This window comes from Pelobates fuscus, chromosome 12 (genome assembly GCF_036172605.1).
Source record: "Pelobates fuscus isolate aPelFus1 chromosome 12, aPelFus1.pri, whole genome shotgun sequence".
Taxonomy (NCBI): domain Eukaryota; kingdom Metazoa; phylum Chordata; class Amphibia; order Anura; family Pelobatidae; genus Pelobates; species Pelobates fuscus.
Window position 1 is genome coordinate 81831318 of NC_086328.1, and position 62212 is coordinate 81893529.

Consider the following 62212-nt stretch of genomic DNA (forward strand, 5'->3'; position numbering starts at 1 on the left):
AACAAATGGACGGGTAGATCAGAAGCCAGCGCTGCTCTGTCCTGTACGCATGGCTTCTGCTGTAGAAGCCTGTTGGGCATCAGGTAGGGCAGAGGCCAGCTGCGCTCTGCCCTGGTGCCAGGTCTTCCGCTGGATGGGGGCTAGTGGAGACCGCTGTCCCATCCACTATTCCCAGGACCTCGTTGGGCATCTGCTGCAGAGAGGAGGGATTGCTCACCCGCTCCCCTTAGCATTCCTCCTGAGGCTGTTGGGTATCTGGGTCGGTTGCCCAGCATCCCCATAGGGCCGGTGGAGAGACCTCAGTCCCATCTCCACCTGCCAGTTTGGGTTCCTTACAGGACCAGTCTGTAAGGTCCCCCTGTAATTGGGAAGAAGGACCAGCTGTCTCCTCTTCTGGTATCTCCAGCTGCCGCTGGGGAGAGAGACCGGTTGTCTCCTCTCTCTGCATGGTACACTGCCACTGGGGAGTAGGACCGACTGTCCCTACTTCCAGTAACTCTGGCTGTAGTTAGGGATCTGGGCCAGCTGCCCAGCATCTCTGTAGGGCCGGTGGAGAGACCTCGGGGGTACCTCAGAGAGCAGGGGGTACCTCAGCCGGGTCTTCCCATCGGTAGGGTGGCAAGTCTGGGTCTGCCATCCAGCCAGTATCGTGACTGTTTAGGACTGCCGAAATCACCGTCCCCCTCAATGGCCTTCCATAACAGGCCATTTCGGCCAGTATCGTGACTGTTTAGGACTGCCGAAATCACCGTCCCCCTCAATGGCCTTCCATAACAGGCCAGGGCCACCGTAGTTTTGTCTGACCGTGCACATGGTCCTATGCCCAAAACAGTTCTAGGGAATTAGGGCTAATGGTTGGTCTCTCTTTCTGGAGTACAAGAGTACATAAATCACATATGTTTTTAAAGGGCCCATAGTCTTTAGGCAAGAGGCTGGCCAGGCAGGCCCCTCCAGGAGCCTGTGGTGAGGTTACTTTCTCCACATATCTTCCCCCCCCCCCCAAGGTAAGACTAACCAGGTACCTGATCTGCTTGCCGGTCGGTACCTGAGTTAGTCGGGCAGCCCACCCTCAACCAAGCACTTGAAATACCCTTTAGTTACATACAAAGTCGCTATTTTTCTTAAAGAATATCAGAAAACATTTATGTTTTCACTCCAAATAAATGTGGAGTTAAACTAGTGCATCCTTAAAGGAACACTATAGTCACTAAAATAACTTTAGCTTGCTGAAGCAGTTATGGTATATAGATCATGCACCTGCAGTTTCCCTGCTTGTGACGGACCGCAAGGCACCCCAACTGGGTGCCTCCACCAATCGCTGCTTCCTAGTAGCCTGGAGTGCTATAAGCACAGCACGGGACACCACAAGCACCTTAGCCGCCGCAGCTTGGTTGTGGTCTCGCTGTCCTCCACCCACCCTGGATCCAAGCCCAGGATCCAGCTTCCAGCGGGTGGACCTCTCCTACTCCAGAGAGTAGAGTAGCTATAGCAGTGTAGCTCTTACAAGAGATAGTGATTATAGCAATCCAAAGAACAATCCCAATAGCAGGGATTATAGTTGGTATAGCTGTTCCCTACAATCATGAGTTGAGGCTCTGTGTTATGGGTGAAGTGAACCTCCAAAACACATGTAAACCCCACAAATCACATCCCCTGATAGCCCTGATCTGGGAGCTCAACATATCCAAAAATCACCCAGATTGGTTCAGGGGTTCGGGATTTCCATGGAAGTCATAGTTTTGACCGACCGTGCACATGGTCTTGTGCACATGGTCTTCTGCCCAAAACAGTTACAGGGAATTAGGGCTTTCTTTTTGGAGTACAAAAGTACATAAATCACATACATTTTTAAAGGGCCCATAGTCTTTTGCCAAGAGCCTGGCCAGGTAGACCCCACGAGGAGCCCATGGCGAGGTTACTTTCACCACACTGCTCAATTTTCTGCCATGTAGGAGTTAAACACATTTTTGTTTATGTAGCCCTAACTACACCTCCTCTGGCTGTGACTGACACTGTCTGCAACAAAAAAAGTATTTTTCTCCTACTCTGTAAATTTAACTTTTAATAATTTAATAATGATATACAGGAGGCTCCTGCAGGGTCTAGCAAGCTATTAAAAGAGCAGGTGATAAAAAAAAAAATCAAACAATATTTGCACTAAAAGGAAGTATAAACATTAGTTAAATATTTACAGGAAGGCTGTTTAGGAAGGCTGTGAAGTCACATGCAGGGAGGTTTGGCTAGAGCTGTGTAGACAAAGTGAGTTAACTCCTAAATGGCAGAGAATTGAGCAGAGAGACTGCAGGAACCTGATCTATACACCAAAACTGCTTCATTAAAGTCACTAAAGTTGCATTGCTGACTATAATGTCGCTTTAATATGCTCTTTGCACTTTTAGCGATTTGTCCTTTCCAGAGGCGGCTCTAGACTTTATGAGGCCTTAGGCGAAATGCAAACATGAGGCCCCACTAACAAAAAAGTGTCACATATACACATTGATGCACTGTCTACCTGTGTATGTGCCTGAGAGTGTGTCTGACAGAGAGTATCCTTGTGCGTGTGAATGTATGTCTCTGTGAGCATGTTTGCGTTTTTGTCTGAGACCCTATGTGTATGGGGTAGCTGCTTGAAGTGTGTTGTGTGTATAGGGGGGGTGATGGTGAGAGGGAGAGACGGGTGATGGTGAGAGGGGGGTGATGGTGTGGGGGTGATGGTGAGAGGGGGAGGGGAGGGTAATGGTGAGAGGGAGAGGGGAGGGTAATGGTGAGAGGGAGAGGGGGTGCGATGGTGAGAGGGAGAGGGGGAGAGGGGGTGCGATGGTGAGAGGGAGCGGGGGAGAGGGGGTGCGATGGTGAGAGGGAGCGGGGGGTGCGATGGTGAGAGGGAGCGGGGGGTGTGATGGTGAGAGGGAGCGGGGGGTGATGGTCAGAGGGAGCGGGGGGTGATGGTCAGAGGGAGCGGGGGGTGATGGTCAGAGGGAGCGGGGGGTGATGGTCAGAGGGAGTGGGGGGGTGATGGTCAGAGGGAGTGGGGGGTGATGGTCAGAGGGAGCGGGGGGGTGATGGTCAGAGGGAGCGGGGGGTGATGGTCAGAGGGAGCGGGGGGGTGATGGTCTGAGCGAGCGGGGGTGATGGTCAGAGCGAGCGGGGGGTGATGGTCAGAGGGAGTGGGGGGGTGATGGTCAGAGGGAGTGGGGGGTGATGGTCAGAGGGAGCGGGGGGTGATGGTCAGAGGGAGCGGGGGGTGATGGTCAGAGGGAGCGGGGGGGTGATGGTCTGAGCGAGCGGGGGGTGATGGTCAGAGGGAGCGGGGGGTGATGGCCAGAGGGAGCGGGGGGTGATGGCCAGAGGGAGCGGGGGGTGATGGTCAGAGGGAGCGGGGGGTGATGGTAATGTGAGAGGGAGGGGGGTGATGGTAAGGAGGGGGGTGATGGTAATGTGAGAGTGAGAGGGGGAAATGTGAGAGTGAGGGGGGGTAATGTGAGAGTGAGGGGAGTGTGATGGTGAGAGGGAGAGGGGGTGCAATGTGAGAGGGAGCGATGGTGAGAGGGAGCGATGGTGAGAGGGAGCGGGGGGTGATGGTAATGTGAGAGTGAGGGGGTTAATGTGAGAGTGAGGGGGTTAATGTTAGAGTGAGGGGGTTAATGTTAGAGTGAGGGGGGTAATGTGAGAGTGAGGGGGGTAATGTGAGAGTGAGGGGGGTAATGTGAGAGTGAGGGGGTAATGTGAGAGTGAGGGGGGTAATGTGAGAGTGAGAGGGGGTTAATGTGAGAGTGAGGGTAATGTGAGAGTGAGGGTAATGTGAGAGTGAGGGTAATGTGAGAGTGAGGGTAATGTGAGAGTGAGAGTGAGTAATGTGAGAGTGAGAGGGAGTAATGTGAGAGTGAGAGGGGGTAATGTGAGAGGGGGTAATGTGAGAATGAGAGGGGGGTGATGTGAGAAGGAGGGGGTGATGGTGAGTGGGGTGAGGCTGAGGGTGGTGACGGAGGGTTATGCTGAGGGTGGTGAGGGGGTGATGCTGAGGGTGATGAGAGGGTGATGCTGAGGGTGGTGGGGGGTGATGCTGAGGGTGGTGGGGGGGTGATGCTGAGGGTGGTGGAGGGTGAGGCTGAGGGTGGTGGAGGGTGATGGTGAGGCTGAGGGTGGTGGGGGGTGATGGTGAGGGTGGTGGGGGGTGATGGTGAGGCTGAGGGTGGTGATGGTGAGGGGTGAGGCTGAGGGAGTGGGGGGTGATGGTGAGGCTGAGGGTGGTGGGGGTGATGGTGAGGGTGGGGGTGAGGCTGAGGGTGGGGGGTGATGGTGAGGCTGAGGGTGGTGGGGGTGTTGGTGAGGGTGGGGGGTGAGGCTGAGGGTGGTGGGGGGTGATGGTGAGGGTGGTGGGGGGTGAGGCTGAGGGTGGTGGTGGTGAGGCTGAGGGTGGTGGGGGTGATGGTGAGGCTGAGGGTGGTGGGGGGTGATGGTGAGGGTGGTCGGGGGGTGATGGTGAGGCTGAGGGTGGTGGGGGGTGATGGTGAGGGTGGGGGGGTGAGGCTGAGGGTGGTGGGGGGTGATGGTGAGGGTGGGGGGGTGAGGCTGAGGATGGTGGGGGGTGAGGCTGATGGTGGTGGAGGGTGATGGTGAGGCTGAGGGTGGTGGGGGGTGATGGTGAGGGTGGTGGGGGTGATGGTGAGGCTGAGGGTGGTGGGGGTGATGGTGAGGCTGAGTGTGGTGGGGGGTGATGGTGAGGGTGGTGGGGGGTGATGGTGAGGCTGAGGGTGGTGGGGGGTGATGGTGAGGGTGGTGGGGGGTGATGGTGAGGGTGGTGGGGGGTGATGGTGAGGCTGAGGGTGGTGGGGGGTGATGGTGAGGGTGGGGGGGGTGAGGCTGAGGGTGGTGGGGGGTGAGGCTGAGGGGGGTGCCAACTGGCGGTTTCGGCGGCCGCGAGGCCCCCTGCCAGCGCGAGGCCTTAGGCGGCCTCCTAAACAGAGAGCCGCCTCTGCTCTTCAGCACCTGATTGCTTAACATAGAAACATAGAAACAAAGAATGTGACGGCAGATAAGAACCATTCGGCCCATCTAGTCTGCCCAATTTTCTAAATACTTTCATTAGTCTCTGGCCTTATCTTATAGTTAGGATAGCCTTATGCCTATCCCACGCATGCTTAAACTCCTTTACTGTGTTAACCTCTACCACTTCAGCTGGAAGGCTATTCCATGCATCCACTACCCTCTCAGTAAAGTAATACTTCCTGATATTATTTTTAAACCTTTGTCCCTCTAATTTAAGACTATGTCCTCTTGTTGTGGTAGTTTTTCTTCTTTTAAAGCGGCACTGTCATGCCGAATCCCGTTTTTTTTTTAATCCCCCTCCCGCCTCCACTACATCCAATTGACCCCCTAGTCACCCCCAAATGCCCCTAAGCCCCCCAGATTACCTCTTTTTTATTCTTTATTTTCTGCCCCGATCTTTATTCAGGGCGCTGCCATCTTTGTGTGGGTAGGTGAAGTCCCTTTGGGACACGTCATCTGCCCACACTGGATAGATAGAGATTCCCGCACATGCCCAGTGAAACATCTGGACATGCGAACGGGAATTTCATCTATTCATTCATTCATCAGACAGACGAATTAATGAATAGAAAAAATCAAATGAACAAACACCGAATATCAGTGTTAGTTTGTTTGTTCGGTTTATTACATGGAGGAATCTACCGGCACGCAGCTCCCTCCTTGTAATATGTAAAGACAGAAGCGGCAGGGAGCAGTGCTCCCCGCCACTTCATAAGCCCCCCAGGTCCCCCCCTCACTCTATTAAAATCTCCCCAATGCCCCTACTCGCTACACCGCATGTCCACTAAACAGTGAGCAGCCTGTGGCTGCTCACTGTAAAAAAAAAAAAACTATTACCCGGCCCCCACCCCTGCGCGGCAGGTGGGGGCCATAATGGTAATGCGGGGGGGGCTACTGTACTTCCCCCCCGGCCCCCACCCCGGGGCGGCGGGCGGGAGCCATAATGATAATGAGGGGGGGGGACCTACTGTCCTCCCCCCAGGCCCCCACCCCTGGGCGGCGGGTGGGGGCCATAATGGTAATGAGGGGGGGGGACCTACTGTCCTCCCCCCTCCACCCGGCCCCTGCCCCTGCGCGGTGGGTGGGGGCCATAAATTACAATGGGGGGGACCTACTGTCCCCACCCCCAACCGGCGCCCACCCCTGGGCGGCGGGTGGGGGCCATAATGATAATGAGGGGGGGGACCTACTGTCCTCCCCCCGCCCCCACCTCTGGGCGGCGAGTGGGGGCACTAAGTCAATTCCCCCCCCACCATCAAGGTGCCTAGGGGTCCCCAAGCCCCGAGTCACCCCCCCCACCCAAATAAAAAAGGCCCCTACCTACCCCCCTCACCCTAAAAAATAGTGAGGGGGGAATAAAATTGCTAACCTGTAAAGTAAAATTAAACTTACCATTCGACATCTTCTTTTTTCTAAAACCTTCATTTTTCAGCCCCAAAAAAGGCCAAATAAAAAAACCATCTGTAGGGGCGGGGTCTGACCTGCAAGCGGAGCAGTCGCATGGTGGATGAGCTCCCACCACACAGACTGGATACAGGGAAATACTGGCTGATACCAGGCCTGAATTGATGCCGGGGTGTGTTACCCATGCCGGGGGCACCCTGGTGAATCACCCGATACTGGATCCAAGTGTTTCCCGCAAGCGAGAACCCAAGATGACAGGCAGCGGCCTGCGGTGGACGGAGCAGAGGTGGGACGGCCGCTCTCCTCGCCCCTACGCCGGAGGTACTGCAAAGCTGATTACCCGCTCCCCCCCCTTAGGACCGGCGGGGGTGATCCCGGTCCAACCTGTCCTGATAGCGGGGCTACAACGCGAGCTGATGGCAGAGCCTACACGGAAACCCCAAGCTACACGGGCTCTTAAAATGGCGGACGCCATGTGCGCTCAACACTGCCGCACAGACAGCCACAGCATAGAACTCATGGCACGACTCGACGCCATACTCGACGCCTTTTGGGCAAAGATGTCAACCAGGGAGCGTTATACTAAATCACCAGTGCACAAACCCAACGAGGAACCCGTACACACTAGACACGACTGCACTGGCCCTCGACTAATGGGACCTAAAAGATGGCGCCGACGGCGGAGATCCCATATGCTGAAACACAAGCAGGCCAGATCTCACCACGCTACGAGCACTGCCCTAACGGGCCCACAAGTTCAACCCAGATCCTGTCGGAAACGGAGACCCGAACAGCAAGCAGCAACAAACCAGCCACGATCCCACATGACGCCAGGGAAGACCCCAAAGCACCAGAAGGTGACCCCACTTGCCTGTATCGTCAGAGCGGGCTTCCACAGCAACGGATGGACGAGACAGCTGCTGGAGCCCACAAAGCTGCACCTCGCGGTGCCTCACCAGGACTCTCAACCATCCTTACCATCCTTCAATGCCGAACTGCCACACAAGCGACTGCCTGACCCGAGGCAAACAAGCACGGCTCCTGCAACAAAACAAGCCCCAACATGGCGGCCGCGCAAGACGCGCCGGAACAGAGCAGCAAGAAGGAAGACACCACTGCGACCCAGCACAGGGACTGTTACATACTCTCAAGTTACGACACCTGGCTTAGTGTGCAGGGTTCCAGCAAGGCTTCGAGGTCTGTCTTTGGGCTACCGTGCTTTCATGCACTCTGTCCTGCCAGCTACTGGCATCGGGTGACTGTGGACTTACCCCCACGACTCTGGCTGCTACAACCACAATATGGAATAGTCCCATTATAGCCTTGTAAAATGCCAGTAAGCTTAACCTGTTATCATTCAATGTCCCTAAGTTGATTTAGCCTGGTTACCCACTCTAACCATATTCAACCTGAGCCATCACATTTATATTCTAACTAATATGCAATGACTAAATGTGTTCCAACTGCATAACAACTCTCACTTCATTACAACCTGCAACTTGACCACTAGAACGCAGAGGGGCCACTCCGCTAATCCCGACACTGTTACGTCAATCATTGTGCGTATTCAATAATACTTATTGTCAGTTTAACTCAAATGTTATGTTATATGCTTTTTTAGACAATAAGGATACTCACTCTTGTTATCTTTTCTATTATAAAAAAAAGAAGTGCAACATATCTTGTCATTTACATGTATAACATTTGCAATGTCATTCACCAACTTCATTTTGTGTAACTATCCATGCACTTCGAAAAATAAAGAATGGAAAAAAAAAAAAAAAAAAAAAAAAAAAAAAAAAAAAAAAAAAAAAACATCTGTAACGGACCGTTTCGCTTAGAAGAGGATAAAACCCAGGTTAGGCGATAATCCCCTTTTTGAGGGACAGGCACAGCTACTGCAGAACACCAAACTCCCGAACTGGATACAAGATAACACTCCGAACTGGAACAGCTGAACAAGAAAAGCATACAATCCGCTTACACTCCTGGCAGTCAGCTTACAATCCAATTCCCCCCAAGAACGAGACGACACTTCATTTTGAGGGTTAAACAGGAACTGAGGACTGGCTCATCCAGCCTGGCTTTTATTTCCAACTCACACATACAGGCCACACCCAGGGGGAGGCATAAAAGAACCAATGACATAGATGTTACCTCCCACACATCCCCTCCCCTTAGTGTGACACATAATCCCATTATGCATACAGTTAAAATATACTTTTACACAACTTTCCTAACTCTAAAACCATGCATCACATTCACATAAAAATACATATCCACAATCAATCCATTCAGGGGAACAACATATTAAAAAATGGATCAGACCAGGGGTTCAAAAGTTAGTAAAGTATCTTTTAAAACCCCTAGCTTTCCAGCTCAGACTGTTTTTTACAGAGCCTTCTCTGTGCTGGAGAAGTAATCAAATTATCTCCAGCACAGAGACAGACTCCATTAACCACATGGTTACAGAAAGACATAAAACACTTTAAAATACAGAAAGTTACTTTTTATCCATAACCAGGCCCGGACTGGCCATCGGGCATACCGGGCAAATGCCCGGTGGGCCGCGATGGCCGTGGGGCCGAGGCCGGCAGGGGAGATCACAGGATCTCCCCTGCCAGCCCCTGCAGGGCCAGCGCTATCCGAGCGCCGGCCCTGCTGTGTGTCTCCATGGGCCGGTGGGGAGATCAAAGATCTCCCTCACCGGCCCAGAGACACTGACAGGCGGCCGCCGGCAGGAGAGGGTGTGAGGTAGGAAGGCAGGCGAGAGGACCGGCGGAGCTCTAGCCAGCAGCTCCGCCGGGTCCTCTCGCAAGGTCTGAGCGTTGCCGCGGTTACCGCGGCAACGCTCAGATCTCGCGAGAGTGAACTATAGCCTTCAGGCTAAAGTTCACTCTCACCAATGGACCACCAGGGAAGGAAGCTGCACGGCACCCCCTCCACCCCCCAGGCAGAACGGATCCCCCTCTCCCCACAGGCAGAACAGACCCCCCCTCCTTCCAGGCTAAAAGGTAAGAAGGGAGGAGGGGGGATATAACTTTTTTTTTTATTAATAAAAAATATATATTTAAATGTAAATAAAATATACATTCACACACACAGCACACAAACACACACAGCACCCCCAGACACACACAGCACCCCCAGACACACACAGCACCCCCAGGCACACACACAGCACCAGCACCCCAGACACACAGCACCCCCAGACACACACAGCACCCAAACACACACAGCACCCTCAGACACACACACATCACCCTCAGACACACACAGCACCCTCAGACACACACAGCACCCAAACATACACAGCGCACTCAAACACACACAGCGCCCTCAAACACACACAGCGCACTCAAACACACACAGCGCCCTCAAACACACACAGCGCCCTCAAACACACACAGCGCCCTCAGACACACACAGCACCCTCAGACACACACACAGCACCCAAACATACATAGCACACTCAAACACACACAGCACCCTCAAACACACACAGCACCCTCAGACACACACACAGAACCCCCTGACACACACACAGCACCCCCAGACACACACACACAGCACCCCCAGACACACACACACAGCACCCCCAGACACACAAAGCACCCTCAGACACACACAGCACCCTCAGACACACACAGCACCCTCGCTCACACATATACAGCACACTCCCACACACACACACACACACATATATATATATATATATATATATATATATATGAGCTCTTTCTATATATATAAATAAAATAACCCTCAGTGAGTTAACAGACTAAGAAAATTAGAAACCTAGAATGTGACGGCACATAAAAACACCCTCACACACAGCGCCCCTCTTACATACACACACACTGCGCCCCTCACGCATACAGTATGTCCAAATATATATATACACACACACTAAAGCACCCCTCACACTGCACCACTACACACATTACGCTCCAGATACACGCTAGATCCCTTACCCTATATGCACTCTTAATCCTCTACACACACACACACAATCCTATACACACTCTGGGTCCTTTACACAGTAGATCTCCTACACACACACTACATTCCTTGTCAGCAAACACATACAACATTCTCTAAACACACCCTCTCTACAACCCCTACACACACTACGTCACCTATACACACACACTTCAACCCGTATGCACACACTCGCTACATCCCCTATAACACTATGCTCCCTATACACACACTCTCTACAGCCCCTAGCCACACATATTATACCACAAACACAAATGAAATTGACCTATTTACACAATACCACACCACACTCTACACACACACAATCCCTCAAGCAGGCTCCAAACACATGCACCATACACTTTCCTGCAGGCGGGCAACCAGGCTTCTCCAGTTCACAGTGGCGAAGTTGGTTTCGCCACAATTCTCCCCTTTACCAATTAGACTAACAGGGTACCTGACCTCCTGCCACCCACAAAACAGAAACAGCAGAGCAGCCCACCCACAATAAACAGTTACTACACCTGGGTGAGGGAGAATCTTGTCCAGGTTCAGGTGCCTCACCACGGCTGTGTGGGGGACTGGTAGGCTGCCTTGGTGGGTTGCTGAGGGGGCAGAGACCAGCGGTACTCTGTCCTGTTGCCAGCACTACCACAGGAGTAGTCTGGTGGGAGCCTGGTTGCTGGAGACCGACTTTGGATATATCGCTCTGTGGCTGGGGGACAGGACCGACCGTCCCTACCCCTGGTGCTGTAAGTGCAGAGACTACGGTCCCATCTGCACGGATGTGGGGCTTAACATCTCCCCTTGGTGGGTTAGGCTGCTGCTGGAGAGAGGGTGTAACAAGCTCCTCTCTCTGGACGGTAAACTGCTGCTGGGGAGAGGGGTTAGCAGGCTCCTCTCCCTGACACTCTCTCTGCTGGTGGAAAGGGGGACCAGCTGTCTCCCCTTTCATTCTCTTGTCCGGCTGCTGGGGTGCGAGACTGACTGTCTCTGCTCCCTGCAGGACACACTGCCGCTGGGGAGGATGGACGACACCATCAGCTCCCTGGGGTACACACTGCCGCTGGGGAGGATGGACGACACCATCAGCTCCCTGGGGTACACACTGCCGCTGGGGAGGAAGGACGGCACCTTCGGCTCCCTGGGTTACACACTGCCGCTGGGGAGGATGGACGACACCATCAGCTCCCTGGGATACACACTGCCGCTGGGGAGGAAGGACTGCACCTTCTGCTCCCTGGGGTACACACTGCCGCTGGGGAGGGAGGACGCTGCTCTCCTCTCCCTTCACTTCACACTGCCTTCTTGGCATATCACTTTGCTGCTGGGGGGCAGGAACAACTACCTCTGCCCCCTGTAACTCAGCCTGCCGCTGGGGAGGTAGAACTGCAAACCCCCTGGCCCGCTCTGATTCCCACGGCAAGTACTCTCGCACTGCTTTCTTCACATGCTGTACTATATCCTCTGAGAGGTTGGGTCCGCATAAAGCCAGCACCACGGTGACCTCTCTGTCATACGCCTCTTGAGTGTAGCTGGGTGCCATGCTTGCTCTGCTGCAGTTGGTTCCTTGTAGATAGGGGCGCTGTACGGGTACTGGCGTTGCCCTCACTTTGTAATCCAGGAATGGTGTTGTGTGTAGCTGTCCCTCTGGTTGTAGGAACGATCCCACCGCTGCCACCAATTGTAACGGACCGTTTCACTTACAAGAGGATAAAACCCAGGTTAGGCGATAATCCCCTTTTTGAGAGACAGGCACAGCTACTGCAGAACACCAAACTCCCGAACTGGATACAAGATAACACTCCGAACTGGAACAGCTGAACAAGAAAAGCATACAATCCGCTTACACTCCTGGCAGTCAGCTTACAATCCAATTCCCCCCAAGAACGAGACGACACTTCATTTTGAGGGTTAAACAGGAACTGAGGACTGGCTCATCCAGCCTGGCTTTTATTTCCAACTCACACATACAGGCCACACCCAGGGGGAGGCATAAAAGAACCAATGACATAGATGTTACCTCCAACACATCCCCTCCCCTTAGTGTGACACATAATCCCATTATGCATACAGTTAAAATATACTTTTACACAACTTTCCTAACTCTAAAACCATGCATCACATTCACATAAAAATACATATCCACAATCAATCCATTCAGGGGAACAACATATTAAAAAATGGATCAGACCAGGGGTTCAAAAGTTAGTAAAGTATCTTTTAAAACCCCTAGCTTTCCAGCTCAGACTGTTTTTTACAGAGCCTTCTCTGTGCTGGAGAAGTAATCAAATTATCTCCAGCACAGAGACAGACTCCATTAACCACATGGTTACAGAAAGACATAAAACACTTTAAAATACAGAAAGTTACTTTTTATCCATAACACACAGACATTTCACATATCCCCAGATAGCTGGTATCTGAGCGCACAAAACTACCGAATAGCGCGCAGATCCTATTCACACAGTACAATTGCCATGGAGCTAAAGTCTTTCCCATAGTCTTTCATTATATGAATAGGCTCCATGGTATAGCTATCTGGGGTATCACATTCCCCTAAAGTCTGGTCCATAGTCCAAAGGCAGCAGGCGGGCAACCAGGCTTCTCCAGTTCACAGTGGCGAAGTTGGTTTCGCCACACCATCATACCCGTCGAACTTAAAATAAAATAAAAAACCCGAGCGCAAAAAAAAAAACCCTGACGAAAAAGAAAAAACCCAAGCGCAAAATAAATAATCCATCTTCACCCATGGAGGGCTCCACGCAGACTGAGCTCCGCAGGGCGGGGGGAGGCTTATATCAGTCATTTTCTGGACCGACAACTAGTCGGTAGTTTACGCTATCAATCGGTTGTCTGCCTCGTCGCCCCTGGTAGTTAGGGTGCTCCGCTTGCTAGTTCCCGGGGTCATGTTCCCGGGGTCAATAATACTCTGGCGGATGCTTTGTCACGTTTTCAGTGGGATCTTTTTAGATCCCTTGCGCCATCTGCAACAGCGCAGGGCACTGATTGTCCACCCTTTCTCTTGCAGATGATGGACAATGGAACCTCCTTTTCCCCTTTGTGAGAGCTTCGCTGGCCCCTCAAACCCATTCACCGCTGCTGGGGTGAATGGGTCAGTTTCTCTCTGGGTCTCGGGCTCCGTGATGTGGAGGCCACTCAAGGGGCGGTGTTGAGTTGGCTGGCAGCATTGCGTTGCCGTGGCCTTTCTAGAGCTATGGTAGGGACCAGGCTCGCTGCCCTTTCCTTCTTCCTGAGATTTGCAGGTAAGCCAGATCTTTCCCAATTTTCATGGTTAGACAGGTACTCAAAGATTGGAGCAGGTCAGAGTTTTGTCCTCCGGACATTAGAGAGCCCATAACCCCTGCTCGTCTGAAAGCACTCCTGCTGGCTTTACAGTTAATTTGTTCTTCTGCATTCGAGGTCTCGCTTTTTCGTGCAGCATTTGCCCTGGCTTTTTTAATGGTGCCCTACGGATGGGGGAACTGGTAGCCCCATCAACCAAAGCGGCAGGCCACGGGATACAAGCTGCTCACGTATCCCTTTCCCCTCAGGCAGTTCTGCTTTTTATTCCCCGTTCCAAATCCGACCAAGAAGGGCGGGGAACATGGGTGTACATGCCAGCCTCGCACGATATCACCCTTTGCCCGGAGTTAGTTCCTCTGCTCGCTTGCATCCCCCGCGCTGTGCCCAGTTCCTAGTCCACGCGGATGGTTCAGCGTTGTCACGCTTCCAGTTTAATAGAGTTTTGCACCTAGCGGTACATCAAGCAGGGTTGTCCACCTGCCATATCACTTCCCATTCAGAATTGGCGCAGCCACTTGCGCAGCTATGCGGGGCCACCCCCCCGATGCACTTTGGCGCTTAGGGCGATGGATGTCGCAGCGGTACAAGTTATATGTCAGGCACCTATCGGCTGAATAAGTTGACGTGTGTCGTGTTTTGTTCCATTTACTCACTCTGCTTTCATTTCAGGAGCTGCACCTCACACACATGTATGGTTAGTGGGTCACTCAGTCATCCACTGGGCTTCCTTACACGCATGCTCATCATCATTGGGCCAAGCACTGGGGCTCCCAGGCTCTTGGGTGAAAGTCACAGCGATTACTCCTCTTGCTAAGCACATATATGCAATGCCGCATATTTGGAGGGTGCAGGTAGCCAGCTGGATGAGCCCTGCTTAAGGATGTTGGGGCTGGAAACTTGCTTGGGCACTTGTTTGGGGATTTGGGAATACACGGGTATATGGCCAGTGGCCGCTTAAACGGCCGAGTGGTGGGGGGAAGGGGGTCATCTTGAACAGAATCCCAGGCTGTCTGCTCACGGAGCCAGATACAATTTTTTTATAGAAACTGAAACTTTGAAAGAAAGCTTTGAAATTAAAGTAAGCTTTGAAATTAAGCTTTGAAATTAAACTAAAACACAACAGATGCATATAATACTGACGTATACACCAGGTACTTGAGCTTGTATGGAAAGTCCAACTCTTAGTCCTGTATTGATGATCATCTTAGGCCGATTGTAGATGACAGGTCCGCTAGGTGTTGGTCTCAGGTCAGGGAGCCTGTCGCCCTCGGTGCTATTTCTCTGGGCGCAAACGGAATTATATCTTCCACGTTCTCCCGTAGCTGCAGGGTGACGTGACGGAGGGATCTGCGCCACGTGAGGGTCTGTCTTGATAGATCTCTGTAGAACGTTAGGGTATCTCCCTCAAAGGTAACTGTAGGTGAGCCTTTTGCAGCTCCCATCAGGGCCCCTCGGTCTGAGTCCCGAACAAATTTGATTAATACATCCCGTGGTGCTTCCTGGGGTGCCTTGGTCGCTTTGGGGAGACGAAAGCAGGAGTCCATCCCTACTTGCTTACCCTGCTTTGGGACCAACAACGTGGCTATGAGCCTCCTGCAATAATGTGGTAGTTCCATGTTAGTGACCGATTCGGGCACACCCCTGATCCGCAGGTTTCTAGCTTTAGCCTTGTCCTCCATGCTGACCATTTGGGCCGTCAGCGTTGCACACTGCTTTTGCAATGATCCCAATGTTGCATCCGTGGTCGTTTGCGCCACCCTGGTGCTCTTGAGGGACTCTTCAACTGACACCACGCGGCTAGAGAGCGTAGAGATCTCACCTCGGACTTGCGCCATGTCTGCATCGAACATCGCTTTAATATTTAGCATCAGCGCCTTTATGTCGGCTTTTGTAGCAGGTGCCACGTCCCTGTCAGGGTACCTGGAGTCTCTACCGTTGAGAGAGGTAGAGACTTAGAAGGTTATCCGTCCGGACGCCATGTCTCCTCGGTCTCCCGCGGTTCACTCGGCCTTGCTAACGCCGGCCGCGAGGGAGTCACTTCCTTTTATAACAGAAGGACCGGAGGTAGACGTCATGACGCTAACCCGAAACATCCTGCCACTCAAATCTCGGGAGACGAATCAGGACTCGCCGGAGGCGTGTCTCTTCTCCCTAGCCAGGATACTTAACGGGGGTTCTCTCATTCACTCATTGCCCTGTCGTGGTTCTAGTCCTTCTAGTCACACAGTGCTTTGTGATTCTCTTGTCTTTTGGTTCTGACCCGGCTTTGTTATTTACTCTCCTGCCTTTCTGTATTCCTTGACCCGGCTTGTCTCTCGCTTACCTGTCTTCTGTTATCCTCGACCTCGGCTTGTCTCTGACCATTCTATTGTAGTTCTACGTTAGTCCGGCCATTCTAAGGACCGGTATACGTATCAGCTACTCTTTGTACTCTGCGTGTTGGATCCCTGACCCGATCCTGACATTACGACAGGGCCATGGATCCTGCAGGTACAAATTGTCAGCTTGGTTCTCCTGATCCTAGGTTTGACGCCATGGATCATAGGATGGATCAGATGGCCCTGGCACTACAGGCGCTGCTGTCTCGCCCTATTAATCCACCTGAGGAGAGGCATAACACTTCTGCTTCTTCTGTGGGTTCAGGGTTAGAGGTAGCTACTGTAGGTGCTTCTTCCCGAGTTACTCCACCTGTACGTTATGCTGGTTCCCCTGAGAGGTGTCGTGGCTTTTTGAACCAGATCAGTATTCACTTCGAGCTACAGCCCCGTTCATACCCTACTGATAGGGCAAAGGTGGGATTTATTATTACCTTACTCATTGAGAGAGCTCTGAGATGGGCGAATCTGTTGTGGGAGAATGATAATCCATTAGTCTATAACTATAATTCCTTTGTAGCTGCTTTTAAAAGAACTTTTGACCCTCCTGGCAGGAAGGCCAATGCAGCCAGATTACTGTTGCGCCTTAGACAAGACAACCAAACCCTTGTGGATTATGCACTAGAGTTCAGGTCTTTGGCGGCAGAGGTAAAATGGAATGAACAGGCCTATATAGACGTATTCTTAAATGGATTATCTGATGTAATACTTGATGAGGTAGCTACTAGAGAACTTCCCGAGAATCTGGAGGACTTAATTTCCTTTGTCTCCCGTATTGACGAACGCCTAAGGGAGAGACAGAATACTCGAGATAGAACCGCTAAATCTTTCTCTAGACTAGTACCATCATTTCAAGTTGCTGAAACCAAAGATCCACAGGTTTCAGAACCTATGCAGTTAGGCCTTACTCGTCTCTCAGAGGAGGAGAGACAGTACAGGAGAAGAGAGGGACTGTGTATGTATTGTGGGTTCAGAGGTCATGTACGTTTGAGCTGTCCCAGCCGTCCGGGAAACGCTCGCACCTAAGTTTCTCTAGAGGACAGACCTTGGGTGTTTCGATTTTGTCCTCTACTCATAACTACAAAGAACATAGACTCCTTTTACCGGTCTCGTTAACTTGGGAGAAGGGAACTTTAGAAACTATGGCATTGATAGACTCCGGCGCTGCTGAGAGTTTTATCGACCAAAAGTTTCTCACTAAACACACTATCCCATCCCAGTTAAGGAAGACACCCTTGGCTGTTGAAGCCATTGATGGTAGACCTTTAGTTGAGCCTGTGATTTCCCGGGAGACCACACCTCTTTACTTAACTATTGGTATTCTACACAAGGAGGAAATATCCCTACTACTCATTTCATCCCCTTCTGTTCCCATAGTCCTGGGATATTCCTGGCTTAAGAAACATAACCCCGTTATAGATTGGAGATCAGGGGAAATAGTTTCTTGGGGCCAGAATTGTCAAGAGAGTTGTTTAAAGAAAGTGTCACCTCTTTGTAGTGTCAACCCAATTAATAACGCTACTGACTCTACCAAAGTACAGATACCGTCCTTGTATCAAGATTTAAAGGCAGTATTTGACAAAAGAAAGGCTGATACCTTACCACCACATAGGCCTTTTGATTGCAAAATTAATTTACTTTCTGGTACCATGCCCCCCAGGGGTCATGTATATCCTTTGTCCACGAATGAGAACTTAGTTCTAGAGGAGTATATTCGTGAAAACCTAGACAAGGGGTTCATTAGAAGATCCTCCTCCCCTGCTGGGGCTGGATTTTTTTTTGTTAAAAAGAAGGATGGCTCTTTAAGACCTTGCATTGACTACCGAGGCCTTAACAAGATAACCATCAGAAATGTTTATCCGATTCCCTTGATCACCGAGCTTTTTGACCGATTAAAAAGTTCTAAAATTTTCACTAAGTTAGACCTTAGAGGTGCTTATAATTTAGTGAGAATCCACGACGGTGACGAGTGGAAAACTGCATTCAATACTCGATATGGGCACTATGAGTATACGGTAATGCCTTTTGGTCTCTGCAATGCTCCGGCAGTATTTCAGGACCTTATTAATGAGGTTCTTAGGGAGTTTCAAGATGACTGTGTAATTGTATACCTTGATGATATTCTTATACATTCCAGGGATATTGAGACTCACCACAGGCAAGTCAGGAGGGTTTTACACAAACTTCTTCAGCATGGCTTATACTGCAAACTAGAGAAATGCAGCTTTGACCAATCCCAAACTACATTTCTTGGTTATGTGATTTCTGGGGAAGGGTTTGAAATGGATCCGGAGAAGCTCCAATCCATACTAGACTGGCCTTTACCTCAGGGTCTCAAGGCTATCCAGAGATTCATTGGTTTCTCTAATTACTACAGACGTTTCATTAAGGGATACTCCTCTATCATTGCTCCCATCACTAACATGACCAAACAAGGGGCTGAGACTAAGAATTGGTCTACTGAAGCTCTTCGGGCTTTTGAGACACTCAAAGAGCTGTTTGCTTCCGCACCAATTTTAGTTCACCCTGATACTACTCTACCTTTCCTACTCGAAGTAGACGCTTCTGAGACAGGTATAGGTGCTGTTCTGTCCCAAAGGTTGGGTGTAGATAAACCACTACATCCTTGTGGATACTTTTCCAAAAAATTGTCCGGTACTGAAAGCAGATATGACATTGGTGACAGGGAACTACTAGCGGTTATAATGGCCTTGAAGGAGTGGAGACATTTATTGGAGGGTACCTTGCATCCTGTTACTATTTTGACGGATCATAAGAACTTATCCTATATTGGGGAGGCTAAACGACTATCATCTAGACAGGTTCGTTGGTCCATATTTCTCACTCACTTCAACTACGTACTCACATATAGGCCAGGTTCTAAGAATTCTAAAGCCGACGCCTTATCTCGCCAGTATGAACCTGCTGCCGTATCTGAGCCGGTTTTGTCCTCTATAGTACCCAAGTGTAACATTATCGCTAACACTACTCTCAAAGTTCATTCCCCGCTACTTGATCAGATAAGGAACTTGCAGCATCTGGCACCTAGACTGACTCCGGTTTCCAGACTTTTCGTTCCCCCTGAACTTCAATTGGAGCTCTTACAGTGTCTTCACGAGAGTAAGGTGGCTGGTCATCCGGGTGTCCGCAAGACGTATTCTTTGATCTCCAAGGATTTCTGGTGGCCGTCGTTACGGAAGGATATTAAGGATTTTATCGGGGTTTGTGTGGTCTGTACTAAAACCAAACTACCGCATTCGCTTCCTTGTGGCCTTCTACAACCGCTGGAAATTCCTGACAAACCTTGGTCCTGTGTGGCTATGGACTTTATTGTGGATCTGCCGGTTTCTAAAAAACACACTGTTATCCTCACCGTAGTCGATAGGTTTACCAAGATGGCACATTTCGTACCTTTGCCTAAACTCCCGACTTCTCCTGAATTGGCAGAGGTCTTTGCTAAAGAGATTTTTCGTTTACATGGGATTCCTTCTGAGATCACTTCTGATAGAGGCTCCCAATTTGTTTCACGTTTTTGGAGGTCGTTCTGTTCTCAATTAGGCATCAAATTGAATTTTTCGTCCGCCTATCACCCTCAGTCTAACGGAGCTGCTGAACGAACTAACCAGAAGATTGAGCAATACTTACGTTGTTTTGTTTCCGAACACCAGGACGATTGGGTCGGTTTGATTCCTTGGGCAGAGTTTGCGCACAACAATCTTGTTTGTGACTCCACGCATTCAAGTCCCTTCTTCATGAACTATGGCTTCCATCCATCTATTCTTCCCCCGGTTTCTCCTTCCCAAGGAGTACCGTCGGTTGATGTCCATGTGGCCAACTTGAGGAAGTTGTGGGATCAGACTCGACAGATTCTTCTACACAATTCTGTACTGGTAAAGAAACATGCTGACAAACGTAGAAGGGCGGCTCCGAATTTTGTTCCAGGCGATAGAGTGTGGTTGAGCACTAGGAATATTCGTCTTAAAGTTCCTTCCATGAAGTTCGCTCCTCGTTATATTGGTCCTTACAGGATCTTGACTCGAATTAACCCAGTGGCATATCGTCTAGCTCTCCCTGCTACTTTACGCATCCCGAACTCCTTTCACGTGTCATTGTTGAAACCTCTAATCTGTAACAGATTCTCCTCCACAATCGCCCCTCCGCGCCCTGTTCAGGTGGAGGGTCAGGAGGAGTATGAGGTTAACTCCATTATTGATTCTCGTATCTCCCGGGGACGAGTACAATATTTAGTTGACTGGAGGGGATATGGTCCTGAGGAGAGGAGTTGGGTACCACAAGAGGATGTTCATGCTCCTCGTCTTCGCAGGGCATTTCACTCCCGCTTTCCATCTCGCCCCGGCTCCTTCCGCCCGGTGGGCGTATCTGAGGGGGGGGGTACTGTCAGGGTACCTGGAGTCTCTACCGTTGAGAGAGGTAGAGACTTAGAAGGTTATCCGTCCGGACGCCATGTCTCCTCGGTCTCCCGCGGTTCACTCGGCCTTGCTAACGCCGGCCGCGAGGGAGTCACTTCCTTTTATAACAGAAGGACCGGAGGTAGACGTCATGACGCTAACCCGAAACATCCTGCCACTCAAATCTCGGGAGACGAATCAGGACTCGCCGGAGGCGTGTCTCTTCTCCCTAGCCAGGATACTTAACGGGGGTTCTCTCATTCACTCATTGCCCTGTCGTGGTTCTAGTCCTTCTAGTCACACAGTGCTTTGTGATTCTCTTGTCTTTTGGTTCTGACCCGGCTTTGTTATTTACTCTCCTGCCTTTCTGTATTCCTTGACCCGGCTTGTCTCTCGCTTACCTGTCTTCTGTTATCCTCGACCTCGGCTTGTCTCTGACCATTCTATTGTAGTTCTACGTTAGTCCGGCCATTCTAAGGACCGGTATACGTATCAGCTACTCTTTGTACTCTGCGTGTTGGATCCCTGACCCGATCCTGACAGTCCCCTAGCTCGTGTGGCTGTAGGGATTTGATTTGTGCCCTACTGGGAGTGTGAACGGATTCAGGTAGAGTATCTTCATTTGATGATTGTGTGGCGTAGGCCTCGCTCGGCGCTATCTTGGCGGGCTCTTGCCACTGTGCCGGGCGCAGAAAAGTGCCAATATCTTTAGATCCGGAGCTGGGATCAGCTCGGCTTTTCTTTGTCTTTTTCCCCATGGTGCAGGGGGTCCGGGGGACTGGTTTCCGGGTCCCAGAGATTGTTTTTATCACTGAGATGTGGATTTTAGCGGGTCTCGTTCTCGGAGCTGTTGTGTGCTGCGACTAGCTTGTTCAGGCGCTGGCTCCGCCCCTTTATGTTTGTTTTTAAACACTACTTAGCATCTACAATAACTAGATTCTGGCCATTTATGCATATTTAGTAACATACTTTTATCCTGTTCATGGTGGGGATTGTACCACCAATGCTGAAAACTCTGAGAGGTTTAACCGTTCTTGAAAATGTGAGTTCAATTTTTTTACTATATACTCAGTATTACAGAGAGCACAATCATATTTCTTCTTTTTTTATATACCAGTATACATTCATGTTTATGCTGCTGACAGGGCCGGCACGTCCATAAGGCGGCACAGGCGGCCGCCTTAGGGCGCACCGGCCCGGGGGCGCAAATGTCCGGGTGACCGGCAGGAGGGAAGCGCACAGCTCCCCTCTCCTGACGGTCACTTCTTGTAGCGTGGCCGAGCGCCAACTGCAGTGCCGCGGACTGTGTGGAGGGGGCGGGGATATGAACACGTCATATCCCTGCTCCCTCTGTAGCACACAGCGCGGCTGGCACCCAGCAGGGGCGGAGCTACCGCCGGCCCCCTTCTAATCAGCATTGGAGGACTTCCTCCCAAGAAGACTAGAGCAGAGAGCAGGGGAAGCCAGAGAGGAGGGGGGCTGGGCAGGACCAGCTCCTCCAACTCCCAACTACCTCAGGCAGCACTTTGGATCCCAGGTAAGCCACCCTCCTGAACCTGTCTATCAGTGTGTCTGTGTGTGTATATGTCTGTCTGTGTGTCAGTGTGTCTGTGTGTGTATATGTCTGTCTGTCAGTGTGTGTATATGTCTGTCAGTGTGTCTGTGTGTGTATATGTCTGTCAGTGTGTCTGTGTGTGTATATGTCTGTCTGTGTGTGTGTCAGGATCGGGACAGGGATCCAACACGCAGAATACAAACAGGAGATAGGTACGTATACCGGACCTTAGAATGGCCGGACTAACGTAAGGAGAAAGCAAAGAATGGTCAGAGACAAGCCGAGGTCGAGGGAATGAGAGAACAGGTAAGCGAGAGACGAGCCGAGGTCAAAGGACACGAGAGATAAGCAGGAACGAAAGTACAAGCCGAGTCAGAACCAAATAGACAATAGTAATAAGAGCACTGAGTGACCAGACAAGCTAGAACCACGACAGGGCAATGAACCATTACACACATCCCTCTTTTATACCTTGGTTCTTTAATTGATGACTCCACACTTGCCGAGCCCTGATTCGTTGTTCAGAACTAGATTGACAGGTCGGGATGTGATTGCCGTCATGACGTCGGCTCCTGAGCGCCGCGTCATAAAAGGAAGCGGGGTTATCGCGGCCGGCGTGTGAATGGCTATGAGAGCTGTGAGGATTGGGTGAATCAGCCCCCCTGAGAGGACGGCCGTTCGAAAGTCTATCCTCCTCCGAGGTAGAGACTTCAGGTACCCTGACAGTACCCCCTTCTCAGAAACGCCCACCGGGCGGAAGGAACCGGGGCGAGATGGAAACGAGCATGAAAAGCCCTGAGGAGACGAGGAGCATGCACATCATCCGGGACCACCCAAGACCTTTCCTCAGGACCATAACCTTTCCAGTCAACAAGATATTGCACCCTCCCCCGAGAAACTCGAGAATCGAGAATGGACTTGACCTCATACTCCTCCTGACCCTCAACCTGGACAGAACGAGGGGAGGACACAGCGGAGGAAAATCTGTTACAAACCAAAGGTTTCAATAAGGAAACATGAAAGGAGTTCGGGATGCGCAGGGCAGGCGAAAGAGCCAGACAATACGCAACCGGGTTTATACGAGACAGAACCCTGTAAGGACCTATGTAACGAGGAGCAAATTTCATGGAAGGAACCTTCAAGCGGATGTTTCTGGTACTCAGCCATACCCTATCACCCGGGGAAAACACCGGAGCCACCCGTCTGCGTTTGTCAGCGTGTCGTTTGGACACCGTGGAATTATGAAGAAGAATTCGTCGAGTCTGATCCCACAACTTCCTCAGATTGGCAACATGAACATCAACCGACGGTATCCCTTGGGACGGGGAAACCGACGGAAGAACGGAAGGATGGAAGCCATAATTCATGAAAAAGGGGCTAGAACGAGTAGAATCGCAAACAAGGTTGTTGTGCGCAAACTCCGCCCAAGGAATCAGACCGACCCAATCGTCCTGGTGTTCAGAAACAAAACAACGCAAAAACTGTTCAACCTTTTGGTTGGTGCGTTCGGCAGCTCCGTTGGACTGGGGATGATAGGCAGAGGAAAAATTCAATTTGATGCCAAATTGAGAACAGAAGGACCTCCAAAACCGGGAAACAAATTGGGACCCTCTATCAGAAACAATTTCAGAAGGAATACCATGTAAACGAAAAATCTCCCTCGCGAAAATCTCAGCCAATTCGGGAGAAGAGGGCAATTTAGGCAGGGGTACAAAATGAGCCATTTTAGTAAACCTGTCAATCACTGTGAGGATAACAGTATGTTTCTTAGAAACAGGCAAATCGACAATGAAGTCCATAGCCAAACAAGACCATGGTTTCTCGGGAATTTCTAGGGGGTGCAAAAGCCCACATGGAAGCGTATGAGGTTGTTTAGTCCTCATACAGACATCACATGCCCCGACGAAGTCCTTTACATCCTTACGTAACGAAGGCCACCAAAAATCTTTAGAAATCAGAGAACACGACTTACGTATGCCAGGGTGTCCGGCAAATTTACTGTTATGAAAACACTGCATTAGTTCCAGTTGGAGTTTAGGAGGAACGAAGTACCGATCCCCAGGAACAAGTCTGGGAGCCAGATGCTGTAATTTTTTTATCTCAGCAAGCAACAGAGAGTGAATCTTGATGCTTGTGTTGGCAACAATATTACACTTGGGAACTATAGAAGAAAAAAACATATCAGACATAGTAGAAGGTTCATGTTGGCGGGACAATGCATCAGCCTTAGAGTTCTTAGAACCAGGTCTATAAGTGAGCACGTAGTTGAAATGAGTAAGGAACAAAGACCAACGAGCCTGCCTGGCGGACAAGCGTTTGGCTTCCCCTATATATGACAAATTCTTGTGATCCGTCAAAATAGTAACCGGGTGTAAAGTCCCTTCCAACAAATGTCTCCACTCCTTTAAAGCCATAATGACCGCTAATAGTTCCCTGTCACCAATATCATATCTGCTTTCAGGCCCAGACAATTTCTTGGAAAAAAAAACACATGGGTGCAGCGGTTTATTCAAACCTAGCCTTTGGGGCAAGATAGCGCCTACACCTGTCTCTGAGGCGTCTACGTCGAGTAAAAAAGGCAAGGAGGTGTCAGGATGAACTAATATCGGTGCTGAGGCAAACTGTTCCTTGAGAGTACTGAAAGCAACAAGCGCCTCAGGAGACCAGGTCTTGGTATCAGCACCCTGTCTAGTCATGTTGGTAATAGGAGCAATAATAGACGAGTACCCCTTAATGAAGCGCCTATAATAATTGGAGAATCCGATAAACCTCTGAATGGCCTTGAGTCCCTTGGGCAATGGCCAATCCAAAATTGATTGGAGTTTAACCGGGTCCATCCTAAACCCGTCTCCAGAAATAACGTAACCAAGAAAGTTTATCTGAGATTGGTCAAAGCTGCACTTCTCCAATTTGCAGTACAAACCATGTTGTAGAAGCTTATGCAATACCCTTCTGACTTGTTTGTGGTGAGTCTCAGGCTCTCTAGAGTGTATTAGTATATCATCCAAATAAACTATAACACATTCATGTTGAAATTCACTGAGAACCTCATTAATTAGGTCCTGGAATACAGCAGGAGCATTGCAAAGCCCGAAGGGCATTACCGTATACTCATAGTGGCCATACCGGGTATTGAAAGCCGTTTTCCATTCATCACCCTGCTGAATTCTCACCAAGTTATAAGCTCCCCTCAGATCTAACTTGGTAAAAATCTTGGAGCCTTTCAGGCGATCAAATAGCTCTGTAATCAAGGGAATAGGATAAGCATTTCTGATCGTTATCTTATTCAAGCCCCGATAATCAATGCAAGGCCGTAGAGTGCCGTCTTTCTTATCTACAAAAAAGAAACCGGCCCCGGCTGGAGAAGAGGATCTCCTAATAAATCCCTTGTCTAGGTTCTCCTGTATGTATTCCTCTAAGACTAAGTTCTCCTTAGTGGATAGAGGATATACAGTACCCCTCGGAGGCATAGTACCAGGCAGGAGTCTAATCTTACAGTCAAAGGACCTGTGTGGGGGTAAAGTATCAGCCCTCTTTTTATCAAAGACTGCCTTTAAATCCAGGTACTGAGATGCTATCCGTAAATCTGTGGGCTGGTTAGAGTTACTAGGTGTGTCAACTACGCAAACCGGTGAGATTTTCCGTAAACAACCTTTCTGGCAACCCTGACCCCAGGAGACTATCTCACCTTGTTCCCAATCAATAATAGGGTTATGCTTCTTAAGCCAGGGGTACCCCAAGACTATTGGAACTGAAGGAGATGAGATAAGCATGAGAGATATAACTGGTATAGTCTCACGAGAAATAACAGGATCTGATAATGGTCTACCATCTATGGCCTCAACGGCCAAGGGTGTATCCCTTAGCTGAGATGGGATAGAGTGGTTCTTGACAAAGGCTTGGTCAATAAAGCTTTCAGCTGCTCCAGAATCTATTAATGCCATAGCATTAAGTACTCCCTTTTCCCAAGTTAAAGAAACAGGTAACAGAAGCCTATGATCCTTGTAATCATATGTAGAGGACAAAATAGAAACACCCAAGGCCTGTCCTCTTGAGAAACTTAGGTGCGAGCGTTTCCCGGACGGTTAGGGCAATTTAGGCGTAGGTGACCTCCTACTCCACAATACATACACAGACCCTCCCTTCTCCTGTATTGTCTTTCACTTTCTGAGAGACGAGTGTTACCAATTTGCATAGGTTCTGGGAGAGCTAGAGTAGTAGATTCAGAATTCTGAAATGCGGGAGCTAGTCTTAAGGAAGGTCTATGACTTCTATCTCGAGTGTTCTGCCTCTGTCTCATGCGTTCATCTATTCGAGAAATAAATGAAATTAATTCTTCCAAATTTTCAGGAAGATCTCTTGTGGCAACCTCGTCTAAGATCTCATCTGATAATCCGTTCAGAAATACATCCATATAGGCTTGTTCATTCCACTTGACCTCTGCCGCCAAGGATCTGAACTCTAACGCATAATCCACAAGGGTTAGGCTATGCTGTCTAAGACGTAATAGTAGTCTAGCTGCACTGGCCTTTCTTCCTGGAGGATCAAAAGTCCTCCTAAAAGTAGTGACAAATGCGTTATAATTATAGACTACTGGATTATCATTTTCCCACAGAGGGTTAGCCCATCTAAGAGCTTTGTCAATGAGTAGCGAGATTATGAATCCAACCTTCGCCCTGTCTGTAGGGTAGGCGCGGGGTTGTAATTCAAAATGAATCCCTATCTGGTTTAGGAAACCTCGACAGGTATCCGGAGAACCGCCATACCGTAAAGGGGAAGTAACACGGGAAGAGGCTCCCACTGTGGCTACCTCTAGGCCTGTATTAACAAGAGAGATGGGTGGTGTACGCATGTCCTCTGCTTGATTACTAGGATGGGATAGTAATGCTTGCAGCGCTAGAGCCATCTGGTCCATTCTATGGTCCATGGCTTCAAATCTCGAGTCAGGAGAACCAATCTGAGCGTTTGTACCTGCAGGATCCATTGGCCCTGTCGTAATGTCAGGATCGGGACAGGGATCCAACACGCAGAATACAAACAGGAGATAGGTACGTATACCGGACCTTAGAATGGCCGGACTAACGTAAGGAGAAAGCAAAGAATGGTCAGAGAAAAGCCGAGGTCGAGGGAACGAAAGAACAGGTAAGCGAGAGACGAGCCGAGGTCAAAGGACACGAGAGATAAGCAGGAACGAAAGTACAAGCCGAGTCAGAACCAAATAGACAATAGTAATAAGAGCACTGAGTGACCAGACAAGCTAGAACCACGACAGGGCAATGAACCATTACACACATACCTCTTTTATACCTTGGTTCTTTAATTGATGACTCCGCCCTTGCCGAGCCCTGATTCGTTGTTCAGAACTAGATTGACAGGTCGGGATGTGATTGCCGTCATGACGTCGGCTCCTGAGCGCCACGTCATAAAAGGAAGCGGGGTTATCGCGGCCGGCGTGTGAACGGCTATGAGAGCTATGAGGATTGGGTGAATCAGCCCCCCTGAGAGGACGGCCGTTAGAAAGTCTAACCTCCTCCGAGGTAGAGACTTCAGGTACCCTGACAGTGTGTTTATGTCTGTCTGTCAGTGTGTGTGTATATGTCTGTCTGTCAGTGTGTGTATATGTCTGTCTGTCAGTGTGTGTGTGTATATGTCTGTCTGTCAGTGTGTGTGTGTATATGTCTGTCTGTCAGTGTGTGTATATGTCTGCCTGTCAGTGTGTCTGTGTGTGTATATGTCTGTCTGTCAGTGTGTCTGTGTGTATCTATATGTCTGTCAGTGTGTCTGTGTATGTCTGTCTGATAGTGTGTCTTTGTGTGTTTGTGTATGTCTATCATTGTGTACGTGTGTATCTGTATGTCTGTCAGTGTGTACCTATGTGTCTGTCAGTGTGTCTGTATGTCAGTGTGTGTTTATTTGGATGTCTGTCAGTGTTTGTGTGTATCTGTATATGTGTGTGTATCTGTGTATCTGTCTATCTAAATGTGTATCAGTTTGTGTATTTGTGTATCTGCATGTGTGTCAGTGTGTGATACAAACACACCCCTGCATTAAAATGTCAACACTACATACCAACACACCTCTGTATCAGACACCAAAATTATATATAACCACACACCTGCGTTCAAAAACTAACACTACACATAAATGCATGCTTGCATTCAAACGCAAACACTACATACAAACACACCCCTACAATCATACAAACATACTCCATACAAACACATGCTTACAGTCAAACACACAAATACTGCTCCGTGCTAAATACAATCCTGCAAGCATGGGGAATCGGTAGAGCCCCAGCTTTCAAAGCATTGTTAAAGTTGCACGACAGATGGGGATCTATCTTCTAGCCATCCTGTGTACATACACAGACCGTCATACAGAGACATACAGTCTGTATGTCTCTGTATGACTGTCTGTGTATGTATGACTGTCTGTGTATGTATTCAAAAGGAATAAACGCAGGCAATACCCCAATAGTAAGGATGGTATATTTATTGATAGGTGAACCACCCCAAAGAAAGTGCGACGTTTCGGCTCAGCAGAGCCTTATTGCATGATCTGAAACGTCACACTTTCTATGGGGTGGTTCACCTACCAATAAATATACCATCCTTACTATTGGAGTGTTGCCTGCATTTATTTCTTTTGAAGACTTTACTGGTGGATCCAGCGACGTCCGCCTGACACGGAGCATCCACCACTGTGGATGGCCGGAGCATTTACACGGTATCAGTGTGCAGGGTTCTTTGTTTGTCTGTGTATGTATGTCTCTGTATGCCTTGTCTGTATGTCTCTTTATGGCTGTCTGTGTATGTATGTCTCTGTATCATTGTGTATGTATGTCTCTATCTGCCCATCTCTATGTTTCTTTATGTCTGTGTCTGTATTTCTGTGTGTGCCTGTGTCTGTATGAATGTATGTCTGTGTTTGTACGACAATGTACCTGTATGTGTAGATTGTATGACTGTGTTTGTTTGATTGTGTGCCTTTTATGACTGTGTGTCTGTATATCTTTATGACTGTGTGCCTGAATAATTATGTCTGTGTGCTTGTATGGTTGTGTGTCTGTATGTTTGTGCATTTGTGCATGTATGTATTTTTGCCTGTATCTATAGAAAAGAATATAAAGGTCCAAATAGTATAACTTAGGATAGAGTATAAAACACAGCTAAAGGTTTAACTCTCAACTGAAAAGAGGGACTCCACTGAAATCCCTGTAAGTGCTTTAGACAAAAGAATATTGGATGAATAATCCAATATATTTCAGGAGTAGTATATACCTTTAAATTTTAAACTGGTATGCAGAAATGCTGAAATGACATAGTTTAACTTAAAATAGCATATGAATAAAGAGAATATATAAAACATATGATATAAGTGTGCTTGTGTTGTGATGAATCCAATAGTAAAAAGAATGTCTCTATATTGATACACTTGTATCACTTTGAATGAAAGTTCATGACAGTCCGTGAATAATGTTAGCTATTTCTGCTATTACCAGTTATAATCAAACTGGAATAGTGAATGCTGAATTAGCTGAATTAATGTAGTACAATAATATACAGGGGCGGACTGACCGGTCGAGCACTTCGGACATGGTCCGAGGGCCCGGCCGGGAGGGGGGCCCGCCATCAGGGGGCCCGCCCGCCCCTTTAAATGCTGCAGCCGCCTGAGCGCTCTCTTAAGAGCGCTCAGGCGGCTGCAGCTTCTCCCCTCCCCTGTAGCTGTGCGGTCCGCGGTGCCCGGCCGGAGTGATAGGAAGGTGCTCAGTGTGCACCTTCCTGTCAGTCCGGCCGGGTACAGGAAACAGAAACTCCTGTTCCGCGCGGAACAGGAGTTTCTGTTTCCTGTACCCGGCCGGACTGACAGGAAGGTGCACACTCAGTGTGCACCTTCCTATCACTCCGGCCGGGCACCGGACCGCACAGCAGCTCGGCCACGCTACAGAGGAGGGGTGGGTAAGAACAGAGAGGGAGGGGGTGGGGGGGAAAATGAACAGAGAGGGAGGGGGTGGGGGGGGGAAATGAACAGAGAGGGAGGGGGTGGGGGGGGAAATGAACAGAGAGGGAGGGGGTGGGGGGGAAATGAACAGAGAGGGAGGGGGTGGGGGGGGAAATGAACAGAGAGGAAGGGGGTGGGGGGGAAATTAACAGAGGGGGTGGGGGGGAAATGAACAGAGAGGGAGGGGGTGGAATGAACAGAGAGGGAGGGGGGATGAACAGAGAGGGAGGGGGTGGGGGAAAATGAACAGAGAGGGAGGGGGTGGGGGGAAATGAACAGAGAGGGAGGGGGTGGGGGGGAAATGAACAGAGAGGAAGGGGGTGGGGGGGAAATGAACAGAGAGGAAGGGGGTGGGGGGGGGAAATGAACAGAGAGGGAGGGGGTGGAATGAACAGAGAGGGAGGGGGGGAATGAACAGAGAGGGAGGGGGGGATGAACAGAGAGGGAGGGGAGGAATGAACAGAGGGGGGGGAAATGAACAGAGCTGGGGGGAATGAACAGAGAGGGGGGAATGAACAGAGAGGGGGGGATGAACAGAGAGGGGGGATGAACAGAGAGGGAGGGGGGAAAATGAACGGGGGGGGGAATGAACAGAGACGGGGGGAATGAACAGAGAGGGGGATGATCAGAGAGGGGGGAATGAACAGAGAGGGGGATGAACAGAGAGGGGGGATGAACAGAGAGGGGGGGAATGAACAGGGGGGGGAATAAACAGGGGGGGAATAAACAGGGAGGGGGAATGAACAGGGAGGGGGGAAATGAACAGGGAGGGGGGAAATGAACAGGGAGGGGGGATGAACAGGGAGGGGGGGAATGAACAGAGGGGGGGGAATGAACAGAGAGGGAGGGGAGGGGGGTAAGAAGAAAGAGGGAGGGGGGTAAGAAGAGAGAGGGAGGGGGTTAAGAAGAGGGAGGGGGGTAAGAAGAGAGAGGGAGGGGGGTAAGAAGAGAGAGGGTGAGGGGGGAGAAGAGAAAGGGAGGGGGGGTAAGAAGAGAAAGGGAGGAGGGTAAGAAGAGAAAGGGAGGGGGTAAGAAGAGAGAGGGAGGGGGGTAGGAAGAGAGAGGGAGGGGCGTAAGAAGAGAGAGGGGGGTTAGGAGAAGAGAGGGAGGGGGTAAGAAGAGAGAGGAAGGGGGGTAAGAAGAGAGGGAGGGGGTAAGAAGAGGGGGGACGGGGGTAAGAAGAGGGGGAGGGGAGTAAGAAGAGGGAGGAGTAAGAAGAGGTGGGAGTAAGAAGAGGGGGAGGGGGGTAAGAAGAGGGGGAGAGTAAGAAGGGGGGTAAGAAGAGAGTGAGGGGGAGTAAGAAGAGGGGGAGGGGGGAGTAAGAGGAGGGCAATTGCCCCCTCCCCTGTCCGCAGGCACCGTGCGGGCAGCCGGCAGGGGAGGGAGGAAGAGAGGACCCGGGAGCTCAGCCTGCAGCTCCTCTGGGTCCTTCTTGCACGAGCACAGATCGTTACGGCTCTTGCGAGAGTAAACTCTAGCCCTGGAGCTATGGGCTAGAGTTCACTCTCAACACTGTGACCACCAGGGATTCCTGGTGGTCGCAGTGGTGAGAGTGAACTCTAGCCCCATAAACACACTGCCCCCACACACCATACACATTCACACACTGCCCACTATACACCCACACACACCATACACATTTACACACATAGCCACACACACACATACACTGCCCACCCATACACACACAGCCCCCATACTAACATTGCCACACACATACACAGCCCCCTCATACACACATTGCCCCACACACCCTACACATTCACACACTACACCCCCTCACACACACTGAACCTTTCACACACACTGCACCCCTTACACATTGCACCACTGCTCCTATACCCTACTACAGCCTCATATCCCAGCAGACCCCAGGTAAGTTGTCAAACTGTTCTTAAACGGTTTGACTACTTACTCTGAAAGGGGGGTCCGGCCCTCCTGGCACCATAACGACTACACAGAGCAGTAGTGGTTATTGTGCATGGATTATTTCTTTAAATAATCTACAAGTGCCCCAGTAGCCAGCAAGCCAGCCAGCCCACAGGCCGGCCAGCCAGCCAGCCAGCCCACAGGCCACCAGTTAGGCTTACAGCCAGCAAGCCCGCAGCCTGCCAACCGCAGCCAGCAAGCCACAGCCAGCAAGCCAACAGCCTGCCAGCCGCAGCCAGCAAGCCAACAGCCTGCCAGCCACAGCCAGCAAGCCCACAGCCTGCCGGCAGTAGCCAGCAAGCCCACAGCCTGCCAGCAGTAGCCAGCAAGCCCACAGCCTGCCAGCAAGCCCACAGCCTGCCAGCAAGCCCACAGCCTGCCAGCCGCAGCCAGTAAGCCCACAGCCTGCCAGCAAGCCCACAGACTGCCAGCCAGCAACAGTAATTAAGGTAAGAGGAGCTAACATGCCCTAGGTATCAGCGAGCTATGTTGTGTTGCTATATTGTGAATAGGAACCAGAGTGTTGGAGAGACCCCCCTCCAGGCCCCATTAGACTCCATTGTAGTCTCTAATGGGACCTGGAGGAAATTCTTTCTAACACACTCTCTAAAGGACACTGAGATAGCCTCTGCTAGAATGCTCTCCCCCCTCCATGGCCCATTAGCGCTCAAATGTACTCTCTACTGGGGCCTGGAGGCGACTGTTTCCAGGAGGGACACTGAGATGGCCTCTGTTAGAAAGACCCCCTTCCAAGCCTATAAGACTCCATTGTAGTCTCTAATAGGGCCTGGAGGGGATTCTTTCTAACACACTCTCTAAAGGACACTGAGATAGCCTCTGCTAGAAAGACCCCCCTCCATGGCCCATTAGCCCTCAATTGTAGTCTCTACTGGGGCCTCGAAGGGATTATTGCACTTTTGTTCCTTGTGTCTAAAGATTGTGTAGGGTGTGGCTGGAGGCGGTGCATGGAGGCGGGACATGGGTGGCGCTTGCTGTGGAGTATGGGTGGGGCCTGTAAGGGGGCCCTTGATTTATTTTGCCCGGGGCCCCTGAGGGTTCTCAGTCCGCCCCTGATAATATATTTAATTGCATATGCAGCAATAGTGGTTTGCAATATACTCATGTACTTATAAAAAAAGAAGAAATAATAATCACTAACAGGTCATGATTAGTGACCTGCAGTATCATAGGAAAAAATCCCTCCGGTCTTGCAGAGACTGGTGCAAAGATACAAAAGTGCTTTCTGTGTTAAAAATCACTAATCACTTAATTTATTTTTAAGGTTTAATTGAGAATGGATTTTGTGTTCACGCATGGCTTTTTACTATATATAGTACATGAGACAGAGAATATTTATTGAGGTTTACCATTATGCACAGGGATTGAGGAAAACAATACTTAGTATTATTAAGTTAATTTTGGTTATTTACACCGCCCTGTAAATGTCTCCAAATAGCAAATGTCTTTTAATTTGACCCAAGTTGGCAATTGCAAATGAACAGGGAATTTTACATGTTTTACTATGGACATGTTAGGTGTCTCACTGCAAGATTGAATTGAATATGGTTGTGGCGGAACCAACCTCGCCACTGAGAGCTGGAGAAGCCTGGTTGCTTGCCTCCTGCCCAGTGATTATGGTCCCTGGGAGGTATTGCCCTTTAAGGGACTGAATTGGGGCTTATGGACTGCTACCATAATGTACTGACCCTTTAAGAACTACTTTTGGACATGTGGATTGATATAATACTGTCCCTAGCCCTTTAAATACTTTGGGGACAGATTGGTACTTTTGTATATGGCACTTCAGACACAGTCGAAGCTGTCGAAGCGGTCGAAGCTGTCGAAGCGGTCGAAGCTGTCGAAGTTACCGAGGTTGTCGAAGTCGTCGAAGCGGCCGGTATCGGACAAAGGACCACGTGGCGGCGGCCATTTTAACTTCGAACACCGCCGACCCTTAACATTAACTCCACTTCGACACTTCGACCAAAGTCGAAGTACAGGCACACTTCGAATGGGACTTAGCCGTTTTTATGCCGGGAATTGACCGACCGCACAGCCCAAATCTATGGAACTGTTTTGGGCAAGAAAATGATACAAAGATACAAAAGTGCTTTCTGTGTTAAAAATAAATTAAGTGATTAGTGATTTTTAACACAGAAAGCACTTTTGTATCTTTGCACCAGTCTCTGCAAGACCGGAGGGATTTTTTCCTATGATACTGCAGGTCACTAATCATGACCTGTTAGTGATTATTATTTCTTCTTTTTTTATAAGTACATGAGTATATTGCAAACCACTATTGCTGCATATGCAATTAAATATATTATTGTACTACATTAATTCAGCTAATTCAGCATTCACTATTCCAGTTTGATTATAACTGGTAATAGCAGAAATAGCTAACATTATTCACGGACTGTTATGAACTTTCATTCAAAGTGATACAAGTGTATCAATATAGAGACATTCTTTTTACTATTGGATTTATCACAACACAAGCACACTTATATCATATGTTTTATATATTCTCTTTATTCATATGCTATTTTAAGTTATACTGTGTCATTTCAGCATTTCTGCATACCAGTTTAAAATTTAAAGGTATATACTACTCCTGAAATATGTTGGATTATTCATCCAATATTCTTTTGTCTATTGCCTGTATCTATGTCTATGTGGGAGAAAAAGAGAGATAGATAGGGGCTGGGGGAAAGAGACAGAAAGGGGCTGGCGGGGAAGTAAGAAATACATAAGAGGGGTTGTAGGAGACACACTAAAGGGGGGTGTAAGGCACAAAAGGGCCAAAGGGGTAAGACATTCAAGAGAGTGGATATGCAACACTAATGGGGGAAAGAAATTCAAAAGGGGGCTACGAGACACAGAGGTGAGGATGCATTGTTTATTTTTTTGGGGGGTGGGGCGTCAAAATGCATCTTCGCCTGTGTAGTCAAAAATCCTAGCACTGGCCCTGGCTGCTGCACAGGCGGTGACATTCACATATCCATCATTAGTAATTGTATATCACTGTAGTCTGTCAAACCCAGAGCTGGTTGAAATCTCTGGCACATGTGAGTGAACGATTTGCACATTCTTTGGTGTCACCCCACCCCTGTCACGAATATGGAGTGACCCAACGCACAGAATAGTAACCCTCCTATAGGTAAAAGTACAATTACCTAAACCGGACCTTAGAATGCCCGGACTAAAGGTAAGAAAAAAGAGAATAGTGAAAACAGGCTAAAGTCAAAGGGAACCAGGAAACAGCAAATACGAAATATCAGAGCCAAGTCAAGGGCACCAGAAATCAGAATAGTCAGGAAAGAAGCATAGTCAAAACCAGATAAACACTAAACCAAATACAAATGCAGTCTTGGGACACTAGCAAGCTAGGAACCACAACAGGGCACTGAAACATTGGTTAACCCGTTAACGCCGTTACGGCGTTCCATGCCGTCCCCATTATAATGGGCTTTAAAGCCGTTGCGGCGGCATGGAACGCCGTAACGGCTTTGAGCCCCAGGAGGTAAGTTATACTTACCTCCGCCGCGATCCTCTTCTGGGGGGCTGCCTGACAGCCCAGGCAGCCCTCCCACGGCAAATGAGGCCCCCGGGGGCCATGTGATCGCTCTCAAAGAGCGATCACATGGCCCCCTATAGCTGGCTATGGATCTGCCTGCAGGGGGACTGTCTAAAATATCAGACAGTCCCCCTGCTGGTAAGAAAGTATAAAAAAAGAAATTAAACATGTTAAAAAATAAATTGAAAATATTTTTATATATATATAATATGTATATATATTATATATAATATATATACATATTATATATATGTAACGTCATACAAAGTGTATTTTAATACTAATGTAAGTATATATATTAGCATTAAAATACACTTAGAATGATGTTACATATATATAATATGTATATATTATATATATATAATAGATGTACATATATATATTATATATATATACGTATAATTAAAATAATAAATAAATAAAATAATAAAATAAATAAATAAAATATTGAAACAAAATTTAATATAAATTATATATTCATATGTAATTTCATTCTAACTGTATTTTGTTATTAATATATATATATCGGTAACAAAATACACTTAGAATGACATTCTATATATATCTATCTATATATAAAATACAAATAACCGCAAATATATATATATAGATAAATACATATAATTACATAAAAGATTACATTAGTATACACGTAGAATTTAAAAACATATATATGTATATATATTAAAATTCTACATGTATATTTAAGTAATCTTTTAACATAATTATGTGATTTGATTAATTAAAATTTGATTGACATGCCTGACAACACAGGGAGAAAGTGCAGATAATTTAATTTGCAAGCACTATATTTGACCCTGTAATTCTCCACGACACCATAAAACCTGTACATAGGGGGTACTGTTTTACTCGGGAGACTTCGCTGAACTCAAATATTAGTGTTTCAAACTGGTAAATTGTATTACAACGATGATATTTTAAGTAAAAGTGACGTTTTTTGCATTTTTTATAAACGAAATGCACTTTTATGGACTATATTATTGTTGTAATATGTTTTACTGTTTTAAAACACTAATATTTGTGTTTAGTGAAGTCTCCCGAGAATAACAGTACCCCCCATGTACAGGTTTTATGGTGTTTTGGAAAGTTAGAGAGTCACATATAAGGCTTGCGTTTCATTTTTTTCACATTGAAATTTGCTAGATTGGTTATGTTGCCTTTGAGAGCGTATGGTAGCCCAGGAATGAAAATTACCCCCATGATGGCATACCTTTTGCAAAAGTAGACAACCCGAGGTATTGCAAGTGGGGTATGTCCAGTCTTTCTTAGTAGCCACTTAGTCACAAACACTGGCCAAATATTCGTTTTTTGCTTTTTTCACACAAAAACAAATATGAACGCTAACTTTGGCCAGTGTTTGTGACTAAGTGGCTACTAACAAAGACTAAACATACCCCACTTTCAATACCTTGGCTTGTCTACTTTTTCAAATGGTATGCCATTATGGGGGTAATTCTCATTCCTGGGCTACCACACCGTCTCAAAGGTAACATTACTAATCTGGCAAATTTCAATTTGAAAATGGAACGTTCTATATTTGACCCTGTAACTTTCCAAAACAACATAAAACCTGTTAATGGGGGGTACTGTTGTACTCGTGAGACATCGCTGATTACAAATATGTGCATTTTGTTGCAGTAAAACCTAACAGTATTATGACAATAACAGCTAAAATGTGAGGCAGAACTACACATTTTTAAAAAATAAATACATTTCTCACAGTTTTTTTTATTTTATTCATAATAAATTATATTCCATATATGAATAGTTAATGGTAAATTAAAGCCCTGTTTCTCCTGAACAAAATGGTATATAATAAGTGTGGGTGCATATAATATGAAAGAGGGGAACTACGGGTGAACAGACATATAGCGCAAATTCCAGTTTTTGTTTACGTTTTGTTTTGATCAGAACGTGCACTATTGACTCCGTCCTGAAGGGGTTAAGTGAGCTTGTATATGTTTGGGGACATGATTAATGTAGTCACGCCCCCAAAACGTAAGAGGGCTTTGTAAATCCCGCCCATAGTACTGCCCTTAGTCTGACATCGGCATGCATGCGCCACGTCATAAAAAGGGCGTGTGCACAGCGTTCGGGACACTATCGGATCAGGTAGGAAGGCTGAAGGAGGCGGTCTGTTCGATCGGAGGAACAGCCGATCGGCGGACCGCCAAGGTAAGCATAGGATTCCTTATACCACCCCCCATATTTCATTAACATACAACACCATAGGTTTTCCCTTTTTCTGTCTTTTCGCGTGTACTTATGAGATACTAAAACAAGAATCACCTGTGAAATAACAGACAGTAACAAGTAAAAAATTTCGGTCTGTATCTCTTGGACTTTTCTTACAATTATCTTGTTTCACATATCATAATACACAAGTATGTCCCGTCTAGGCCACTACGCTCTGCCGAAGACCTGCGTCTATCCTCTGTTCGTACTCCCACCTCTGATGCTCGCATTCAAGACTTCTCTAGGGCCGCACCATTCATGTGGAACTCCCTTCCCTTTTTTTTTTTTCCTTTTTTTTTCCCCTTTTTTTTTGTTTTTTTTGTTTTAAATATGTTTATTGGTATCGTATCTTGAGTACTCTTATCAGACAGATTGTTATGAAAGCAAACGGTCGCCTGCGCAGAGGCTTAGGTATCGGTTCAAAAAGGTCAATGCAGAACATCACCTGCGCAGAGGCGAATTAGTCAGCACATATAAACATATATAAACTTTGCATGAATGCATTAGCACATATTTCCGCACAAACTGCGCATAATGAACAGATGTATTATGTTACGCTAGCTGCTCGTGGGCGTTAAGCTTCATGGTTAAGTATCTGATAACTGCGCTTTGCGGGTTCAAACTCATATATGCCTTAATAAAAATGCTAAGAACGCCAATAGTGCAAACAACTGTATGCATGATATACAAGCTCAGAGTAAGGTATCGGTTCAAAAGGGTTAGTGCAAAGTAACACCTGTGCTGAGGCGAGTTAGGCCGTACACATAAACATATATAAACTTTGCAGGAATGCATTTGTACATATTTCAGCACAGGCTGCGTATAATGAACGGGAGTATTATGTTACGCTAGCTGCTCGTGAAGCTTCATGGTTATGTATCTTATAACCGTGCTTTGCGGGCTTAGACACCTATTATGCCTTAATAAAAATTTAAAGAAACTAATAGTGCAAAAAAATGTATGCACGGTATACAAGCTCAGATTAAGGTATCGGTTCAAAAGGGTCAATGCAGAATATCACCTGCGCTGAGGTGAGTTAGGCAGTACATATAAACATATATAGACTTTGCAGGAATGCGTTTGTACACATTTCAGCACAGACTGCGCATATGGAACAGAGGGATTATGTTACGCTAGTTGCTCGTGAGCGTGAAGCTGCATGATTATGTAGCTTATCACTGCGCTTTGCGGGCTTAAATGCATGTACGCCTTAATAATAATTTAAAGAGTGCAAAAAAAAAAAAAAAAATTTAAATATACATGCTGTTAGGTAAATTAAGCTCTCCACTGGATGTGGCTTTGTTGTGCCTGGTGGGAAGCATTGTCCAGCGTGGGGTTGATGGCCCCCTCTGGCATAGCCGTGCGGGCTCCTCTTGCTGGCTTGTGAACAAACGGTCTGTCTAGAAGGGGGGGGGGGGGGAGGGGGGCTCTCATGGCCCTGCTTCCACACTGTCCCTGGGGTGCCAGGCCTCCTTCCCTCTCCCCATGCCGAGCTCTGCTCACCGGTCAGGTCCCCCACGGTTCCGTGGGCACTCAGGAGCACAAACTGTCCGTTGGACCCCACCACAAAAGTCCTCTGGTCGTCCGCTCCCTGCACCTCCCCAGCTCCATGCGGGTCCCTTGAGGTGCGTGTTCCTACGTCTCGCCCGGTGCCGGCCACATGCTTGAAGCCGATGTCCACCCCCCACGACCACCGGTTCGTCGAGGGGGGCGGCGCCATCCCGCCTCACCGGGCTCACGGCGCCGGGGACTGGGCCCTCCGGGGACCTCCCAGACCCGGAGACCCAGGCACCCACCTCTCCAGCGGTCAAGGCCACAGCATGGAAGATCCGTCCGGCGCCCGGCCCTGCCAGGGCCCGCGCGGGCCGCTCATGACAGTCCCCCTTGGTGAAGGTAGCGTGGGTATTAAGTGTCCCTTAATTCCAAGTGTGATCATCGGGCGGGCCACGTTTGTGTGGCCTGTGCCTGTAGTGGAGGTCAGCGTGTGTCCCAGGCGGTGGTCTCCGTTCCGGGGCATGCAGCCTCCATGTGGCCGGAATTATCCCCTCCGACCTGGGGGGGGGGGGGGGGCGGGCTGCCTCTCTCGTCCATGTGGACCCCCCATCAATGGTTCTGCATCTGGGGTGCTCGCTCACCTGGCCAGGCGGTCGGGTATCGGGTCTCGGTCAGCAACTATACTTGTTCCGGCCGGAGATGGTGCCTAGGCCGGTCTCATTAGTTTCGGTGCTCCCGCTGGGTATTTGGCTGCAGATCTGTATCGTTCGAAAGCTTAGGTGATCCTCTATTATGTCCCAGCGAGCATTCCAGCTTTAGGACATTTTAAAAGTAAATTATCTGCCCTTTTTCAGGGCTCTAGCTCGGAGCCACATTATTCTGCTGCCATGCGGCTTGGCGGCCCAGCCCCGCCCCCCCAACTCCCTTCCCTTTTCCGTTAGAAGCTCACCCAGTCTCTTCTCCTTCAAAAAAATCATTAAAACTCACTTTTTCACAAAAGCATATCAATTGAACTGTTTATGGCTGCAAAAAAAACCACACTTAGTCTTCATTGAATACTATTCTACCAATCTACTTCCCTTACCTTTTGTGTCACTTTACCCCACTCTTTCTAGCATGTAAGCATATTGGGCAGGACCCTCAACCACTCTGCTTCTGTGCGTCAAACTTCTCTGGTTACAATTTCGTTTGTTAGTCCACACATTGTAAAGCGCTACGGAATTTGTTGGCGCTATATAAATATAATAATAATATCCGGGGCGCAACCTGTATTTGTTGTTTGTATTTTTTGGGGTGTCATAGCAACCCTCTCTGGAAGTTTTTCAACAGTTCATAACCTTTAATAAACACCATATTCAATTCAATCTTGCAGTGAGACACCTAACATGTCCATAGTAAAACATGTAAAATTCCCTGTTCATTTGCAATTGCCAATTTGGGTCAAATTAAAAGACATTTGCTATTTGGAGACATTTACAGGGCGGTGTAAATAACCAAAGTTAACTTAATAATACTAAGTATTGTTTTCCTCAATCCCTGTGCATAATGGTAAACCTCAATAAATATTCTCTGTCTCATGTACTATATATAGTAAAAAGCCATGCGTGAACACAAAATCCATTCTCAATTAAACCTTTGTTCTCCTCTGCTTTAGACTACGTTTCCCGTGACGCTTAGTTTGAGAGCCAGTTGGCTGAGCATCACGGGAAACGTAGTCCATACTGCAAGATGCTCTCCCTTGTCCGATACTGTATAGGCCCGGGGGTAAACAGGCACACTGCTAATACAGCAAGCCCCGCCTCTCTCGCGACGTCACGCGCAATAGCTAAGATTGTCCCTTCCAGGCCACCATAAAACGGAAGTAGGTGACATAGCTCCTCCCAGGGTGCAGCGTCACGTGGTTTTCAAGAGCCGCCGGTGAGTGAGACCACGTGACGTCACCTAGCTATATATCGAGATAATGAAATATAGCTTTATATAGTCTATATTTACCCTTATACACCAAGTATTGCAATGTGCATGTACCGCGCGGTTATAGCCGCATAGTCCGAACGTTCAGTGTGCCCATGTGGTTATTATGGAATGCTATGAAATCTATTATGTACCCTCTGTGTTTATTATACACGCCTAGCTTCATTACTCATTGTTACATTTTTAGAGTTCGATAGGAATGCTCAGCATGTACTAAGCTTGGCTCGGTGTTTGATTTCTTTAAGATGTATAGTGCTATATAAAATATATAGAGCTAGTACGGTGTAAAAATAAAATCAATATTGTGCCTGTAAACGTATATACTCTCCATTACATGGATATCCATAGTAGTAGAGCTGCATGCCTCTTGTTATCTCTCATTTGTTGTGTATCTTTTATTAATACATGCTGTTTTACATGGTTACAAATCTGTTTTGTTTCTTTCTAGAAATGTCTGATACTTCTGCCCTGGAGAGCCTCATAGAAATGGGTTTCACCCAAAATAGAGCGTAATGTGTTTTATTTTATTTATGTATTTTTTTAAAATCATTATTAATCTACTGTTAACCCCTAACCAGCCCTCACAATATCTTTGTATAACCTGACCTGGTATTGCAATTCCTCCTCCTCATCTATATCCACCAAAGCCAATACACTAAGAATAATTGGGATAAAAAATGTCATTTTGATAATGAATTTAAACTTTGGATACTCCCTTTTTTAAATCCGTTCTAATATATTTTACAACTAGCCATCTTTAGCAATACAAGTTAGTTATTACCCACCCCTCCCCCCTTCTTGATTCACATTCCAGTCTTTATTGTTTTGAAGAGGCTCATCATTGTCACCAGGCCCTAGCCATCTATCCACATTACCCACCATTAATTGATGACTAATGGAAGTGCATTGGATGTATTATATACACATGGCAAAAGCATTTTTCAGAATTTGTATTAGTGTATATCAAAATTGAAGTATTGGTCACAAATGTAATGGTATGTGCTCACTTAGTGTCACTTTTAAAAAGAAAGATGCACAGAGTTGGTAAAAGGATGAACAAGTTTGCATAAATTATAATAAATAAACATTTATGCTGAATTGTCTAATATATAGCTATTTGCATCAATTTGTTCCACTTTTCCATGTGAATCAAATGCCCATAGTCTTGCCATTTTACTCACTATGGTAATGGGCCTTACATGGGTACTCCAGAATTCATAACATATAATGTAGGAGACCAACGTCAAAGCAGGTAAATAATAAAATGGTCCCACCATTAGAAAGTCCAGGTGTGTGGGTTCTTCTACCACTTAACATATAAATGCTTCCACAGGGCTGGGTCCACATGCAGGAGAAAAATACCAGACTCAATCTTGTCGGTAAAATACTGCTTTATTAATCACAAAGTATTACATTGGAACACAATGTGCAGACGTGGGCACATAGGAGGGAGTTGCTAACGTGTTTTGTGCCTTGCAAGGAACTTCCTCAGAGTCCAGTATTTTTGTCCCACATGTGGACTCTGTTCTGTTGAAGCATTTATATGCTCCAGAATTTAGGCCTTCCACAATTTAGAAATATAAACAACAAAAACATAAGTCTGTGTTGATAACTAAATTGCAAGTGACATCAGTTTTACTCATCAAATAATAGCCTTTCAGCACACTGTTCTGTATTCTAAATAATTAATTCACATTACTCCACACCTCACTTATCATTGCAGCAAGCATCTATCACCATGCTCCTATCATAGCATCTCAGTACACTCCTCTACACTTCTCATAGCATACCACCTCACACAGGATTTATCTGTGCTAGTGTTCATGCATGCAGGAAATAAAATGCTGCAGGTAACTGTAGTACTTAATTGAAGAAAAAAAAACTTAGCCCAATGCTATCTTTGCTTCTAGCAATCCTAGACATTCAGTAAAAACAAAGAAATAATTATAGGAACAAAATGGGATCTAACTAGGTGCATAAGTGTTACCCAGCATCTATTTAAAAAAAAAACAAAATACAATCAAAGGATTTGGTGCCCAAAACATTTGTACTTTACTGAAAAAGTAGTGGTTGGGTGGCACTTATGCACCCTGTTTAATACTATTTTGCTACTGAAGCAATTTTTTTTGTTTGATTTTACTATGCCAGCCTTCTCTTATTACCATGCACCTGCATAAATAATCTCTCCTTACACTCCTCAATATTACCTCTCACCAACCATATCTTTATTACACACGCCCAAAACATTTGTACTTTACTGAAAAAGTGGTGGTTGGGTGGCACTTATGCACCCTGTTTAATACTATTTTGCTACTGAAGCAATTTTTTTTGTTTGATTTTACTATGCCAGCCTTCTCTTATTACCATGCACCTGCATAAATAATCTCTCCTTACACTCCTCAAGATTACCCCTCACCAACCATATCTTTATTACACACGTCAGGATCACCCCATAGTTTGCACAGAATCGCCATATCAAAATTCTTTGCATACCCATCACATCTCATGGAATCTTTACATTGCAGTATCACAATTCACATCTCTTTATGTAATTTCATTTTTTAGTTTATGCAGTTGCATAATAATTGATACGATGCCTTAGCTTTCTCACCTCTTCGCTCAGTTCCCCAGTTCTTTGGCAACATTTATTACCCTTTTTATACCTCCTTTACACTTATTCCCTCCCTACCTTCAGCAAAGTTCTGGCACTGTTCTAAGCATCATCATGTAATCTATGTGTGACCATTAATCCTCATCCTCTCATAGATCTCGTCGATTACCATATATAGATATTTTGTTGAGTTTAACTGTTACGTTTTTTACAGTAAAAAGGCTCTTGCTGCCACTGGGAATCAGGGGATAGAGTCCGCCATGGACTGGTAAGATAATTTTGTTGCCTTTCCTTTGTGTGCAGTGTGTAATCTGCCTGCCAAGGTCAACACTGTTATTTTGACAATTTCCTTCAGGCTGGTGGAGCATGAAGACGATCCTGATATCGAAGAAGAAGTAGAAACAAGTGAACCTGTTCCTGAAGAAACTGAGAGTGCAGAAATGACAGAAGACATGGATACAAGTGCAGGTTAGATATCACCTGACTGGAGAATGAATAGGAATGATAGTAAGACCAGCACACATCCAAATCGAGTAACACTCCTTTACATAGGCGAGTACATGTATAACAAATTTTAGGTCAAATACAGGTCTTATCAAGTAGAACTTGACAAAGACGTGCATTTGATTGAAATATTAAAGAGTCACGTTAAACACAAAAACAACCTTAGTTTAATGAAGCAGTTTTTGTGTATAGATCATGCACCTACAGTCTCACTGCTCAAGTCTCTTCATTTAGGTGTTAAATCATTTTGTTTATGCAGCCCTAGTCAGACCTCCCTACATGTGACTTACAGAGCCCCCCTGCACACTTCCTGTAAAGAGAAAACTAATGATTAAACTTCCCTTATTGCACAGTCTGTTTAATTTAGAATTTCTTATGCCCTTCTAGAACCTGTATGTGTGTGATTAATGTTCAATTAACATGGCAAGCGATATAAACATCTAATGTAAACACACTGTTCTGTTAGAGCAGATTGAAAATGAAACCATGTTTCTGTGTATCTAGGACTGCAGCATAAGAAATAAGTCATTTAACTCTCAAATGGAGAATTGAGCAGTGAAACTGGATGGCATGATTTATTATTATTATTTATATAGCGCCATCACATTCCGTAGCGCTGTACATTGGGTGGACTAACAGACATGTAATTTTAACCAGACAACTGGACGTACAGGAACAGAGAGGTGGAGGGCCACGCTCAATGAGCTTACATTCTAGAGGGAGTGGGGTATAGTGACACAAAGGGTAAAAGTACGGGTACGAAGTAGGTTGTTAGAAAAGTATTCATTGAGGGCTTAGTAGGTAATTTTTGACAGTTGCAGGAGAGGAGTCATGGGGGTGGGGGATAAAAACCTGCTTACAGTTTAACACCTTAAGACCGGAGGGCGTACAAATACGTCCTTTTTTTAAGCGGCTCTAAACGCTGCCGGGCGCAATTGTAAGCCCTCCGTTTTTTTTTTACTTACCCGGTCGCCAGCGATCGCGGTTGGGGGGACTCCCAGGGAGCCCCCCGCGGCACCTTCGTCCTCTTCAGCCCCCCCCCCCCCCTGGGCCATGTGAGAGTGAGGTCCTTGCGAGGACCTCACAATCACATGGCCGGGATAGCTGCCTGCTGCATTGCCAGTAGGGGGACTGCCTGTAATGACAGTCCCGCTGCTGGCTGGAAATAAAATAAATAAAATCAGTGTAAAAAAAAAAAAAAATATATATATACTTAGATCATATATATATATATATATATATATATATGATCTAAGTATATATATATATATACACATATACATACACACACATACACTGTCTAGGTGTATTTTACTATTAATATATATATAATTATATATATTAATATCAAATTACACGTAGACTGATACTGATTAAATATATATATAATTATTGTTATATATATATATATATTTATATATAATATTAAAAAAAAATTGTATATATACACATATATTAATATATTAATACACATATATTAATTCTACACATATATTTATGTAATATTTGTACATAATTAGGTATCCTAATTAATTACAATTAGCGGGACCTGCCTGACAACCCATGCCGAAAGTATAGGGAATTTAATTTGCTAGCACTATATTTAACCCTATAACTTTCCAAGACACCATAAAACCTGTACATGGGGGGTACTGTTTTACTCGGGAGACTTCGCTGAACACAAATATTAGTGTTTCAAAACAGTAAAATGTATTACAACGATGATATCGCCAGTAAAAGTGACGTTTTTTGCATTTTTCACGCACAAACAGCACTTACACGGACGATATTATTGCTGCAGTACTTTTTACTGTTTTGAAACACAAATATTTATGTTCAGCGAAGTCTCCCGAGTACAACAGTACCCCTCATGTACAGGTTTTATGGTGTTTTCAAAAGTTACAGCGTCAAATATAAGGCTTGTGTTTCATTTTGTTTCACATTAAAATTCGCCAGATTGCTTACGTTGCCTTTGTGACCCTATGGTAGCCCAAGAATGAAAATTACCCCTATGAGGGCATACCATTTGCAATAGTAGACAACCCAAGGTATTGCAAATGGGGTATGTCCAGTCTTTTTAAGTAGCCACTTAGTCACAAACACTGGCCAAAATTGTCAGTTTTTGCATTTTTCACACACAAACAATTGCTAACGCTAACTTTGGCCAGTGTTTGTGACCAAATGGCTACTAAAAAAGACTGGACATACCCCATTTGCAATACCTTGGGTTGTCTACTATTGCAAATGGTATGCCATTATGGGTGAAAATTTAATTCCTGGGCTACTATACAGTCTCAAAGGCAACGTAACCAATCTGGCAAATTTCAATTTCAAATGTAACGTGCTATATTTGACCCTGTAACTTCCCAAAACACCATAAAACCTGTACATAGGGGGTACTGTTTTACACGTGAGACTTTGCTGAATACAAATATGTGTATTCTATTGCAGTAAAAGCAAACAGTATTATGACATTTAAAATGTCATGTAGAACTAAAAATTTTTTTTAAAAATTCAAATTTTCTCCCATTTTTTTCATATTAAATTATGTTTCATAGCTAAATATTTGATATTAAATGAAAGCCCTGTTTCCCCTGAATAAAATGATATATAATAAGGGGGGGTGCATTTAATATGAAAGAGGTGAATTAGGGTTGGACAGACAAATAGCGCAAATGCCAGGTTTTGTTTACGTTTTGTTTTGTTCACAACTTGTACATTTGGCTCAGTCCTTAAGGGGTTAACTGATATGCTTTCTTGAAGAAGTGAGTTTTCAATGATTTTTTGAATGAGTGGAGACTGGGTGAAAGTCTCACGGAAAAGGCAAGGGCATTCCACAGAAGAGATGCAGCCCTGGAGAAATCTTGGAGGCGAGCATCAGAGGTGGGAGTAGGGACAGAGGATAGACGTAGGACTTTGGCAGAGCGAAGGGGCCTCGACGGGACATACTTGTGAATTAGGGAGGATAGGTAGGTTGGAGCAGCATTATGTAGGAACTTGTAAGCAAGCACCAGAATTTTAAATTGAGCCCTATATTTAACTGGAAGCCAGTGCAGGGACTGACAGAGCGGGGAGGCGTGGGAGGTGCGAGCGGACAGGAAAATGAGCCTCGCCGCTGCATTCATTATAGATTGCAGTGGTGCAATCTGGGAACATGTAAATATATATACCCAAACTGCTCAATTATGCTAAACTTGTTTTGGTACTTAGAGTATCCCTTTAAGACTGCTGTACTTGTCTCTGTAAAGGATCACTGTCCGATTTAGAAATGTGCTGTACTGATCCTGACAGAGAACTCGGAGATATATGCACTATTTATATATTTTATATGAGAAGTTCTCACAACTGTTATCTGTAAATTATTTTATCCTACTCCTAGTCCCATTTATCTGATGAATTTATGCAGCTGTTACACTTATGTCACTAGTTGATGTTTTTTTTGTTTTTTTTAAATGTCTCTTTCATATTTTGTTTCCTTTTGGTTGTTCTTTCTTTATACCTGCTGTATCTTAATAATTATGCTCCTTCCCTTTACACTTGCCTTTAGTTATATTTATTATACTTTCTTCCTTGTGCTGAATCTGGACATAGCCAGTTTGTTCTCCCCAGCCCATGGTGCCATATGTTTGTCCAACTGTGGGGCTGATTGTACTTAACATTGTGGGTACATTTGACTGGTAACTGAACCAGAACTTTAGCTGCCCCCACGCTGTCAACTTTTGTTGACTTGGCTGCTATACATAAGTGAAAATAGGCATAACTTTTCTTTATGTATTATATGAAATCTAGAGCACTCGGAAAAATATATCATGTTGGCATTTACCCTTCCCTTCTTGTGCATTTTTAATTCTAAAGCATAAGATAATATTTGTCAAAGTACTGTGTGAAATGTATGCATTTTTAAGTGTTTTTAGTGCCTGAAGTTCCTTGGTGCCCTCTCTTCATTCAGTGTTATACCATTTTTAAATAATTGAACACTGAATGAGGGCTCTTGATCAGCCACAACCCAGGCGCCAGTGAGAAGAGAATACTTTGTTAACCATACACCTTAATACCAGCAGTGACAAGCTAAGATAGGCTGCCTGTTGGTGCTTGGGCTAATGCGTCTTCACTAGTTCAAGAAACTTGGAGGAGCCACCTCTCAGCTGCCAGGGGCCCTTGCTCACCGTTAAACCACTGAAAATGTTTTAATACTGGATGGTGCCAGGGGACATCAAGTACCATAACCACTTCAACGAGTTAAAGTGGTTACAGTGCCTAGAGTGTCCCTTTAAAAGAAAAAAAACATTATATTGTTATATTTAAAAACAAGTCTGTGGGAAAGGCACACTCTAGTTGTTTTTTTTTTATTATTAAATATTTCTGGGTGATTAGGAAAGCTGGTTGGCTTCAACCATTGAGAATCTGAGCCCAACAGCTTTTCGATCTCTGCTGTAGATCTCCAGAGCAATACATACACCAGAGAAGGCATAGGTAGCATGGGGTATCTAAGTGAAAACAGGATCCAATTATGTGTGTATGTTTCTCATCATTTCTAAATCTATATATTTATTTAAAGTGTTTTCTCCAGAGAACTATTTCTGTCTTTGGTTGTGCTGATGTTAATGAATTGTGTTTGATTTTGTTCTATATATGTGTTCATTAATAAAGGGAGAGCTTTTTTGACTGAAGAGGAAAAAGAAAAGCAGACAAAAAGGTAAGTCTTTCTTAAATTTTTAAACTCATCAAGAACTTGCAGACCTGGGAAGATAAGCACAGTAAATTCTCTGGATCAAATATGGTGTCTTGGTTAACTAAACTATACGCTGATCTCCCTCCCAGATGGATGATCTTTGGCATTGCAGCTGTTGTGAGCTATATTTTTTCATATTCTACTGAATGAATCTCATCATAACTGTAGTCCACAAAAGCTGTATTGACGAAGACTAGCCATCATTGGTCAAATGACAGGAGCGAGGAGCTGACGCAGCATAACATGGTGATACCTTTAGAGTCCGATATATATGATGTTAATTCATGGAATGGTTGTCTGCAGGATGATGGAGCTAATTGCTCAAAAGCAAAGGGAGCGCGAGGAGCGAGAAAAGAGAGAAAAGATCGAGCAGGAGAAGCAGAGACGGAAACAGGGACAAGAACTGTCAGCAATCAAACAAAGGCTACAGGAGCAAGAGATGCAGAAATTAGCAGACGATAGGAGAAAAGAAAAACAGGAGGAATTAAAAGCCAGGTGAGAATTTTATGGAAGTGCCATGGTGCCTGAAGCAAAAATATATCCAGGCCTCAAATTTTAAGTCTCGTGCTACTATACAGGCCTAAAAGTAACTCACCACTGCAAGCAAGGGGAGGGTACATGGCAACTCACCAGGGGTGAAATTTGTCAATGGCTGTTGGGCGAGTGGAAATTTTGAGCCCAGATACATCTGCTTATTAAGTAGTTATTTAATGACCCAAATACGCATAATTTTAGAGGAAAATGTCTCAAATCTTTTTGCATAAAGTAAGGTGATCAGCATTTTCCCACGTGTGTGGGGGAGGCCTTGTAAACATTATAATTATTGTCTATTTTACCCATTCACAATTATGTTCTGTGCTTCTTAGCACTCCAATCAGCTGTCAGTAATTCAGATAGAGTTATTAGTTGCAGCTTAGTCCACTACCACATTGTTAATAAGAAAAGACAAGTAAAACCTCAAGTACTAATGCAGAGCACTGTGTCCAGTTTTCATTTCACCACAATTTTGTGTTTAGTGCATAAAACCCAGTGTGAAAGATCCCTCCAGAAAACAGACCCCTGCTTAATCTCTTCACTGCCAAGCGGTTTGGGGAAAAAACACCACAGTCGTAAATATTTTGGGTATTCTTGGAAGATATGTTTAAATGTATTTAGTGTATTTAGATTCTTCAGTGGGAGCGAAATTGAAAAAAAGAGATCATTAATCAAATACTGAAGTTATAGATAAGGAAATAGTATTGCAAATAATAACATTCCTGATTATGTATCATAAACATTTTTCCCTGCATTGTCTATTATACTCTCATATATATTATTCTATATGTTCTCGTATTGTGCTTACATTAATGTGGGGGTTTCTGTGTGTTTATGTTTAGTCTCCCCACACACTGTTGTGTATTTTTTATTTTTACATTTAATTGTTCCTCCCTCCTGCCTACATTTTAATTTCCTTGGAGGTCCAGTGGGCTCCCTGATTCTCTAGTGGGGCTCCTTGGTTGTCCGGTAGGCTCTTATTGTAGTTCTGCACTTCCAGCTGAGTGCAGACCCCTCTCAATGGGAGGGAAAATGGCAGCAATCTGTACCCCTCCTCGGAGTTGTAGATTTCCTATGTGAGCAATGCAGGGCCAGTTAAGGAAATATATATATATATCCCCACCAGTCTGTGCATCTGCCAGTGCTATAATGGCAGTATTGGCTCAGCTGTATGAGCATAAAAATATGCAATTTTATTAGCAAATTTTAAAATCGTGTAAACACAATTACTGGGTATGAGTGCATACCCTGGGAATTGTGTATGCACAATTTCCAAAGTGAATGGGTTAATAGCTAGCACTGTGGGATGGTGCTCTCAAAGGATATTCTGAAACAAGTTTTGTTTGTACTATTACAGATTAAACTGCTAAATGAGGCCATAAGGCTAATCTAACATATAAGGAAAGTTCAGAAACAAAATGCCAGGCACACAAGTTCTGGTACTCCCAATAAGTCTCAATGATGAATTATGGCTTTTATTCCTTTTGGAACCGAACCCCACACTGAATTAACCTTTCCACTTTCTTGGCCATCCTATATTCTGAGATATCAATACATTAACTTCTACTTGAGTTCACACTTCACTCTAGATTGTTATTACATAAAAGAAGGGATTTTGTTACACTTAGGAGAGGGTACTGGAGCTGGTCCAGGAGACCCAACGCTCAGCAACGGGAAAAGGTAACATAAGGGGTAGTACATATTGAATAGCAAAATTCTACCAGAGGTCGCAGCAATATGGCATGCCAGTCGTGCACATTGGGTATCCTCTCCTTCACCTGCCAGGGTATAAAAATCCCAAAGCGCAGATATACATTAACGTGCAAACATTATCGACATAAAGTAAAGCTAGCACTACTTCAAGAAACATTTTCTATCAATCAATCTCTTTTTGTTCTGTGAAATTACAAAATGTTATAATAAAGTGTTTCAAAAAATAGCTTAATCTATACCTCCCCTTTTCTGAGTTTTATAATGTTTGTGTCTTAAATGCTTAGTAAAGGTAAAAGCTAAAATGTGATAACACACAAGGAATGTGGAGGATTTAAAAGAATAAATACATCTGTGGTCAGGTGAGTGTAAAGGGGTGGTGTAAAGTTAATTAATCAAGCATTTCTACTTACAGGGAGCGTGTTAGAGAGAAAATTGCACGAGATAAAGCAGAGCGAGCAAGAAAGGTGAGTTATATTACCAGTTAACCTGTTATTTTCTAATTGAAATGCAAGTGGACCTCTGCATAATGACAAAAAAAGTCTCAAAGGATATGTCAAGGAAGAGATTACATACTTTCAAAGTGTCTCTTGGAGACTTAGTTCCTATTTTGGGCCAAAATCCCTCTGTCCCTCTTTTCTGTCCTAATGTCCCTCTTTCCTCTGAGCTCCATATTGTTAATGTGTCTGAGTTAAAACAGACCTCCACATTAATCATGCTCACAGTAAGTCTTTAGTGTCTTTAAACTACTAAAAAATGTGTTTAGAAATCAGTCTGTGTATATAAAATACTTTGTTAGTGTTCTAAAATGCAAAGCTTAGAAAACAAGCTACTGAGTTTCTCTAAGCTTTTGCCTGTTCTTGGAGTTCTCATATTCTGTTTGTATTGCAATTCATTTGCTTAAGCTCTTCCTAAGCTAAAAGTCTAATCCAAACGTGGACCCTATGCTCACTGTGACAAGAGGGGTATCAGCTACACCCAAAGAAGACTAAAAAGATTGCACGGGTAGCTATATCTCTCGTGCAGAAAGGACTTGCTGGCATTTAAGTTCTGGACTGCCCTTATGGGTTGGCACTCTTTGTATTGGCACTAATGAGCAAATACTTTTTTGAGACCTGAGCGGGAACTAACCAAAAGGCAAGCTACTACGTTTCTCTAAATTTTTTGCCTGTTCTCAGAGTTTCACACTCTGTTTTAGTTGCATAAATTGTTATTAGTAAGTTATCTGGAATTTCCCAGAACAGCCACACCCTCACTCAAACCCCTAATATGAAAGTGTTCCTCTTCGTCCATTTAATATGTTGGAAGGTATGCAATTACAACATACTTTCTGATTACTAGGGGAGGATTGATTAACCCTACCTCTTTATGCACATTAGTAGAGATATTGCATGTAAAAAATAAGTTTCAACATTGTCGTATTTTTTCCTGTTTTTTTAGTTTGGGGGTGCAACGGCTGAACCAGTGTCTCCTCCAGCAGAGACCCCCATTCCAGCTTCCGCACTGTCACCGTCTTCCCCAACACAAGAACCACCAGTTAAGAAAGAATATGATCAATGCCGTATTCAGGTACACAATGGGGAAATAGGGCTGTTTACTGTGTTTTACTCCCCAAAGTTGCTTTGCATTATTTAAACATATTGTGTATGTATGTATGTGTGTGTATATATATATATATATATATATATATATCATTGTATCTGTAGAGTACAAGAAAGCAATGTAATAGGTTATAAAGCTTCAGCTAATAGAAAAAGATACAAGTAATAACCTTGATAGTGGCTGTACAACCAAATCCATATGTGCTTTAATAAGACCCCATGTCTTACCTTAGAAGGCTTATAATTATGATAAACATTGTGAAGACATTGGCAAGCATGGAGCTTGTTATTTAAATTGTATACATACATGTGTGTCTTAACACCAACACATCAAGGACAAATTCTTGCTAATGAAATTCTCATGTACACTATAAAGCAAAAAGAGACAATCCTATAGAATAACGTTGAATTACGTGCATGGGTTTATAACAGTAATTTAGCAGCATTACATTTCCTATTGCTCAATGACCCATATATTAGTGCACCTGAACAACGGCTAACATTAGAAGTGCATGACAATCCTGTTAAACAAGAAAGATTTTTAATACAGTGAGAGATCCCCAGTGACTTTTCACTGCACAGCAGTGTATTTAAATAGAATTCTTGACTATGTGCTTTAAAAATATTCTTGTCTTAATGGGTTACTGCAAGCACCTTGACCACTTCCGCCAGAAGTTAAGTTCCTAGGTTGCTAAGGTCAATTTTATGCATATTTCCATGCACAGATTTGCATTAATTGGCTGAGATCAGTCAGCTGCCAATCTCTGCCAATAAATGGGATCGACATAAGTCTTCTGCAGCTGTGCAGAACCTGGATGCATGTCATAGAGGACTTTCAGTGCCAGAAAGAGATCCAGCTAAGTGGACAAACCTTTGCAGAATAGTTTGCCCTGTTACCGAGAAATGTGGCCAGCAGAATGTAGTGGTTATGATGCATGGAGTAATCCTTTTACAAAAACAAACAAACCCGGGGCGGGGCCTGGCTGCCAAGCTGAATGGCCGCATGCATAGTGAGCTCTGATCGAGAAACTGAGAAATTTCTATAATACTGACTTTTACTAGCCAAAAAAACGGCAATCAAAGTGCTGGATACAGCCTACAATCAACCCTGCTTTAATCCAAAACATCGCCGTCGCAGGCCAAACAGATTGAGCTTGAAACGACACTACGGCCTACCCGGGGGTGAGAGCGTGGCAGAGGCGGCCGATCTCCCCGCTTGCCCTACCATCGGAACAAGCTGAAACAGTGCGGGAGCCCATTCCCCCCCTGCCGGTGGGGGTTATCCCGGCCCCATCACTCCAGCTGCACTCACCGGTCACTGGTGGTCCCGACGCCCAGCACATGCTGCGACAGGAAGCCTGTCTCCTCAGCCAACCTAAGATGGCGGACGCCGGGCCTTCCGCCATGCCACGAGGCCTGGCATATTCGACTCTAAGTAAGCTGGACAAAATCCTGGAGGAATTCTAGCGGAGACTAGAGGAGAGGCAGCAGGGGGCAAACATGCCACACCACTCACCTCCCGCACCTCAAAGGTCCGTGCTGATCCACCCGAAGCAGAATGGTACTGCACGCAGGTGACGACAGAGGAAACAAACCTGGCAGTTGACTCATGGGGTTAAGCCTACCCGCAGAGCCCCCCTACGGAGACTCTCTTCCGATTGAAGACTTCAACACCCGCACCAGGCTATGTGCGGCCCAAGTACTTGAGAAGATCGGGGCACTCCGAGGCTGTATGGCGCACGGAGAGTCGGCAGTGGTCGGAGATGTACAACAGCAACTGGAAAAGGAAACCACAAAAGATCAGACCATCCTGCATACCCCATGGCTGACCTGGACAGAAACTGCTCGCAGTGGCCCACTAGAGGCATCGGCTGAATATCTGACCCTCCGTGACTGTCGCTTCCTACCTGTTGCCGGAACAAATACATCTGTCGACCACCCTAACCACTTGTGGACGCACTCCTGACCCGCAGCCCTAAGAGATCGGCTGTGCAGGGCAAGGGGATACACTGTGCCTCACAATTGGGAACAAAGCTGACGTTTGCCTCTTTTTCTTCCCATTTATATTGTTTTATAGTTCTTATTACTTGGGTTGATGCCCGGTTAATGTTAGCTCGGTCTCTTATGCCCCCACAGCCATCTTTAAGTTTAATGCAGCCATAACGGGATGCCAGTTTCCGTGGTTAACCTGATTAGCTAACACACGACTCTCTACCCACAGACGGATAGAACCTGTCACTCACACTGTCTAAAACCCTACTACACTTATCACACCTAAGTCTTTCTAATAATTTAGATACGTTACCTTTATATATAAGTGCATAAACCGAGCAACTATCCTGTCTGTTACATCACTGCCCGTAAAAACCAGTATAGCTACACAGGCTTTCTGTTATCGTTTGCATACTTTACTTTCTACTTATTTCCTGGTTAAACGACCACATGTCTCTTTACTCCTGATACCCAGCTTGTCTTACTCTGAGACATGGTAAAACACTAAACTTGTTCATAATATAAAAATGTGCATACCTTTTCCTGCCAAAAAAAAAAAAAAAAAAAGAAACTTCCAAACATTAACATTTGGAAGAAATGCTGGAAGTGCACCATCGCCACCTGCAGGAAAAACAAGGTCAACGCAGCAGAACCTTAAAGGACCACTCTAGTGCCAGGAAAGCATACTCGTTTTCCTGGCACTAGAGTGCCCTGAGGGTGCCCCCACCCTCAGGGACCCACTCCCGCCCGGCTCTGGAAAGGGGTAAAAACGTACCTTTTTCCAGCGCTGGGCGGGGAGCTCTCCTCCTCTCCACCTCCGTTCCTCCCCGTCGGCTGAATGCGCACGCGCGGCAAGAGCTGCGCGCGCATTCAGCCGGTAACATAGGAAAGCATTCATAATGCTTTCCTATGGACGCTTGCGTGCTCTCACTGTGATTTTCACAGTGAGAATCACGCAAGCGCCTCTAGCGGCTGTCAGTGAGACAGCCACTAGAGGAAATAGGGGAAGGCTTAACTAATTGATAAACATAGCAGTTTCTCTGAAACTGCTATGTTTATAAAACAATTAGTTAACCCTAGAAGGACCTGGCACCCAGACCACTTCATTAAGCTGAAGTGGTCTGGGTGCCTAGAGTGGTCCTTTAATCAGCCTTAGGATTTTTAATACTGGATCATGACTGGCTGTAACTTCGGGTTTAAACGTTCTCATGCAGTTCTGAGATCTCTGTTTGCACTCCATAAATCTGTCTGCTCTTCAAAGAATAATTACAATTAACTATAGTTCCAAAAAAAAAAAAAAAACCTAGATTAATCAGCATCACCAGTTGAAACTAGATGAGTTCGATATTTAAAGTACTGGATAGAAGAATTTTATGAATAGTATGGCAAAGCATTAGACTTATTGTTAGAATCCGAGGAAAGAGCCAAAACTACATGAGTAGAGTGAGTGAGATGTATCAAAGGAGAATGACTTGAAGGTGAAGGAAATTGCACTAATTGTATACAGGGAGGCAGTGCTACAATTAAATGAAACAACTCTGCTGAGGTTACGTCTCCAACCAGGACTTACATCATGTAACCTAGGTATATGAACTACAATATTCATTATTCCCAATGTCACTGCAGAGCCCTGTCAGTATAATATACACAAGGAACAAAGGACATTATGTTTTTATTAGACTTGTTGGATTATTGTAGCTACATTGAGATACACAGTTGCCTGTATTACTGTTGATACTATTTTTTTTTAAATATTTTTCTACATATTATTTGTGGCTGCTGTCTTGGTGTAGCATTGTTAGATGTCAGTTATTGTTAGACCTTGTTTTACTTTGATCAACCGTTGTGGTGTATGGCTCCCATTTTATTTAGCCTCCTGTTTTCCAGGCAATTATTTGTGACCAGTTGACACTTATGATTAGCCCCTAATTCATATTCAGTGCGTGTGTAATTCTTAAAAAATTTACCACTTTCATGATACAGTTAGAGCAATTCTGTAATCTATAAAAATGTTTTGTACAGATGTACACAGTACTTTAAATATTTTATGTTTCCAAAATGTCAGCCCTAGTGCATAAGATCACATGGTGATGATCAGTTTTGTTACCAATGCATTCACGTATGAAGGTCTCACTAAGTCGGCAGTTCCCAACCTGTGGTATAGGTAACCCCTGGGGTAAGATCCAATTTCCCAAGGGGTACACAAAAGAAACCCACCATAATGGTGGAACCAGGGGCGAACTGAGTAGTCAGGCATTTTGCTAATTATTCAAAGGCCCAGTTGAGGAAAGTGCCCGCCACTCTGGCAGTGACACAGCGCTCACATTAATTTCCAGCACAGTCAGAGTCCAACGTGAAGTTGCATCCACTCGGCCAGGCGCTGCTGTTCTAGGGGAGGGGTGGAGGTGTGTCACATACAGACATCAACGTGCTCTGCTTGCACAGGCTCAGATTTACTTTAAGGCACACAGTGCGCAGAAGGATCCTCTCTGTTTGCCTTAAAGTTAAATCAAGACCACTGCAAATAAATAAGTGTGGCCAACGCCCATTATTGGTTATTGATGTTGGAACTTGCAGCCGGCCACAAGGAGAGCCTGCGGCAGGGGAGCCTGGGCAGAGAAAAAAAAAATCGTAGATGGGCGGAGAAAAACTTATAAATTTGAAATAACAGTTATATTAATTACAATTTGCTAATACAAGGGATACAATTTGTGCAAATAGGCTGCCAAGGGATACACAAGTGAAAAATGGTTGGAAACCACTGCACTAGGTGGATTTTCTTTCATGACTTCACAAAAAAAAAAAAAATCAGTTGTTGACTTAGTCCTTTGAAAATTGTTTAATTTACTAAATACAAATCAAGTGTTTAGATTGTTGTTAGTAAAATAGGGTTTTGCCAGTTCACAGTCTCCTCCCAGGTGAGAGGCATCCTTGTTCCAGGGTGGCTAATGATGCCCTAATGGCAGCAGAGGCGTTAATCTCATAATGTGCAGCGTTTCATGGCTATATGCTCACATGTAGACTCCAAGCACCGTGATCACTTTAAATCACTGAAGTGGTCAGGGTGATTGTAGTAACCCCTCTGAATTGCTTACGTGATCACACCATTGTAGTTTCCTTAGGCTTTGTATAATACTCCACCATTATGTCTCATTTATTGGCATCTACTATTTATCAACTTGTAATATATATATTGACAGATACGTCTTCTGGATGGCTCAGCCTTGTCTCAGACGTTCCGTGCTCGTGAACAGTTAGCTGCAGTACGGGTATACGTGGAACTTAATTGGCCTGGTGGTGCAGGAGAACCTTTTAACCTCCTGACAACTTTCCCACGGAGGGTCTTCACAGAAGATGACATGGAGAAGCCTTTGCAGGAACTAGGTATATATGTATATTATTTATTGCTGTCAAAGAGCTCTCCTAACAATTCAGTGTTTTTTTTTCTTTTTTTTTTATTATATGCTTCATTTTACAGTATTGTCTACTTTCTGCAGGTTTGGTGCCTTCAGCTGTGCTAATTGTTGCAAAAAAATAAGGTTACACCTGACTCTTATCCATATCAAAACCACCAAATGTAGATACTACCCCCAAGAAGCAAAGAAAACCACAGAAGAAATCCGAGACCCCTCATTCCACCCCAAGAAAACAGAGACCCCTCAAGGAACACACAAGACTGGTTCCCCTAACAATTATGTCTTATGCAGTAGTGTTTATTCAGCCGGACAAATAAACCAGTCTAATTTTGTGTGAAAAATATGCATTGTCAAATCACACTTATGTGGCTCTATACTGTCCTGAAGATGGGTTAATACCGCCTGTGGTCGCCCCTTCCAGTTGTGATCAGCTCCAGAGTGATTATAGCTGCTGAGTAGTGATTATAGTTACTGCCAAAGGGTAACCGCTGTATCACCCAAACACTAGTTGGGTGAAGTGAGTGAAGGGTGAAGTAGATCTGTTTATTCCCAGCCAAATGGATCACATTTATACAGAATCTGGTACAGTAGACACTCCCATAAACACACCCACAAAATGCATAGTCATTGTGACAGTAACAAATATGAAATACCATAAATACTTATTTAGTAATTCTTTATTTTTGATGTGCATATTACAACAGACATGTTTGCATGGTCATTTCACAAGTATTTGACATAAAAAGAATGTAGATGCAACATGAAATGACGAGATTGTAGCACATTTTATAGAACACGAGAGGAAAAAAATCAACATATTCACAATTCTATGTGGTTAGTCAAAGAATGAAAAGCTTTAGGATAGAACTGTGGGAATTTGCACAAGTTAAGCAACACTGGAGGCTCTTGCAGAGGACCCAATAACAGGGCACATTAACAAGAGAATGTGTTAGTAGCATAGAGCAAAGTAATACATCTGCCAGTTAGGGAGGCTATATAGGCTATACATTGTGTTAAAAAAGTGACTCACCGATGACCTTCGGACTGCAGATATTGGGAAGGTAAGGGTATGTCAGCTTGTGCCCACAATATATGTCCAGGAGTAAGGAATAGCTTGAGTCCCACTGGATGGTTCTCCACACTGGCACAGTCCAGCTCATCAGACTCGCGGGTCCCCAAGGTGGCTGCGCTCAGGACCGTGGCTCTAAATCTACTTTCAGGATGCTTCCTTACAAGGTGAGAGTCGGTCATAGGAGCAGTTGAGCATTGCCCGTATTCCAGAACTGCGACCAGAATCGCTCAAATGCTTTGTCAATACGTTCCTCGTGTAAGGTCCCTGTTGCGGTTGATTGTTGCACTATAGGCTTCCTGCTGGTACCCATTTTGGAGCGCACATGGCTGGGAGCCAGCATTGCGGGCCCTGTCCCGTTGTTAGAGTGCAAGCAGGTCAGCACTCCGGTGGGGACCGGATATCCCCCACTGGTCCAGAGGGGGGTTTGAGGGGGCAGCTGCTTCACACTGGTAGTCCCAGGCTGGGAGATCGGCCATTTCTACTCTCCATGGTGCACACATAGAAACATAGAATGTGACGGCAGATAAGAACCATTCGGCCCATCTAGTCTGCCCAATTGTTTTAAATACTTTCATTAGTCCCTGGCCTTATCTTATAGTTAACTTTGAAGAGGTGGCCAAGCGATTAATATCACAAAATCCAGGAACAGAGAAGGGGGTAACCCAATATTATGAATATAACAAAAAGAGAAAAGGAGGGAGGGAAAAGGGAAAGATCTGTTCCTGAGATAGAGTATACACCAAATGTAATAAGAAAAATAATAGAAAATACTTTATTGGTAAATAAACATCAAAATAGCTATCCCGGCTATAGTTGTCTGACTAGGTACAAGACAATGGTAGCAGTCAGGGAGCCGAGAACATACAAAATTATATACAAGATAGAAATTATATACAAGATAGATACAAGTAGTACAAGAAGAGAATAAAACAGTAAGCGTAGATATGTGCTGGACTGGGTGACAGACCCTCTCTATGGGAATAAATGAGAGAGGGGTGTGGGGGGGTGGAAAGAGACTGGGGTAAAGAAACCTCCACAGTACTTTAATTCCACAGTCACCAGTGGATTAAACAAAAAAAACAGATCACTGAGCAGTGTGGTTTACTGCAATACTATAACGAGGCGGCCACCAGGGGGCCGAGCAGCGTTTAGCTGTAAGCTAAGGTCCTAAACATCCAAATGTCACTAACAGTGTTATGAGATACCAAAGTATCGAATGTATCAAAGACTCAGTCTGATACTGTGTGACATATACACATGAGAGGAGACAAAACCATAGTCATTGATATATTGATTCAAAAAGCTAGTTCCTTTGACTCATGGTGACTGAAGGTCTCCGTTTAACTGAGCAGTCTTAATCAACTGTATAGTAATCAAAAAAAAAAAAGTCAGATGCAAAGCAAATTGTCTAGGTGCATTATTACACAATTGCTGAATATTATCGAATGCCAAAAACCCGTTCCCTCTAACTGCCTATACATATGTCTCATGCGATATCAGGTACATGTAGAGAGCAGAGAATTAGAATGGTGCCTTCGAGGGCGCCCTGGGATAGGAAAGGCGATAGTGTAGAAAAGGATGCAGAGGTGCTACGAATGTAGTAAAGTAAACCAGCACAGTAATACTCAAGGAAAATATTAATAATAAAAGACTGTTCTCAAGATTTGGACAGAAAGTCTAATGCACCGCGGACAGTTGCCCGTCGTCACAGATCTGACAGTTCACTAGTTAATCTGATAGTGAACTATAGTAGCTAGCCTATAAAAATGACGGGACAAACGTATAGGCGGCACATACAAAGTAGTATCAATTATGCCCTGATCGGCTTGCGGGGCACACGAAAAATATTGCGTCCCGCCGTTATGCCCTGGTCGGCTGAGAGACCTGAAGTGCCCCGGATGGCTAAATGCCGTCTACTCTTAGTGCTGGAAGGATATTCTGCACAGTAATATAACGAGTAGCCTCGAGGAGCACACTATGCCTTGGTCGGCTGAAAGAACTGAAGTGCCCCGGATGGCTTAATGCCGTCTACTCTTAGTGCTGAAAGTATATCCTGCACAGTAATCTAACGAGTAACATTGAGGAGCACCCAGAGAATATCGCGCCCCGACGCGCGTTTCACCTGACTCACAGGCTCATCAGGGGGAACTACGAAACGCGCGTCGGGACGCGATATTCTCTGGGTGCTCCTCAATGTTACTCGTTAGATTACTGTGCAGGATATACTTCCCCCTCCCCCCTCTCTCATTTATTCCCATAGAGAGGGTCTGTCACCCAGTCCAGCACATATCTACTCTTACTGTTTTATTCTCTTCCTGTACTGTGTTGATTCCCTTTATGTATTTAAATGTTTTTATCATATCTCCCCTGTCTCGTCTTTCCTCCAAGCTATACATGTTAAGATCCTTTAACCTTTCCTGGTAAGTTTTATCCTGCAATCCATGAACCAGTTTAGTAGCCCTTCGCTGAACTCTCTCTAAAGTATCAATATCCTTTTGGAGATACGGTCTCCAGTACTGCGTACAATACTCCAAGTAAGATCTCACCAGTGTTCTGTACAATGGCATTAGCACTTACCCCTTTCTACTGCTAATACCTCTCCCTATACAACCAAGCATTCTGCTAGCATTTCCTGCTGCTCTATTACATTGTCTGCCTACCTTTAAGTCATCAGAAATAATCACCCCTAAATCCCTTTCCTCAGATGTTGAGGTTAGGACTCTATCAAAT

General features: G+C 45.7%; 1 protein-coding gene across 1 annotated transcript; it reads left to right on the forward strand.

Annotated features, from left to right (window-relative positions):
* Positions 1 to 41174: 41174 nt before the first annotated feature.
* UBXN1 (UBX domain protein 1) lies at positions 41175 to 58753 on the forward strand. Its single transcript, XM_063437679.1, has 10 exons — positions 41175 to 41256; positions 41759 to 41819; positions 44136 to 44189; positions 44277 to 44389; positions 49076 to 49121; positions 49461 to 49652; positions 51817 to 51868; positions 52842 to 52970; positions 58195 to 58378; positions 58492 to 58753. Exons 2-10 carry the CDS (start codon positions 41761 to 41763, stop codon positions 58530 to 58532), a joined length of 870 nt encoding a protein of 289 aa, XP_063293749.1. The 5' UTR covers positions 41175 to 41256; positions 41759 to 41760; the 3' UTR covers positions 58533 to 58753.
* Positions 58754 to 62212: the final 3459 nt, after the last annotated feature.

Coding starts and splice junctions, on each gene's coding strand:
- UBXN1 (XM_063437679.1), top strand. CDS start 41,761: ATGTCTGATACTTCTGCCCTGGAGAGCCTCATAGAAATGGGTTTCACC. Junction 44,190..44,276: donor ATAGAGTCCGCCATGGACTG/GTAAGATAATTT, acceptor AATTTCCTTCAG/GCTGGTGGAGCATGAAGACG. Junction 49,122..49,460: donor AAAGAAAAGCAGACAAAAAG/GTAAGTCTTTCT, acceptor GGTTGTCTGCAG/GATGATGGAGCTAATTGCTC.